Below are 72,089 nucleotides of genomic sequence, written 5' to 3'. Positions count from 1 at the left end.
ATTGGCCTTTTAACAAGACCCCTGTGACTCTCACTTCGGAGGCTGAATTGTCACTTCTGCTTATCGGTGTAAGAGCGCCCTCTGGTGAGCACTAACTGGAACTCTCGGTGTGTGTTTTTGTGCGGTTTCCGCTATATCTCTGCAACAGTGTGAACTGCATGGTACAGAAATACACGGCGGTGTCGGAGATCAGGACGTTGCCGATCGTTAGCTCGGTAATCGTGGTGGTTATATTAAAAGTAGGAGAGAATCGGTCAGTGAAGTCGGGGTTCCAGGGCCTTGGTGAGACCACATCTTGAGTGTTGTGTGCAGCTCTGGTCGCCTTATCTGAGGAAGGATGTTCTTGCCATGGAAGGAGTTCAGCGAAGATTCACCAGGCTGATACCTGGCATGGCAGGAATGACGTATAAAGAGAGATTGGGTCGATTGGGCTTGTACTCGCTGGAGTTTAGAAGAATGAGAGGGGATCTGATTGAAACTTATAAAATTCTGACAGGACTGGACAGACTAGATGCAGGAAGAATGTTCCCGATGATCGGGGAGTTCAGAACCAGGGGTCACAGTCTAAGGATAAGGGGTAGGCCATTTAGGACAGAAATTAGGAGGAATTTCTTCACCCAAAGAGTGCTGAACTTGTGGAATTCTCTACCACAAAAGGCAGTAGAGACCAATTCATTAAGTATATTCAAGAAGGAGTTGGATATATTTCTCAAGGCTAAAGGGATCAAGGGGTATGGGGAGAAAGCAGGGACGGGGTACTGAATTTGAATGATCAGTCATGATTGCATGGAATGGGGTGAGCAGGCTCGAGGGGCCGAATGGCATACTCCTGCTCCTATCTTCTATGTTTCTATGTTTCTATATTATCCCTGGAATAACGTATACCAATTACTTCAGGGTCTGCCTGGGGTGCTGACTACCAGAATACATAAAGCTTAGTAGTACATGATTTCAAAGTGCAGGTCAGGGTGACATTACTTTCATCTTCAACCATCATTTCAGGGACTGGCTGTTCCACTGTGTCTTGGTGGCTCCATTCTAACGTAAAATCATAGTAATGTAGATCATCATCATGATTTCACCAATAATAACATCTGGGTTACAGCAGTCAGAATGGATTTTTACTGAGAAGGAAATACCTAGAAGTGACATAACGATGAAAAACGGTAGGAGACGGTTCCACATGATGCCCCCTGAGTCTGTAACTCTGCAGTCCGGGAAATTCCTATATCAGAGCAGAAATACAGATCCCCGCCCCACTGCACTGCTGATCCAACCAATGCCAAACAAGGAACAGCGACAGCAATCTCTCCAATAACACAGGGCAGGCAAGGCGGGTCAGAGCGAGAGCAGCAAACGGAAGCTGTGGGTGGGGCTGCCGCCGGAAGTGTTGTCACACGGGATCCACCTGTGAGGAACTGAATTCAATAATAATAACCCCTTTACATTTGATATAACTCTGCCTCTCGATAAGGGCTTTGACATTTTCACATTCGTTACAAATTCGCGGCAAGCAGGCTCGCGAGAGGAATTGCAGAATTATTATATTCTTCAATAGTTATCACAATATTCGATATGAAGTGGGTTAAAACCAGGTGCTGAAACTAGCGGTGAGAAATAGAACAAAATGGCAACTGATCCAAAGGTTCTGGAGATGCACATCTCGTTTCCACTTAACTAACTACTGAAATTATAAAATTGTAAATGAATGTAAAGCATTAATAAGAATAAATGTGAGTTGAAAAGCAATTTCACGTTGAGTTATATTGAGAACGTCTCAGTCAGTATTGGTTCATGTAACATGTCCGGCGGTGTGAATCCGCGCTCTGTCAGCGCCACCTGGTGGCCGGTTTTAAAGTATCTCCTTTGAGCTGATCTCACAGAACACGGGTTCTGTACGAGGTGTCCCGAGGCCCTTCTCACTGTGGGCCTCAGTGCACAGTAGTACACGGCGCTGTCAGCGAGCTGCAGCTCAGTCAAGTTGAAAACACCGATAGCTTTCGACTTTTCCAGAATGACAGAGAAACGACCGTTATTTTGGTGCTTTCCAAAGGAATGTGCCTGAATTACGAAAGTGGGAGCCTTGTCCTGGTTCTGCCGATACAGCTGCAGGGAATAGGTCGAATCTGAGGTTGAATAGTTACAATTAATGCTCATCGAGGTTCCTTCCGGATATTGGCCTTCTGTTGGCCATTGATCAACGGAGTCTCCAGAACTCAGACCTGCAGAAAACATTCCCGGTTACCCATGGAAACAGAGAGAAGCACAGATCACACTTTTCTCATTCTTTAACAATATATCCCTCTATCTGTATACACAGGGAGACAAAGAGACAGAAAGAAATGGCAGCGGTTTAATGGCTACATGAAGATAGATAAACAGGTTGATAAACAAACAGACAGACAGAGAGGCATAAAGGCAGACAGAAAGTCAGAAAGATAAGGCAGAGGGACAGATATAGAGACAAAAAAGCAGGCAGATAGACAGATAGTCAGACAGACGGACAGAGAGACACAGCCAGACAGAGAGCGAGACAGACAGGCAGAGAGACAGACAATTACACAGACAGGTGGATTGTCCTAGAGATCGATGAATAGAAGAGAAGGAGGGAGATCGAGAGAGAGACAATGAGAGAGAGAGACAGAGAGAGGAACTGAGAGAGCGAGACACAGATAGTAGCAGAGAGACAGAGAGAGACAGAGAGATCTAAACAGTTCTAGAGATAGATGAATAGAAGACAGTTGTGTCAATAGTGGAATTGACAGACAGACACAGATGTATAAATAAATAACCCAACCGAATAACAACGTTAAGCCCCAAACAATCAAAAACCCAAACCCCATAATGGCCGCAGTCTCCCCGTACTGGGGCCCCGCACTTCACCCTCTGCCTCCTCTCAGTTGCAGCTTTCGGACTGAAGAGGAGAATTTGAAGCGTTTCCATTAGCACACGGAGTCCCGTCATTTCCTGCATCAAAGCAAGAGTCTTGTTTCAATGAACTGCCGGTGATCATTGTCGCTGTCTGTGTTCATCATCACTGCCCCGGGCACACAGGCTCCGTGTGCTGTTCTGCTTTGTCCTGGACATCTGATCATCCGATCCCAGGAATGTGTAAGGATTCTGTCTGACCATTACCGGTGTTTTGAAACCGATGCTCACGGTTAATGAGGAAGAATTTTAGGGTATTCCTCTTGGTGGAAAATGTTCCATTAAATAGAAAAAACCTGCCACGATGTTGTCTCAATGTCACTAACTCGGAATTCTAATTAACGACAGTTTACTTTCGAACGTTTTGTCTGTATTTGTGTGTGTTTATCGGAGCATGTTGGTATATTGCTTCCAATGCTCTATGTCGTAGTGGGCACAAGAGGGCGCTCTCTGTTCACTTGATCAAGGTCAATCATCTGAAACAATTTTCAGCTGGATATACATCAATAACCTCCAAGCATTTAAACATTTTGTGCATCTGGGTTCACTTTGACACGCGAGTGCATGTATATGTCAGTGTGTGTGTATTTCTGTGTTTATGTCTGTGTGTATGTTTCTGTGTTTGTGTCTCTGTATGTATATGTCTGTGCACGCATATGTCTGTGTATGTGTATGTGGGTGCGTATACTGACCAAGGCTTCTTCGGCAGCACCTCCCAAACCCACGACCTCTTCCACCTAGAAGGACAAGGGCAGCAGGCACATGGGAACACCAACACCTGCATGTACGCCTCCAAGTCACACACCATCCTCATTTGGATGTATATCGCCGTTCCTTCATCGTCACTGGGTCAAAATACTGGAACTCCAGCCCTAACAGGGAGTTGTGGGAGTACCTTCACCACACGGACTGCAGCTGTTCAAGAAGGCGACTCATCACCAACTTCTCAAGGACAATTAGGGATGGGCAATAAATGCTGGTCTTGTCAGCGACGCCCACATCTTGGAATGAATAATAAAAGTCTCTCTCTGTGCACCAGTCTGTGTGTGTCTATTTGCATGCATATTTATTTGCGTGTGTGTAAGTGTTTATCTGAGTACATATCAGTATGTATGTGTGTATGCATATGTCTGTGTGTGATGTGTATGTATTTCCAATGCAGTACGTCAAGCTTGTACTGTCCACAGGAGGACACACTCTGATCACTTCCAAAAGGACATGATCCCCACCTACAGGAAGTTGCTGTTTAAAGAGATACAAATGGGTGGGGCGAATTTATCCCAGCCGTTTCTGTTCCATTTCAGGCTTGATCACAGTCTCTTGTTTCTCGAGTTCATTCTGGAGCCATGGAGGTGAAACTCTGCCTGACTCTAATCCTCATACAATTTCCCATCTCTATCTCCGGGAGATTATTTTCTTTCTGTTACTCCATCTAACCCGCTGTGTGCCCGCTGTTAATTTTCAGAGACGAATAACGGAGACTCGGTGTCCCAGTCAGAACAAGGAGTCGGATCAGAAGAGGGTGCAGATTCAGCAAGAACCTGCAGTTAATCTGTATCGGGATCAACTACATTCTATAACCTGTTCTGTTATCGACAGTTCCCCCACATTACCCCTCAGTATCTGCTGAGAGCCGACAGGTATGGGAACAACGGGACAGCTCCGTGCTTTGAACACTTCAGCGGGAATCTCAACCGGGCACAAGCACTTTTCACTTATCCTGAAAGCCTTGAAGATCACAGACAGAGTCGTGTAATACTGCGCCCTGAGAACCACAGTAAATAAGGGGCCCTCGGAGCTCATACAAAAACATGGCACAGGTCGGCATAGGGGAAAGAGGGTGAGATGGGATGGGTTGTCGTGCTGCACCTGAGGGAAGTACCAGGGATTGAAACCCCGGGAGGTTGTACAGAAAATTAATGGGAAAATACAGCCTGATCCGTTCGGATTTCTCCAGTTATGACAGTGCTGTCAGTGTTGGGATAAGGGAAATTTCTCAAACATTTTAACACAGGGTTAGATTCAGATATTTCCACCCCCAGTGTAAGCTTGAACTTCAGATTTCTGGGATGAATAGCAGGATCAATCTCTACAAGTAAAAGTCCTGGAAGTGTTACAGATCCAGAAGGTCACATTTTAAAAGCTATCTCACAGGTGCCGAGGGCTGCCCACTTATCATGTCCCTCGTGGTCTTCAGGCTATGACTAGCAATGAAGCTCATTAGCCGTGGAGAGGACTCAGTGATACCGCTGATAGAGACTCGTTTAGAATATATTACACTTTTCACCTTACTGAGAGAAAGAGAGAGAGCGAGAGATAGTGAGAGAGACACACATTTAAACACGGATATCATATATCTGGGATTACGGAGAAATGGCTCCAGGGTGACCAAGGCTGGTAATTCAGCATCCAGGGGTATTCAATATTCAAGAAGGACAGCAAAAAGTAAAAGGAGGTGGGGTAGCATTGCTGGTTAAAGAGGAGATTAACACAATACTAAGGAAGGATATTAGCTCTGACGATGCGGAATCTGCATGGGTAGAGCTGAGGAATACCAAGGGGCAGAAAAAGTTTGTGGGAGTTGTATACAGGACCCCCAAACAGTAATGCTGAGGTTGGGGATGGCATTAAATGGGAAATTAGAGATGCGTGCAATAAGGGCACAGCATGGATGAACTACAGAATTTGTTCATCCCAGTTTGGCATAAAATAAAACAAAAAAGATTACTCAACCGTGGCTAACAAGGGAAATTAGGGATAGTATATGATCCAAGGAGAGGAGATATAAATTGGCCAAAAAAAGCAGCAAACCTGAGGATTGGGAGCAGTTTAGGATTCAGCAAAGGAGGACAAAGGGATTAATTAAGAGATGGAAAATAGAATATGAGATAAAGCTGCAGGGAACACAAAAGCTGACTGTAAAAGCTTCTATAGATATGTGAAGAGAAAAAGATTGGTGAAGTCAAGCGTAGGTCCCTTGCAGTCAGAATCAGTGAAATTTATAATGGGGAAAAAAGAAATGGCTGACTGAAGTAACCAAATTACTATTATACTTTAGTTTTGTAGGTTAGGATATGTATAATGCAGCACCAATGTACAAGGTGGAGATAATGAGTTAATCCATACCCTGAGTTAAACGATATATAGGTCTGTATATTGCATTTACCCAGCTAAGCTTTAAAAACATGATTAAGTGATTTGGAACGCTGAGATATTAAACTGCAGAGCAACTCGTGGGAAGATTAGGGAGGATGTCTGTTCGACCAGGCGAGGCAACACATAGACAAGATAACATACCTAAGAATTCGTTTGTTGTAAAATCGCAGCAGGGTTCCATTACATCGACGTATTGTGGGACTAATCAGATTGTGCTTGCTTTGCAGAAGTAATCCGAGACAAGGTCACAATCAGTGCTTTGCAGAGATTGAACGAGGACTGTTATCTTAAGAAAACATGTAACGAGTAAACCACCTCACCAGAAATCAAACGGACGGTTGTAAAGCAATAGATTAAAATCAGGCCACAGTCACTGATAACAGGCCTGTGAATTTGTAGGTGACAAGAAGGATTAAATGTCACGGTTTCTAATTGCCAGTTAGCAATAATTCTGTATATGCTGATAAGATTTGCCCCTGCCCCTAGGGCAGGGGTTTCATTTTTGTATAATTGTGAATGTTGATAGGTTATAGGTGGAGCCGGATTCAGACAGCGATCTGAAAGGTTCTCCCCAGGCCTGCGAGTAAAGATGGTTTTGAACCATAACTCTGGGTCTGTCATCTTTTCCAGGGATGTTGTGAGCATCGACCTTGCATATCACTTGGTGTGCAAAAACCCATTACAAAACTGACCAATTAAATACATACATTGGTTCTGTCTTCACAAAGGAGGACACAAATAACCTCCCAGAGATGTCGGGGAACATAGGATCAAATGAGAGCGAGGAGCAGAATGAAATCAGTGTTCATAGGGAAATGGTGTTAGGGAAATTGATGGGATTGAAGGCCGATAGATCCCCAGGGCCTGATAATCTACATCCTAGGGTACTTAACGAAGTGGCACTAGAAATAATAGATGCATTGCTGATCATCTTCCAAAATTCTATAGAGTTGGGCACTGTTCCCATGGATTGGAGGGTAGCTAATGCAGCCCCACTATTTAAAAAAAGTGGTGGAGAGAAAACGGGGAATTATAGTCTGGTAAGCCTGATATCGGTAGTGGGGCAAATGCTAGATTCGATTATAAAAGGTGTAATAGCAGAGCACTTCGAAAGCAGTGACAGGGTCGAACAAATTCAGCATGGATCTACAAAAGATAAATCGTGCTTGACTAATCTACTGGAATTTTTTGAGGATGTAACTGGTAGTATAGATTAGGGAGAATCAGTGGACGTGGTGTATTTGGACTTTCAGAAGGCTTTCGATAAGATCCCACATAAGAGATTAGCGTGCAAAGTTAAAGCATATGGGATTGGGGGTAATGTACTGACTTGGATAGAGAACTTGTTGGCAGACAGGATGCAAAGATTTGGAATAAACGGGTCTTTTTCTGAGTGGCAGGCAGTGACTAGTGGGGTACCGCAGGGATTGGTGCTTGGACCTCAGTTATTCACAATATATCTTAATGATCTAGACGAGGGAACTTGATGTAATATCTCCAGATTTGCAGACGGCACAAAGCTGGGTGGGCGTGTGTGCTGTGAGGAGGATGCCGAGAAACTCCAGTATGATTTGGACAAGTTGGGCGATTGGGCAGATGCATGGCAGATGCAATATAATGTGGATAGGTGCGAGGTTATCTACTTTGGTGGCAAAAACAGGAAGGCAGATTATTATCTGAATGGCATTAGATTGGGAGAAGAGGAAGTGCAACGAGACCTGGGTGTCCCTGTGCTTCAGTCGCTGAAGGTAAGCATGCAGGTGCAGCAGGCAGTTAAGAAGGCAAATGGTATGTTGGCCTTCACAGCAAGAGGATTTGAGTACAGGAGCAAGGATGTCTTGCTGCAATTGTACAGGGCCTTGGTGAGACCACACCTTGAGTATTGTGTGCAGTTTTGGCCGACGCATCTGAGGAAGGATGTTCTTGCATTGGAGGGAGTGCAGCCAAGATTCACCAGACTGATACCTGGGATGGCAACAATGACGTATGATGAGAGATTGGGTCGATTGTGCTTATATTCGCTGGAGTTCAGAAGAATGAGAGGGGATCTCATTGAAACTTATAAAATTCTAACAGGACTAGACAGACTAGATGCCGGAAGGATGTTCCCGATGGCAGGGCAGTCAAGAACCAGGGGTCACAGTCTAACGATAAGGGGTAAGCCGTTTAGGACTGAGATGAGGAAGACTTTCTTCACCCAGAGAGTGGTGAACCTGTCGAATTCTCTACCACAGAAGGCAGTTGAGGCCAATTCATTAAATATATTCAAGAAGGAGTTAGATATATTTCTTAAAGCTAAAGGGATCAAGGGATATGGGGTGAAATGAGGGACAGAGTACTAAATTTGGATGATCAGCCATGATCACATTAAATGCCGGAGCAGGCTCGAGGGGCCGAATGCCCTACTCCTGCTCCGATCTTCTAAGTTTCTATGTTTCTATGTAACAGAGAGAATGACACCGAAAAAGAGAGAGAGACAGACACAGACAGAGAGAAAGACAAAGAGAATGACAGCAAATTAAAATGTGAGTGACACCGAGACAGAAGGAGAAGGAGAGAGAGAGAGAGAGAGAGATGCAGACAGAGAGACAGAGCGAGATATATACTCACAAAGTTAGGCTTGGAATAGATTTGTCGGGAGGCTTCGGTATTTGGTCCACAAGTAACACTGATTGGTGCACAGCTGGTGTCAGTTCTGAGAGACCAGCCAATCCTGTCCCTGGGAAACGCCCCTCAGTTTCCCAATAAGTGAGTTCTGCCCCTGATCTGAGTTTACTCTGTAATATAAGAACAGAAGGGTCAATATAATTAACGCGATCTGCTTTATTCTGTCTAAATCTAAACCAGATACCATGTGCTCCCTGTGTTCCTTACTGATAATAATGGTCGTGCTGCCCGGTGAGTCTATATTTAAAGAGCCAGTGTGTTTTCCAAGGGTTATACATACTCCCAGACTTTTGAAACATTCTGTGTTTTGTTACAGGAACGCGTGGCAAAGAATCAGTGTCCCAGGATTCGTTTGTATTAACGGTTCAGGAGGAACAGACCGTAATACTGAACTGCAATTATTCGGAAGCCGGTCCAACTCTGTTCTGGTACATTCAGTATCCCGGTGAAGCTCCGAGATATTTACTGAAGAGATATAGCTCGGGGCCGGGAGATCAGTCTCCAGATTTACCAGACAGGTTCTCTGCTCTTTTGCACAAAGAAAACAAAACGGTTCCTTTAAATATCACCACGGTTCTTGTCGTCGACAGCGCCGTGTATTTCTGTGCCATGAGCCCCACACTACTGCAGAGTTATAGCGGATCCCGTACAAAAACCCATACTGAGATTTCCAATTAACGCTCACCAGAGGGCGCTCTCATACTGATAAACAGCAGCGATCATTCAGCCTTCACTGGGACCCTCTTAAAACAGAAACAAAACAAACTCTCAACAATTACAGATCAGGTCTCCTGGCGGAATATTTTGGTGATATAAACTCGTATTGATAATAAATGTGAACTTCACAAATTAGGTCTATGGCGCCTTAACTTCCCTTTTGCCATTTCTCTATTGTTTACAATTCTGGGCATCACACCTTAGGAAGGATATCAAGGCCCTGGAGACGGTACAGAGGATGTTTACCTGGATGAAATACATACGATCATTAAAACATAGACTCACCGGGCCGCACGACCAGCAGAAACATGGGGAGCGCATGCTGTCTGGTTAAGATGCGAGTCTCCGGCTCTGATACCAGAACAAAATTAACCACTGCCCTTCACTGCTCCCACCTCACAGGCTGACGCTACTAAAGGGCGAACATTGGGTTTCATCTCCGTTCAGTTCTGAAGAGAGCAATTTCACTCCGTTCTCTGTTCCCCGCTCTGACGTCATGAACTGGCGAACAAAGGAGCTGTGAGCTGATTGGTTGAATTGGAAAACAAAGGAGCTGCAAATTGATTGGATGAATTGGAGAACAAAGGACCGAGAGCTGATTGGATGTCAGCTGCCGACTCTGTCGGGAACGTTCCAATCGGCAGAGAGACCGGATATTAATCAACATCTAACCAATTGTTGAGGACAAGACAATTTCAGCTTCAAGCCGTTCTGTTCAAATCCACCATCAACTCTCTGCAAACATGTTGGGTGTTACTTTTTATTTAATCGTCACAGCTGCAGCTCTCTTCACTGGTAAGTTCACAAGTTACGCAACACTGTGTTTTACATCTGTATCCTGTACATTATATTTAATCGGTAAGGTCCCTGAACACATGAATATCAATAGGTTGATCCGAAGTGAAGAAAACCATCTGGATCCACAATGACTCAACACTGAACACAGTTTGGGGAAGCTCGACAACCTCCTCAGTGAATGAAGGTGGAAGAGTTAAGGTGAGATTACAGGCGAATGACAGATGGACCCGCTCCGCCCCGCCGGGACCAATGCAGGACATTGACAGACACGAATCTTAAACCCACAGACCGTTAGGAGTTTTCCCTTCACATCACAGGAGGTGAAGATGAGGAACTGATCCCGTTGGAAGTTGCTGAAGGTTCATTAAAGGAACTTTTATTCAGTCGATCCAAACAGGTTTCCATTGCAGCTCCGGAGCTGTGGGGAAATGTATTTCTGTTTAACTGCCTGGGTTTACTTCTCAGGTAAGTGTTTGGGGTGACGGGCTGATTCTGGGCGATAGACATAGTGAAGTGACGTTGTTTAATTTAATATCGCTCTGGCCTCTTGCAGGACATTGTCGAGGAGACTCCGTTTCACAGTCACCGGCTGCAACCACAGCAACTGAAGGAGACGATGTCCAGTTGCACTGTAATTATACAGCTACAAGCACCGGCAATCCTGGCCTATTCTGGTACCGTCAGTATCACAGCGGATCCATGGAGTATCTGTTGCATAGAACAAGATACAGCAAGAACGAACGGAGATTTCCAGGGGACCGTTTTTCAGCGAAGCTCAATGAGTTGAGCCGAACCACCCTGCTGAATGTTTCTGAAACACAACTGACAGACTCCGCGGTGTATTACTGCGCAGTGAGCCCCACAGAGACACGGAGCTGGGCTGGACCTGTACAAAAACTGTCAGAGCGTCGCTCAACATATCAGCGCGTCAGAGGGACATTGTGATCAGGGGCGAGTCTCAGCTGGTCCCTGTATTTGTGATTAGACAGTGTGCTGTTAATTCTAATGTATAGGTATCTTTATTCCTGCAATTTGTCGCTTTTTTACTATTTATACAATTCCACTTTGAATGTTATTTTTGAATCTGCTTCCCTCGCCCTTTCAGGCAGTGAATTCCAGATCACAACAACTCACTGAGTAAAAAAACAAATCTCCTCATCTCCTCCCTGGTTCTTTTGCCAAGTATCTTCAATGTGTTTGTCCTCTGTGTACCGAACCTCCTGCCAGTGGAAACAGTTTCTCCTCATTTATTTTATCAAAACACTTCATATATTTCTGTTTGGATACAGTCACTCTGGGAACTCCTGTTCTGAATTGCTGTCCCGCTGTTGTTGTGTGAGCGACAATCTCAACACCTGTTGGGATTTATTACTCACAGTTATTGGAACTTTATCTAAACGTTGCCCTCGCTGTCCTTTAGACAGCGTCCTTGGATGGATCGCTCTTGGCCAATGGAAGAGGTGACCGCGCAGGAGGGAGAGGTCGCGACAATAACCTGCTCCTATACAGCGGTGAGGGGCGGTTGCCTGTCCTGGTACCGGGAGGGTCGGTCCGTGGGCCCGGAGAATATCCTCATCCGCTGCACCGACCGGTTCAGTGATGATGCAAACTTTGCAAGACGGCACGTCACCTCAACTTTGGCCAAAATTACAGAGCCGTCAGTTTAAGGGTTTCACAGCTGACAGCTGCGAATTGCAGGAAATACTTCTGTGTCATACCACCGCACACGGTGCTGTATTTAGGGCAAGAGCCGACAATAAACTACAGGTGCTCCGGCGCGGCAGACTGTGACAGCGAACTCTCTGTTTCATGTATTTCATGGTCCAATGTCACTGTGTAGGCCGACGGAGAAGGACAACAATTCTTCCATCCAAAAATATTTTCTGAACGTGTCATAAACAAACAGACTGTCAGACAGACCGTTATTTGGGCGGATGATGTCGTTATTGACCACAGATTGAAAATATCTGGAAAGTCCCTGGCCTCCCAAATCCCTTTGATCCGCCACAGGAATCTTAGTCAACAACACTTTCTCCAGAACATTCCACATTCTCACCTTCCTTTGAAGGAAAGACAGACTTGCATTTATATAGCGCCTTTCACAACCACCGGACGTCCCAAAGCGCTTTACAGCCAATGAAGTGCTTTTTAAAGTGTAGTTACTGTTATAAGGTAGGAAACGCGGCAGCCAATTTGCGCACAGCAAGCTCCCACAAACAGCAACATGATAATGACCAGAAAATCTGTTTTACTAATGTTACTTGAGGGATTAATATTGACCAAGATAACTCCTCTGCTCTTTTTCGAAATATTGGGATCCATTACGTCCTCCTGAGTTGTCTAACAGTGCCTCGGTTTAACATCTCATCCGAAAGACGACACCTTCGACAGTGCAGCACTCCCTCAGTACAGACATCGGGAGGGTGCGCCTAGATTTTGTGCTCAAGTCTCTGGAGTGTGAATTGAACCCACAATGTTCTGACTCAGAGGCGAGAGTGCTATCAACTGAGCCAAGGCTGACCACGTAGTACTTGTATATTAGACCTTGTTCTGTTCATTATAATGCATATGAAGCTTTATTAAATGTATAATATCTATATACAAATGCAGCTGGTTGAGTGAAATGCCTTTATTGAGGTACCTGGCTGATGACTGACAGACAGATGGACAGCGGCCTCTCTGGGCTTCGCTCACTTGTTCTCCCTAAGCAGGGGCGGGGGGCAGTTTGTATCAGGGTTTCCCCAGTGCAGACATAGAGAAAGGAATCAATGGGCACCGGGAAAAGCGGGAGCGAAATCATACTGACTGGAGCCTGAGCACACACAATGATCACGGGCATCCAGCGCCAGTTGAATTGAAAGGAAATGAAAGTCAGTTTTTGTGAATGCGGATTGCGGGTTGCTGTTGTTTATTGTGCAGATCAGAAAGGGTCAAATCTCCCAGCGGAAACTGTGAATTTCCAAGTTCCACTTCATCTTATTAATGTTTTTGCCCCTGTAAGTGTTGATGTATAAGGCTCGACATTCACCATCAGCATCAAAGCGACATACCTCCCCACAAGTGGACACTGGGAACTGTCCCATACACACATTAATGGCCCAGAAATTCGGCTCTCCACGGGTGAGTACGCACGGGGTACTCACCCATAGGCCGAATGGAAGTGACGGTTTCCTGCATGCACTGCGCATGCGCGGGAAACCGGCTCTTCTGATCCTCTGAACGAAGGGATTCAGAGGTCGAACGCGCGCGCAGGGGAGGCTGCGCGTGCGCATCGAACTTCGTGTTTTTTTTTACTGGTTTTCCTGGGAGGGTAAGCCTGCAGGATTTACAGATTTAAAAAGCAGGCTTAAGGCCTGCTTTTTGCAAGGTAAGTGGTCAATTAATTAAAATTAAAACATTTTTTCCACATGTTTATTATTTTTAAATACTTTAAAGCAAGGTAAGTTTATTTTTAGCCCCGTTATAATATAAAATTATTTTTTTCAAAAATTTAAATTATTATTTAAAATAGTTACTTAATGTAATTTATAGTTTATTTAAAAAGTGTGATTTAAAAAGAATTGATTTGAAGGTTTACTGCTATTTTGGGTCCATAGTATGTATAAGTTTTGACAGGTCTACTGTCAATCTTATGAATGTTTTTCCCTCCTCCGATTGGCTGTCCATGGCTCACGTGATCCCAGGGGACGCATCGCACTAACTACACCCCTGGGACACGGAAGCACAGCGCGCTGGCAGCTGGGCCAGTCCCTGGAGCGGAATTCCACGGGGCCCTACAGCTCAACTGCCGGCACGCAAGGTAAGTGCAGGTCGGGGGCTTACACCCGCGGGAAGCCCCCGACCCGAATTTCTGGGTCATTGTCTGTTTTCACCCAATATCTGAACAATGTAAAAGGTCTCATCGTATCTGCCAGAGGGCGCCGTGGTCCCATGGTTCCCGCTGCTCCCTCGGGACTCGAACTATTGTTCTTCTTGATTTGTGTAAACGCATCAGAATTTCAAAGCCTACTTGTAACTGCGTTTGTGTTCGTGGGATTCAGCAAAGTCCCCCCCTCTCTTTTACTTTGTCAGCTATTCATCGTCACCATCTCTACCACGCTTATGAATTATTTCCTTACACTGCAAATCTTAAAGCGACTGCGAGTGATATATTTGGCAGCTGCAGTTTGAAAAGAACCCTCATAAAATCTGGAATGAAGGACACATTCAGGGAGACGGAACTGTAACCCGGGTGAGGAGTTTTTCCCGTTTCAATAAGCACCGTTTCCCTTCCCATGTGATTAATTTCAGCACAGTGGAATGGCGCCTCCTGTTAGTTTCAGTCAGACATTAATCTAACGGGTTCAGCAGATATTTGGGGAAGGGGCTCATATTCCCCTCCGAGCTATTACCAACACAGTCGGGTGATGGCGGTAAGATATTATCTCGCAGTGCTACCAACTGAGCCAAGGCTGACCCCCTAGTACATGTAGATTAGACCTTGTTATGTTCATTATAATGCATATGTAACTTTATTAATAAATGTACAATAGTTTGAAAGTAGATGAAGCTGTTGTTTATTTCAATCACTGCCACTGAGGTGGTTGACGCGGAGTTGGGTTTGATTAACCTGCTGGGGACCCATAGTGGGAAGATTTCCTCTGCTCTCTCTCTGGAAATCTCATCCACAAACTGTTTTAACGAAATCGCAAGCTTAATATTTTAGAATGTGTTCACTATGTCGTTAGAAATAACGACCAGAGTAAATCTACTGAACAGAGCGGATAGTTCAGTGTAAACAAAAATGTTACTGGAGAAGGAAGTTAACGCTCTCGGTGAGCCGTCACACACCGAAAGAGAATCAACACTCACTCAGTGTGATCGATTCGGGCCCCGTAATTAAATCCCCAAACCTCAGCAAAGCAGCAGCATTCTTCACACCATAGACAGCACTTACTGAGTGTCTGACTGCACCCTCAGATACTTTAGTCTGTGGCTCAAAGGGCTTCAACTGAGACATGAGTACAATTTGAAGCTTATTTCAATATATGGTGGGTGGATTGGAGGTTTTTTCATTGGAGCGGAATAATGAGACCAGGAAGCAATGTTGAAGCGACAGGAACCACTGACGGGCTGTATTCCGGTTCGGTACTGGGATTTGAACGGGACGGACAAGCTCGGGCACAACAGCGGCCATGCGGCTATTCAGCAGCTGTGTTTGTGGTGTTTATTGTCAGTAAGGATGAATCCAATGATGTCGTGTTCAAATTAAAGTGTTAATTTTATTTCACGGTACCTGTTAATACTCGGTATTGTCTTGCTCCTGAACACATGTTGCAGATCAGAGTGATGGAGCTTCTGTTACATCAGTCCCAGACTTCAGTCAGCAGGAGTGAAGGTGAAGCGCTGACTATAAGATGTACCTACAGTCCCACAGCCAGCAGCTATTATTTATATTGGTACCGGCACCAACCAGAGAAGGAGCCCCAGTTTGTAATCAGGAGATGGTCTTGGGACACACAGGAACTGAAAGGAGAAGGTTTCGGAATCCATTTCTCTGCAGAGCTCCAGACCTCGACGACATTCACAGTTTAACCATATCCGGGCTACAGCTGACTGACTCTGCCGTGTATTACAGCGCCCTGAGACTCACAGTGATGGAAAGCAGTCTCACCCCGTACAAAAAACTGCCTTTGGACTGTAGGGCGGAGCTCCTGTCTGTTGGGGTTGTGTGGAATCGCGGGCAGATGCAGCCACAATGTGCAGCGCGCTGTCAGGCGCTCAAACACACAGCGAGAGGAAACCAAATTAACCTCGGATCAAACTGTCACCCAACTGTTTCCAGGAGCGGCGAGAAAAAAAACTGCAGAATCCAATCGGTCCGAAAGATTGAACCGAGAATGAACCGACCGGTTAAACTGTCCTTTCTGCTTCTGATCAGCTGTATTCTCTTAAAGTCGTGGATCGATGTTCAGATCAGCTCCGAGAAAGGTTGTTGAGAGAGCCAGGAACTTCCTGCTGGTCGCTCCAGTAATAGGACAGGATCTGGTTTCAATATTCTGCCTGAGTTTATGATTTTATTTCCAAACGTTACCTTAATCCGTGGATATTTAATGCCGTGAAGCCAACTCATTTAAAATAACATTTGCATCAAAGCCGAACCAGTTATTATCTGGAATCTTTCCAAGGTGGAGGCGGGCACGTCCAGGCAGCGGGAGATTCACATCTTCCCCCATCTGTTGGGGTGGGCGCGGTCGGGAAACATAGATACATAGAAACATAGAAGATAGGAGCAGGAGTAGGCCATTCGTTCCCTCGAGCCTGCTCCGCCATTAAATGCGATCATGGCTGATCATCCAAATTCAGTACCCGGTCCCTGATTTCTCCCCATACCCCTTGATCCTGTTAGCCTTAAGAAATATATCCAACTCCTTCTTGAATATATTTAATGTATTGGCCTCTACTGCCTTCTGTGGTATACAATTCGACAGGTTGACCACTCTCTGGGTGAAGAAATTCCTCCTCATTTCTGTCCTAAATGGCTTACCCCTTATCCTTAGACTCTGACCCCTGGTTCTGGACTCTGCGGCCATCGGGAACATCCTTCCAGCATCTAGTCTGTCCAGTCCTGTCAGAATTTTATAAGTTTCAATGAGATCCCCTCTCCTTCTTCTAAACTCCAGCGAGTACAAGCCCAATCGTCCCAATCTCTCCTCGTACGTCATTCCTGCCATCCCAGGTATCAGCTTGGAGAATCTTCGCTGAACACCTTCCATGGGATAAGAGATAAATCGGGTGCTTGGAGCAGCGAATCTGTAACCGTCCTGAAAATAATCCTCTGTTCTGTATTTATATATAATCAAACCGCCTTTCTAAGTGTTTGTTCTGAATCCAACTTTCCTCTTTTGTTATTCCCTCATTGAGTATCTTTCCCTGAGGAGTGCCCGGCGCCAGTTTTGAAAATGAAACCCAGCTGAAGGATGAGCGGTGCTCACTGGGCGAGTGCAGGCCTCTACCACCCGCCCTGGGACCGCTCGTATCCCCCTGCCCCGCCACAGCCGGCATATAGGAACAGGAGGAGGCCACTCGGCCCGCTAAACCAGTTCTGCCATTCAATCAGATAAGAACATAAGAAATATGAGCAGGAGTATGTCATTCGGCCCTTCGAGCCTGCTCCACCATTCAATAAGCTCATGGCTGATCTGATCTTGGCCTCAACTCCCCTTTCCTACCTGTTCCCCATATCCCTTAACGGCCCTGTAGCTCAAATATCTGTCTATCTACGCCTTGAATATGTTCACTGACTCAGCCTTCACAGCTCTCTGGAGTAGAGAATTCCAAAGATACACGACCCGGAGAGAAGAAATTCCTCCTCATCTCCGTCTTAAATGGGTGACACCTTATCCTGAAACTGGGCCCCCTAGTTCTAGATTCACCCACAAGGGGAAACATCTTCTCAGCATCTACCCTGTCAAGTCCGCTCAGAATCTTATATGTTTGAATAAGAACACCTCTCATTCTTCTAAACTCCAATGAGTATAGGGTCAACCTGTTCAACCTTGGCTCATAAGACAACCCTTCCATCCCAGGAATCAACTGCGTGAACCTTCGCTGAAATGCCTGCAATGATAGTATATACCTCCTTAAATAAGGAGACCAACGCTGTACGCAGTACTCTTGGTGTGGTCTCACCAATGCCCTGTATAGTTGTAGCAAGAGTTCCCTACATTTATACTCCATCCCCCTTTCAATAAAGGCCAACATTCCATTTGCCGTCCTAATTACTTGCTGTACCTTTATGGTAACTTTTTGTGTTTCATGTACGAGAACACCCAATCCTGCTGTACCGCAGCATTCTGTAGTCTCTCTCCATTTAAATAATATTTTGCTTTTCTATTCTTCCTACTAAAGTGGATAACCTCACAATTTCCCACATTATACTCCATCTGCCAAATGTTTCCCCACTCACTCAGTCTATCTATATCCCTTTGCAGATTTGTTGTGTCCTCCTCACAACTTGCTTTCCCACCTATCTTTGTATCGTCAGCAATTTTGGCTACAGTACACTCGGTCCCTTCATCCAAGTCATTAATGTAGATTGTAAATAGTTGAGACCCCAGCACTGATCCCTTTGACACCCCACTAGTTACAGTTTGACAACCTGAAAGTGACCCATTTATCCCGACTCTCTGTTTCCTGTTAGCTAGCCAATCCTCTATCCATGCTACTATATACCCCAAACACCGTGAGCTCGTATCTTGTGCAGTAACATTTTATGTGGCACCTTATTGAATGCACATTGGAAATCCAAATACACGAAATCTACTGGTTCCCCTTGATTCACCCTGCTCGTTATATCCTCAAAGATCTCTAATAAATTTCTGAAACACGATAACCCTTTCATAAAACCATGTTGACGCTGCTTGATTATATTATAATCAGGTCGACGAGACATTTTAACCTTTAGTCCCATTAGTCCCCCTGCTCTCTAAACCCTATTCCCATCAAACTGCTGTCCACACAACTTCCTATTCTGGCTCCCATGTTAGCTGACATTGTTAACGATTCTCTCTCCACAGGTACTGTCCCCCTCTCCCTCAAATCTGCCGTCATCACCCCTCTCCTCAAAAAAACAACCCTTGATCCCTCCATCCTGGCAAATTACCGCCCCATCTCCAACCTCCCTTTCCTCTCCAAAGTCCTTGAATGCGTTGTTGCCTCCCAAATCCGTGCCCATCTTTCCTGCAATTCTATGTTTGAATCCCGCCAATCAGATTTCCACACTTTCCACAGTACCGAAACGGCTCTCATCAAAGTTACAAATGACATCCTTTGTGACTGTGACAAAGGTAAGCTATCCCTCCTCGTCCTTCTTGAGTTGTCTGCAGCCTTTGAAACGGTTGACCACTCCATCCCCTTCCAACGCCTCTTCACCATCGTCCAGCTGGTTGGGACTGCACTCGCCTGGTTCTATTCTTATCTATCTAATCGCAACCAGAGAATCACCTGCAATGGCTTCACTTCCTGCTCCCGCATCGTTACCTCTGGTGTCCGCCAAGGATATATCCTTGGTCCCCTCCAATTTCTCATCTACACGCTGCTCCTTGGCGACATCATCTGAAAACACAGCATTAATTTCCATATGTACGTGGATGACACCCAGCTCTACCTCACTACTCATTCACTCGACCCCTACACGGTGTCTAAATTTTCAGACTGCTTGTTCGATATACAGTTCTGGATGAGCAAAACGTTTCTCCAATTAAATATTGGGAAAACAGAAGCCATTTTTTTCGGTCCCCACCACAAACTGTGTTCCGTAGCCGACACCATCTCCCTCCCTGACATCTGCCCGAGGCTAAACCACACTGTCCGCAACCTTGGTGTCATATTTGACCCTGAAGTGAGCTTCCAACCACATATTAGCAGCATAAAAAGACAGCCTATTTCCACCTCCGTAACATCGCCCATCTCCGCCCTTGCCTCAGCTCATCCGCTGCTGAAACTCTCATCCATGCCTTTGTTACCTCTAGACTTAACTATTCCAATGCACTCACTGGCTGGCTTCCCACATTCCACCCTCCGTAAGCTTCGAGGTCATCCAAAACTCGGCTGCCCGTGTCCGAACTCGCAGCAAGTCCCGTTCGCCCATCGCCCCTCTGCTCTCTGACCTACATTGGCTCCCGGTTAAGCAGCGCCTCGATTCTAAATTCTCATCCTTGTTTTCAAATCCCTCCATGGCCTCGCCCCTACCTATCTCTATAATCTCCTTCAGCACCCAGCTACCCCCACCCCCCGAGATATCTGAGCTCCTCTAATTCTGCCGTCTTGAGGATCCCTGATATTATAATCGCTCAACCTTTGTTGACAAGGCCCTAAGCCCTGAAATTCCCTGCCTAAAGCTGTTCGCCTCGCTACCTCACTTTGCACCTTTATGACGCTCCTTAAAACCTACCTCTTTGACCAAGCTTTTGGTCACCTGCCCTAATTTATCCTTACGTGGGTGGGTGTCATTTTTTGTCTTACATAGTCCTGTGCAGCGCCTTGGGACATTTTACTACGTTAAAGGCGCTGTATAAATACAAGTTGTGGTTGTTGTTGTTATTGTTTGCCTAGTACATTTTCTCTAGTGGTAGTGATTGTTTTAAGTTCCTCTCTCCCTTTTGCCCCTTGATTTTTCACTATTATTGGGAAGTTTTTACTGTCTTCTACCATGAGAACAAATACAAAATATTTGTTCAAAGTCTGCCATTTCCTTGTATTCCCATTATTAATTCCCCAGCCCCATTCTCTAAGGGAACAACGTTATTGTTATTCTCCACCTCAACTCCATCTACTCGCTTTGCTTCAGATTCCTCGATACCCTTCCATAGGATCGTGAGTAGGCAATTCCGCCCATTGAGTTTGTTCTGCCATTCAATTGAATCAAGGCTGATCTGTATCTCAATCCCATTTACTCGCAGTTGCTCCAAATCCTTCGATACGCTTGCCCAATAAAACTCTATCTCAGCCTTGGAGGCTCCAATTATCCTCCAGCATCCATAGCCTTTTGGGTTGAAAATTACAGATTTCCGCGACCTTTTGTGTGCAAAGCATGTGGAGCTCTTCAACAAGCCTGTTGGGAAAAGAAAACAAAACATTATCAATGGTTAACTTCGCTTCTGTATTTTTGGTGGGGGGAGTCGGTGCGGTATTCGATGAAAGATTAATTTAAGAGTATGTTCTATTGAATGCAACAAGACAGAAGACAGTTTCCTGGAGCCTTGGTATGTTTTGACACTGGTTTACCGCCGTTTTATCTGTGCTTCCATGCCGATAGAGTGGAAAGTTGAAGGTAGCTCGATATATATTGGAGCGGAAATCAGGTCCCTCTCTCTTAAGACATAATTGTCGGGCACATTCCTCGCAGCTGCTCATTTCAGTTGTCTTTGCTCTAAAATCTCCAGCGCCACTTGGTGAGATGCCCCATGGGAAGAATTTGCACTCAGCTGTTCGACCGCCATCTAGCGGCCTCCTCTGGCTATTTCATCCACAAGTCTTTGAAGGTGAAGAGGCTGTTAAAAACAAGCATATGGCATTCGGGGCTTTATAAATAGAGGCATAGAATGCAAAAGTAACAAAATTACAGTAAACTTTTATAAATCATTGCTTAGGCCTCAGCTGGAGTATTGTGACCAATTCTATGCACTACAGTTTAGGAAGGATGGCAAGGCATTAGAGAGGGTGCAGCGGAGATTTACTAGAATAAGAGCATAGAATGTAAGAGCAGGAGTAGACCATACAGCCCCTCGAGCCTGCTCCACCATTCAAAAAGATCATGGCTGATCATCCACCTCATCTCCACTTCCCGGCCCGATCTCCATATCCTTTGATTGCCCTAGAGTCCAAAAATCTATTGATCTCAGCCTTGAATGTACGCAAAGGCTCAGCATTTACAATCATCTGGGGCAGAGAATTCCAAAGGTTCACAACCCTCTGAATGAAGAAATTCCTCCTCATCTCAGTCTTAAATGACCTACCCCTTATTCTGAGACTGTGCCCCGTAGTTCTAAACTCTCCTGCCAGGGGAAACAACCTCTCAGCATCTACCCAGTCAATCCCCTTCTAAATCTTGTATGTTTCAATGAGATAACCTGTTATTCTTCTAAACTCCAGAGAGTATAGGCCCATTCTACACAATCGCTCATCATAGGAAGGCCCTCTCATACCAGGAATCAATCTAGTGAACCATCGCTGCAACGCCTCCAAGGCAAGTATATCCTTCCTTAGAGAAGGAGACTACAATTGTGCACATTACTCCAGGTGTGGCCTCAACAAGGCCCTGTACAATTGTTGCAAGGCTTCCTTACGCCTATACTCCAACCCCCTTGCAATAAAGGCCAACATGCCATTTGCCTTCCTTACTGCTTGCTGTACCTGCATGCTAGCTTTCTGTGTTTCTTTCACGAGGACACCCAAATCACTCTGAACACCAACATTTGCAAGTTTCTCAACATTTAAAATATATTCTGCTTTTCTATTCTTCCTACCAAAGTGTACATCCTCACATTCCTCTACATTATACTCCATATGCCACCTTGCTGCCCACTCACTTAGTCTATCTATATCCCTTTGCAGAATTTTTGTCTTCTCCTCACAACTTACTGTCCCACCTAGCATTGTATCATCAGCAAACTTGGATACATTACACTTGGTCCCTTCATCTAGGTCATTAATATAGATTGTAAATAGCTGATGCCCCAACACTGATCCTTGTGGCACCCCACTAGTTACAGACCGCCAGCCTGAAAAAGATCAATGTATCCCTACTCTCAGTTTTCTGTCCTTTAACCAATGCTCTATTCATGCTATTATATTACCCCCAAACCCATGAGCCCTAATCTTGTGTAATAATCTTTTATGTGGCACCTTGTCGACAGCCTTTTGGAAATCCAAATATACTACATCCACTGGTTCCCCTTTATTTACCCTGGTAGCTACATCCTCAAAGAACTGCAAAAAAATTGTCAAACATTATTTCCCTTTCATAATACCATGTTGACCCTGGCTAATCATGTTATGAGTTTCTAAGTGACTTGAAACCACTTCCTTAACAATGGAATCCAGCATTTTCCCGACGAGTGATGTCAGGTTAACTGGCCTGTAGTTTCCTGTTTTTTCTCTCCCCCATTTCTTGAATAGTGGTGTTACATTTGCGCCCTTCCAATCCACTGGGTCCTCTCCAGAGTCTAGGTAATTTTGGTTGATCAGAACCAATGCGTCCACTATCCCTTCAGCCGCCTCTTTTAGTACCCTAGGATGTAGGCCGTCAGGTCCAGCGGATTTGTTGGCTTTAAGTCCCATTAGTTTCCCGAGTACTTTTTCTCTACTTATATTAATTATGTTAAGTTCCTCACCCCCATTAGACCCTTGGTTCTGCAGCATTTTTGGTATGCGTTTTGTGTCTTCTACTCTGAAGACAGATACAAAATATTTGTTTAACGTTTCTGCCATTTCCTTATTCCCCATAATAATTCCTCCTGTCTCAGCCTCTAAGGGACCAACGTTTAATTTTGCTACTCTTTTCCATTTTACATACTTGTAGAATGTCTTACAGTCTGCTTTTATATTTCGTGCTAGTTTTCTCTCATTCTATTTTTTTTCCTTTTTACAATTGTTTGGTCAACCTTTGCTGCTTTCTGAAACTCTCCCAAATCTCAGGCTTAATAATACTCTTTGCAACATTATAAGCTTCTTCTTTCAATCTAATGCTATACTAAATTCTTTAGTTAGCCATGGTTGTATTAATTTTCCCGTGGAGTTTTTCACAGAATCACAGAAACCCCACAGTGCAGATAGAGACCATTTCGGCCCATCGAGCCTGCACCGACACATATCCCACCCAATCCCCGTAACCCCTACACATCCCACCCTAAATCCCTGTAACCCCAAGTATTTAATCCCCCTAACACTAAGGGTCAATTTATCATAGCCAATCAACCTAACCCACACATCTTTGGACTGTGGGAGGAAACCGGAGCACCCGGAGAAAACCCACGCAAACACGGGGAGAATGTGCAAACTCCACACAGACAGTCGTCCGAGGCCGGATTCGAACCCGGGTCTCTGGCGCTGTGAGGCAACAGTGCTAACCACTATGCCACCGTGCTGCCCATTGTTTCTCAATGGAATATATTTTTGCTGAGAATTATAAAATATTTATTTAAATGCTAGACATCTATCGCCATATATTTTAATCGATGTTTTCAATCTACCTTAGCCAACTCACCCCTCATTCCTATTGGCTTTATTTAAGTTTAAGACTCTAGCTTCGGACTTAGGCAAGTCACTCTCAAAATTAATGTAAAATTCGATCATATTATGATCACTCTGCCCCAGGGGATCCTTTACTATGGCATTGCTAATTAACCCTGTCTCAATACAAGATCTAAAATAGACTGTTCCCTGATTGGTACCATGACATATTTTTCTAGGAAACTGTCCCGAATGCATTCCATGAACTCGTCCTCCAAACTACCTTTGCCAATGTGATTTGTCCAGTCTATACGAAGATTAAAGTCCCCCAAGATTTTTGCAATTCCTTTGTTGCAAGTTCCTACTATTTCTTGATTAATAATCTGTCCAAAGGTTTAGCTAATGTCAGGGGGCCTGTATACTACTCCTACGAGTGTTTTTTGCCCCTTGTTATTCCTTATCTCCACCCATACTGATTGTACATCCTGATCTTTTGAGCCGAGATCCTTCCTCGCTACTGTCCTTATGTCATCCTTTATTATCAGGACTGCTCCCCCTCTTTTCCATTCAGTTTTTTTTCGAAACGTCAAGTACCCTGGAACATTTAGTTCCCAAACTTGGCCACCTTGCGACCATGTCTCTGTAATGGCTATTAGATCAAGCCCATGTATCTCTATGGTGCCAGTGATGAAAGACTTCAGTTACGTGGAGAGACTAGAGAAACTGGGTTTATTCTCATTAGAGCAGAGAAAGTTTAGAGGAGACTTCATAGACGTGTTCAAAATTATGAGGAGTTTTGATAGAGTAGATAGGGAGAAATTGCTTCCACTGATATGAGGGTCGTCTACCGAAGGACACAGATTTAAGATAATTGGCAAAAACGGGGAGAGGAGGAGAAATTTGTTTATGTAGTGAGTTGTTGTGATCTGGAATGCACTGCCTGAAAGGGTGGTGGGAGCAGATTCAATAGTAACTTTCAACAGGGAATTGAATATATACGTGAAAAGGAAACATTTGCAGGGCTATGGGGAAGAAGAACGGGGAATAGGAATAATTGGATAGCTCGTTTTAAGAGCTGGCACAGGCACTATGGCTGAAAGGCCTCCTTCTGTGCTGTATGTTTCAATGACTCAGCCCACAGGAATTGCACTCTGTGCTGCAGCTCTATCTGACCGCACTGAAACTCATCCTCCGCCAAAACAGACCGCAGGCAGCTTTTGCACGAGTGGAGAACTAGGTCATATCTGTGTGTCGAAGCGATTCGGCGAATCCACAGATGTACATCGTTGTGTCACTCAGCTAGAGGTCAGTGATGGTTCAAATAGTCAATTTTTAGGATTTGTTTAATTCAGAAGTCAAGCGATTCCCAATATTTTTTCCATTTCCCCGACTGTTTCTGGAATGTCTCCACATGATCATCGCTGGGGTTGCATCGGGATAATTTTAGTATCAGTACAGGCCACTGGAGCAAACTGACCTTAATAGTTTGGTTCCCGTTCTATTATCAGATCAGAATCCAGGTCCTAGATCTGAGTCATTGAGATGGGGTCATAGTCCTTTGCTGGTTTATGCACGGACTGACTGTGCCCCTGTAAGTGTGGCCATGTAATTAAGTGGCGTTTCCCAGGGATAGGATTGGCTGGTCTCTCAGAACTAACGACAGTTGTGCACCAATCAGTGTTAGTTGTGGACCAATTACTGATGTCTCCCGACAAACCCTTTCATTGCCTAGCTCTGTGCGTGAGTCTCTTGCTCCCTGTCTCTCTGTCTGCCTCTCTCTTTGTCTCTCTCCCTCTCTATTTTCCTCCGTTCCGTTGTCACTTACTGTGCTTAACTCGGTGTCTGTCTCACTCTTTCTTTCTCTCTGTCTCAGTAAGGTTAAAGGCGAAAAATAAAATAAATCAGTCTCAATTCCCGGTATCACTGAGCTTCCTCCACAGTCAATGAACTCCATTGCTAGTCATAGCCTTCAGACCACGAGCGACAGGACAAGTGGAAAACCCTCTGCACCAGTGAGATTGCTTTTAAAATGTCACCTGAGGGCTCTTCTCCACACCCAGGATTTTACTTGTAGAGATCGATCCTGTTATACATCCCAGAGATCTGCTAGTTTGTAGTAACACTGGGGGTTGAATTGGACCCTGGATTAAAATGGTTGAGCATAGTCACATCGCCCAACGCGGACAGCACTGACCGCAACTAGAAAAAACCGCTCGGATCAGGCTTCATTTTACTATTTACATTTTAAAGAAATACTTTGAGATGTAATCCCTGGTATTTTCCTGGAGCTCACACTTGATGTCCATCTGTGCCTTGTTTTTGTATGAGGACCGAGGGACACTTGTTCACTGTGGGTCTCGGGGCACAATAATACACGGCGCCTTCTGTGATCTCCAAGCCTTTCACGGAGACCGAGAGGAGCGGACCAAGCCGGAGCATAACGAGAGCGGAGCAGTTAACAGGAGCAGTCCCGAGCGGCAGGAGCCTGAGATCGAGATGAGCGGGCCTGGACGGTGCACAGCGAGAGCGGAGCAGTTAAAAGGAGCAGTCCCGAGCGGCAGGAGCCTGAGATCGTGATGAGCGGGCCTGGACGGTGCACAGCGAGAGCGGAGCAGTTAAAAGGAGCAGTCCCGAGCGGCAGGAGCCTGAGATCGTGATGAGCGGACCTGGACGGAGCACAGCGAGAGCGGAGCAGTTAAAAGGAGCAGTCCCGAGCAGCAGGAGCCTGAGACCGGAACGAGCGGACCTGGCCGGAGCAGAGCGAGAGCGGAGCAGTTAAAAGGAGCAGTCCCGAGCGGCAGGAGCCTGAGACCGGAAGGAGCGGACCTGGACGGCGCACAGCGAGACCGGAGCAGTTAAAAGGAGCAGTCCCCAGCGGCAGGAGCCTGTGACCGGAGGGAGCGGACCAAGGCGGAGCACAGCCAGAGCGGAGCAGTTAAAAGGAACGGCAGGAAATCAACAGAGGCAGTTTTTGAAAAAGTGACATCAGAGTAAAAAAAGTGATATCGACACAAGAGAAGGAACAGATTGGTGAGTCGCTGGTGAATGTATTTCTTTAAGTTAATAAATTTATTTCTGCTAAATTAGTTAATAGCCTATTCATTAGAGACAAAGAGCAGACTGGTGAGCAGTTGGGGAGTGTTTTTTGTTAAGTTTTAAGTTTTTTTCTGCTGGGTTAGTTCTTTGCCTAATAAATAGAGGCATGGCAGTACAGCTCCGTCCTGGGGAGTACACATGCTGTGCCATGTGTAAAGTCCTGGATGCTTGCCGTAGCCTGGACAAGCACATGTGCGGGAAGTGTTGCCAGCTACAGCAACACGAGCTCCGGGCTTGGGAGATTGAGCGGCGGCTGAAGTCACTGCGGTTCATCCGCGAGGCTGAGAGTTACGGGGATAGCACTTTTCTGGAGGTGTTCACCACGCAGCTCAAGAGTATGCAGGCAGAGAGGGAATTGGTGACCACCACACATAAGGGGAGGACCAGGCAGGTAGGGCAGGAGCCCCCGGAGTACATTGCGCTCTCCAACTAGTATCCTGTTCTGAGTATTGGTGAAGGTGATGGTTCCTCTGGGGAGTGCAGCCAGAGTCAAGTCGATGGCACCACGGGTAGCTCAGCTGCACAGTGGAGGGGGCTGGAGGAAAAATTGTGGAAGAACAATAGTCATAGGGGATTCGATAGTTAGGGGAGCAGACTGACGTTTCTGCGGCTGTAGACCTGACTCCAGGATGGTATGTTGCACCCCTGATGCCAGGGTCAAGGATGTCACTGAGCGGCTGCAGGCCACTTTCAGGGGGAGAGAGGACAGAGGTTGTTTTTCTTATCAGTACCAACGACATAGGCAGAAAGAGGGATGAGGTCTTGCAGGCAGAGTTTAGGCTGCTAGTGGAGAGATTAAAAAGCAGGACCTCAACGGTAGCAATCTCAAGATGAGTTCCAGTGCCACGTGTTAGTGAGTATAGGACTAGGAGGATAGAATAGATGCATGCTTGGCTGGGGAGATGGTGCAGGAGGGAGGGCTTTAGATTCCTGAGGCACTGGGACCGTTTCTGGTGAAGGTTGGCCCTGTAGAAGCCGGATGGGTTACACCTCAACACAGCCAGGACCAATATTCTCGCCGGGAGATTTGTTAGTGCTGTTGGTGAGGGTTTAAACTAATTGGCAGTGGGATGAGCACCAGCACATCAGAGTAGAAAAGAGGAATAAGGTGCATAAAAGTGTGATTGCATTGGATAGTACAAGAGAAGAAAGTAGTACTAGAGGCGGAAGTAGTACCATATTATATAGGAGCAGATTATGAAAGACTACGAAAAATTCAAAAATGGGTTTAGAATGCCAGTACATAAGCGCACAAAGAATGGTGAAAACGGTTGGTGAGCTACAAGCATAATTAACTGTGTGGCAATATGATGTAGTGACAATAACAGAAACGAGGCTTAAAAATGGTGAGGACTGGGCACATAATATTTAAGGGTACAAGGTGTCAAGAAAATATAGGGAGGGAAAAAAGGGAGGAGGGTAGCAGTGCTGATTAAGGAAGACATCCTAGTGTTGGAAAGGGAGGGTGTTCTTGTGGGAAAAAGGGCAGAATCCATTTGGTTAGAGTTGAGGAGCAAAAAGTTTATGATCACGCTATTGGGGTTATTCTATAGGCCTCCAAATAGTGAGAGGGAGGTAGAGGAGCAAATCTGCAGGGAAATTGCAGAGATGTGCAAGAGATAGGGAGCGGTGATATTGGGGGACGTTAATTACCCAAATATCGATTGGGATGATGCTGGGGATTAATTAGAAATCTTGTTGTGCGAGGACCCTTGGGGCAGAGCGATCATAATGTGATAGAATTCTTCATTACGAAGGAGAGTGAAGTATTTGACTGAGAGACTAGGGTCCTGAACTTAAATAAAGGAAACTACGATGGTATGAGGTCTGAGTTGGCTAGGATGGATTGGGGAACGTTACATAAAGGGTTGATGGTGGATAGTCAATGGCAAACATTTAAAGTTCGCATGGATGAACTACAGAATTTGTTCATCCCTGTTTGGCATAAAAAGAAAACCAAAAGGTGACACAACCGTGGCTAACAAGGGAAATTAGGGATAGCATAAGATCCAAGGAGAGGACATATAAATTGGCCGGAAAAAACAGCAAACCCCAGGATTGGGAGCAGTTTAGGATTCAGCAAAGGAGGACAAAGGGATTAATTAAGAGGGGGCAATAGAGTATGAGAGCCAGCTTGTAGGGAACATAAAAACTGACTGTAAAAGCTTCTATAGACATGTGAAGAGAAAAAGATTGGTGAAGTGTTGCTTAGATCACTTGCAGTCAGAATAAGGGGAATTTATAATGGGGAACAAAGAAGTGGCAGTCCAATTAAGGACATACTTTGGTTCTGTCTTCATAAAGGAGGGCACAAATAACCTCCCAGAGATGTTGGGGAACATAGGGTCTAATGAAAGGGAGGAACTGAATGAAATCAGTATATGTAAGGAAATGGTTTCAGGGAAATTGACGGGATTGAAGGCCGATAAATCCTCAGGACCTGATAATCTACATCCTAGGGTAATTAAGGAAGTGGCCCTGGAAATAATAGATTCATTGCTGGTCATCTTCCAAAATGCTATAGAACCTGTAACAGTTCCCATAGATTGGAGGGTAGCTAATGGAACCCCACTATTCAAATAAGGTGGTAGAGAGAAAACGGGGAATTATAGACTGGTAAGTCTGACATCGGTAGTGGGGAAAATGCTAGAGTCCATTATAAAAGATGTAATAACAGAGCACTTGGCAAACAGTGACAGGATCGGACAAAGTCAACCTGGATTTCCAAAACGTAAATCGTGCTTGAATAATCAAGTTATCAGAGAGCGCCCTCTTATGGACAGTACAATCATGACATACTTCATTGCATACACAGACAAACACATGCAGACAGACACACATACACACAAATAGACACTGATATACAAACAGACACACATACACAGACACACTTACACAGACACCCATATATCCACAGACAGACAGACACCCATAAACACACACAGACACAAAGACACGCATAAACAGGCACACAGGCAACTATACACAGACACAGAATGGCACAGACACAGGCAATATAAACCGATAAACAAAACTGGTTCATATGTTGTGGAGGATATATATTTAACTTCTGCTGAGTTGTTTAAGATGAAATATGTTTAAGAAGTGAACAGACAGCGCTCTCTTGTGTTCCTACAAGCCTCACCGAGAGGATTGGAAACACAAACACAGAGACACACACATAGCGACACAAACTGAGACAAATAAACACACACAGAATAAATACGCACAGATAAACAGAGAGACAGATAACAGACATAGACAAACACGTACACTTAAACACCGACAGAGATACAGTAAAGCACGCGCAGACACACTCACAAACGCAGACAGATTCAACTTCCCATAAACAGGAACTGCAGACAGGTCAGTGAGTAAACACGGGATTTCTCACCCTGTTCATCACAGACAGACACATACACATAAACACAGACAGAGAGACAGATACACACAAACATACGCCATCACAAACCTCAGACAGATAAACGCATATGGACAAACACTTACAGATAAACACAGACATACAGATGAACACACACAGACACACGTATTCACATTCACAAACATAGACAGATAAACACAGACAGGCACACAAGGCAATTCTCAGAGAAGTGTGCAAATAATCGGGTAATAATAGTGGGGATTTCAAATTCCCCAATATTAACTGGGATAGTCAGAGTGTGAAAGGCTTAGTGGGTGCAGAATTCTTAAAGTGCATCCAGGAGAGCTTTTTGAGCCAGCATGTAGAAAGTCCTGCAAGAGAGGGGGCGGTACTGGACCTAATTCTAGGGAATGTGGCCGGGCAAGTGGTAGAAGTGTTAGTAGGTGAGCACTTTGGTGACAGTGACGATAATTCGGTGAGATTTAAGGTAGTCATGGAAAAGGACAGAGATGGACCGGAAATAAAGGTTCTAAATTGGGGGAAGGCCGATTTTAATATGATAAGGCAGGATCTGGCCAAAGTGGACTGGGATCAGCTACTTGTAGGAAAATCAACATCGAGGCAATGGGAGTCTTTCAGAAAGGAATTTGAGAGAGTACAATGGCAACATGTTCCCGTAAAGGTCAAGGGTGGGACCAACAAGCCCACCGAACCTTGGATGTCAAGGGATATACGAGAATGGGTTAGGAAAAAAAGGCGGGCTTTTGGCAGATACAAGGGACTAAAGACAGAGGAAGCCTAGAGGAGTATAAAAAGTGCAGGGGGATACTTATAAAAGAAATTAGGAGAGCGAGGAAGGGCCATGAAAGAACACTGGCGAGCAAAATAAAGGCAAATCCTAAGGTGTTTTATTATAAGTGTATTAAGGGCAAGAGGGTAACTAGGGAAAGGGTAGGGCTCATTAGGGACTAAAGTGGCAATCTGTGTGTGGAGCCAGAAGATGTTGGTGGGGTTGTAACTGGATTTTTTGCATCTGTGTTCACTATGGAGAAAGACGATGTAGACATAGAAATGGGGCAGGGGGACTGTGATATACTTGAACATATTAGCATCGAGAGGGAGGAGGTACTAGCGGTTTTAGCAGTCTTAGAAGTGGATAAATCCCCAGGCCCGGACGAGATGTATCCCAGACTGCTATGTGAGGCAAAGGAGGAGATTGCAGGGGCTCTGACACAAATTTTCAGAACCTCTCTGGCCACAGGGCATGTGCCAGAGGACTGGAGAACAACTAATGTAGTACCATTATTCAAGAAGGGTAGTAGGGATAAACCAGGGAATTACAGGCCAGTGAGCCTAACATCAGTGGTAGGGAAATTATTGGAAAAAATTCTGAGGGACAGAATTAGTCTCCACTTGGAGAGGCAAGGGTTAATCAGGAACAGTCAGCATGGCTTTGTCAAGGGAAGATCATGTCTGACCAATTTGATTGAATTTTTCGAGGTGGTGACTAGGTGTGTGGATGAGGGTAGTGCAGTGGATGTGGTATACATGGATTTCAGTAAGGCTTTCGATAAAGTCCCGCATAGGAGACTGGTCAAGAAGGTAAGAGCCCATGGGATCCAGGGTGCCTTACCACATTGGATCCAAAACTGGCTTAGTGGCAGAAGGCAGAGGGTGATGGTCGAAGGTTGTTTTTGTGACTGTGAGCCTGTGTCCAGTGGGGTACCGCAGGGAACAGTGTTGGGTCCCTTGCTGTTTGTGGTCCACATCAATGATTTGGATGTGAATGTAAAAGGTATGATCAGTAAGTTCGCAGATGACACGGAAATTGGTGGGGTGGTAAATAGCGAGGAGGGTAGCCTCAGTCTGCAGGACGGTATAGATGGGTTGGTCAGATGGGCGGAACAGTGGTAAATTGAATTTAACCCTGAAAAGTGTGAGGTGATGCATTTTGGAGGGACTAACAAGGCAAGGGAATACACAATGAATGGTAGGACCGTAGGAAAGACAGAGCAGCAGAGGGAGCTTGGTGTGCATGTACATAGATCCCCGAAGGCAGCAGAACAGGTGGATAAGGTGGTTAAAAAGGTATATGGGATACTTGCCTTCATTAGCCGAGGCATAGATTATAAGAGCAGGGAGGTTATGATGGAGCTGTACAAAACGCTGGTTTGGCCACAGCTGGAATATTGTGTGCATTTCTGGTCGCCACACTATAGGAAAGATGTGATTGCTTTGAAGAGGGTGCAGAGGAGATTCACCAGGATGTTACCTGGGCTGGAGCACTTCATCTATGAAGAAAGACTGGACAGGCTGGGGTTGTTTTCCTTGGAGCAGAGAAGGCTGAGGGGGGACCTGATTGCGGTGTACAAAATTATGAGGGGCATAGATAGGGTAGATAGAAAGGAACTTTTTCACAAGTTAGTTAAGTGTTAATGATCTGTGCGCCTGCAGAACCTTGGGATCGTTTGTAGTGTGTTCTATTTCCCAACGCTAGTCTGAGCCCCTGGTTTTAACCAACTTCACTGTTGAAGATTTCGGTAATTATTGAAGAATATAATAATTCTGCAATTCATGTCGCAAGCCTGCTTGCCCCGTATTTGTAACGAATGTGCAAATGACACAACCCTTATAGAGAGTAAGGATTATATCATATGCGAAGGGGCCATTACTAATCAATTCAGTACTTCACAGGTGGCACTCACGTGTGACAACACCGCCCGCGGAAGCCGCGCCCGCGGAAGCCCCGCCCACAGCTTCCGTTTGCTGCTCTCGCTCTGACCCGCCTTGCATGCCCTGTGTTATTGGAAGGATTGCTGGCTCTGTTCCCTGTTTGCCATTGGTTGACTCAGCAGTGCAGTGGGGCGGGGATCTGTATTTCTGCTCCGACACAGGATTTCCCGGACTGCAGCGTTACAGACTCAGGGAGCATCATGCGGAACCGTCTCGCACCGCTCCTCGTCATTATATCACTTCTCAGTAAGTATTTCCTCCCCAGTGAAAATCCATTCTCCCCCTGACTACTGTAACCCAGCTGTGATAATTGGTTAGATGATCCTGATGATGATGATGGTGATGATAATGGTGATGTTGATGATGATGACTGTTACTATTATTGTATGTTAGAATGGAGCCACCAAGACACAGTGGAACAGCCGATCCCTGAAATGACGGTAGAAGAGGAAAGTAATGTCACAGTAACCTGCGCCTTGAAAATAAGCGACAGAACCCCTTATCTGTTCTGGTACAGTCAGCACCCCGGGCAGCCTCCACAGTACGTGATTCATCTTGTGAGAGGGATAGTGATCTGGAACCTCGACTTCACTGATCGATTCTCTTCTACGTACCATCGAACTACCAATATTACCAAGCAAACGATCGGCAAAGCCCTGATCTCCAACATCGCCGTTTCTGTCTGTGCCATGAGCCCCACACTGCTGCAGAGACATTGCGGATCCCATACAAGAACCAACACTGAGAGTTGCACTTAGTGCTCACCAGAGGGCGCTCTCACACCGATAACCAGCAGCGACAATTCAGCCTCCACAGTGAGAGTCAAAGGGAGATTCTTAAAAGGGAAAGAAATACAATACTCAACATCACCAGGTGAACTCCACCGGCGCAATTATATTATTTGGTGATTTCAACTCCCATTTATAATTTTAACAAAACTTCACAAATCCATCGGTGGCACCTTACCTCCCCTTTTGTCTTTCGATGCCCTTCCCCTGCCTGCCTGTCCCTTCTCATGCCTTGTCTCTGCTCCTCACCCGTAATCCTCTGAACTTCCTTCAACCAGTCTTTAGTTTAACGATGTAAAACCTTTGCTGCTTCTCTGTACATTTATTCAGAACCGCTCCAACACAACTTCCCATAAACAGGAACTGCAGACAGGTCAGTGAGTAAACACGGGATTTTTCACCCTGTTCATCTGTACAGTTCTCAGAATACCCACCAGAGGGCGGAAGGTCACAATATTTATTTTTTGGCCCAGACCCCGGGCAGTGAGTTAAAAGCTGTTTCTCCAAAATTTGTGTCTATTTTGGTGTGAATTGAAGATTAATATTTGAAATCCACAATGCGCTGGCAATAATCATCACGAAGAGACATCCATGATATTGAAGGATTGAATTCTGATGCTATACAGTGGGCAGGACCAGAGAGTGGAAGGGTGTAGAAGATCGGGAAAGGAATATTAAAATGTGAATGAAAGACACAGCTTGAGTTCTGATTTCTGAAGCCATTAACTGTACCAATGGTGGAGATCGATGTTAACGGGGCGTGCTGTGTTTGTTTTTCTGCACCACGTCCTTTTCTACTATGAGTGAAAGTTGTAAGGACAGTTTTTTGACACTCTGCTGGTGTTGAGCTCTTGTTATCGAGGACCCGCCCGACATCTCACCCCGGAGGCTTTGAACCCGCTCCCCCGCTCTGCTCCCGGGAACTTTAAGCGAATGAGCGGTAAATTGCTCAAAAGCGCCGATACGCCGCTCCCTCCATTCTCCTTCATTGCAAATCCAAAATCTGAAGATTATGGATCTTTAAAGAATTAATTACTGGCAAAAGACATTTTAGATACAAACCACAGAAGGGGTCGGTGTTCGAAACGCTGGTTAAATTAAAGGGAGGGTTTATTCTTTAGGTCTGTTCAATTGTTTGGTCAGTAACAGCTGATATCATCGTTCTAATATCATGCACCTAGAAATCACTCCGATAAAATACGGAATCGTTGTTATTTCACTGAATCGTGAGGGAAAGCTCACTGGAGTCGCGGTTACCAATGTCCTGTAGGTAAGGCGAACCGAATTCTAGAGAACGAATTGACCCCGGAATAAAACAATCCCATTAGCAACCCTCTGCTTCCCGATTACAATAAACAGACAAGGGTTCAATCCCACCGGTCTCTAAAAGCAGAACCATTCCCCTATATAGCTCGGAGCGTTTCCATTCACTGGCAGCCAGCTCACCACCTACCGGTCTCACAGCACCACTGGGGACACAAGGAAGTGAGATCAGAGCACCCTGAGACACGACAGCAGATATTGAGGGCGGGGATTAGAACGGGTGTCTTCAAATAGCCAACCCTCATTCTACAGCCTGGTGAATCTTCGCTGAACTCCTTCCATGACAAGAACACCCTTCCTCAGATAAGGTGACCAAAACTGTACACAATACTCAAGGTTTATCTCACCAAGGTCCTGTACAAATGCAGCAAGACATATTTGCTCCTGTACTCGAATCCTCTCGCTATGAGGGCCAACATACCATTTGCCTTCTGAACCGCCTGCTGCACCTGCATGCTTACCTTCAGCGACTGGTACACAAGGACACCCAGTTGTCGTTGCACTTCCCCTTCTCCCAATCTATTGCCGTTCAGATAATAATCTGCCTTCCTGTTTTTGCCACCAAATTGGATAACCTCGCATTTATCCACATAATACTGCATCTGCCATTCATCTGTCCAATCACCCAACCTGTCCAAATCATACTGGAGTTTCTCTGCATCCTCCTCACAGCACACCCGCCCACCCAGCTTTGTGTCGTCTGCAAACTTGGAGATATTACATCTAGTTCCCTCGTCTAGATCATTAATATATATTGTGAACAGCTGGGGTCCTAGCAGTGATTCCTGCGGTACCCCACTAGTCACTGCCTGCCACTCGGAAAAAGACCCAATTATTCCAACTCTTTGCTTCCAGTCTGCCAACCAGTTCTCTATCCAAGTCAGCACCTTACCCCCAATCCAATGTGCTTTAACTTTACACGCTAATCTCTTATGCGGGACCTTATCGAAATCCTTCTGAAAGTCCAAATACACCACAGTCAATGGTTCTCCCTTATCTATTCTACCAGTTACATCCTCAAAAAATTCCAGTAGATTATTCAAGCATGATTTACGTTTTGTAAATCCACGTTGACTTTGTCCGATCCTGTCACTGTTTTCCAAGTGCTCTGCTATTACAGCATTTATAATAGACTCTAGCATTTTTCCCACTACCGACGTCAGACTTACCGGTCTATAATTCACCGTTTTCTCTCTACCAACCTTTATGAATAGTGGGGGTTACATTAGCTACCCTCCAATCCATGGGAACTGTTCCAGAGTCTATAGAATTTTGGAAGGTGACCAGCATTGCATCTACTATTTCCAGGACCACTTCCTTAATCTAGGATGTAGATTACCAGGCCCTGGGGATTTATCGCTTTCAATCCCGTCAATTTCACTAAAACCATTTCCCTACAAATACTGATTTCATTCAGTTCCTCCCTCTCATTAGACCATATGTTCCCCAACATCTTTGGGTGGTTATTTGTGTCCTCCTTTGTGAAGACAGAACCAAAGTATGTATTTAAATGGTCAGCCATTTCTTTGTTCCCCATTATAAATTCCCCTGATTCTGACTGCAAGGGATCTACGCTTGATATCACCAATCATTTTCTCTTCACATGTCTATAGAAGTTTTTACAGTCAGTTTTTATGTTCCCTACAAGCTTACTCTCATACTCTATTTCCCCTCTCTTAATTAATCCCTTTGTCCTCCTTTGCTAAATCCTAAACAGCTTCCAATCCTCAGGTTTGCTGCTTTTTCTGGCCAATTTATATGCCCTCTCCTTGGATCTTATGTTATCCCTAATTTCCCTTGTTTGCCACGGTTGAGTCACCTTCTTTGTTTTATTTGTATGCCAAACAGGGATGAACAAATTCTGCAGTTCATCCATGCGATCTTTAAATGTTTGCCATTGCCTATCCACCATCAACTCTTTAAGTAACGTTCCCCAATCCATCCTAGCCAACTCGCACCTCATGCCATCGTAGTTTCCTTTATTTAAATTCAGGACCCTAGTCTCTCAGTCAAATACTTCACTCTCCAATTTAAGGAAGAATTCTATCATATTATGATCTCTCTGCCCCAAGGGGCCTCGCACAACAAGATTTCTAATTAATCCCCAGCATCCTCCCAATCGATATTTGGGTAATTAAAGTCCCCAAATATCACCGCTCCCTATCTCTTGCATATCTTTGCAATTTCCCTGCAGATTTGCTCCTCCAACTCCCTCTCACTATTTGGAGGCCTATATAATACCCTAGTAGCGTGATCATACCCTTTTTGCTCCTCAACTCTAACCAAATGGATTCTGCCCTTGTCCCCACAAGAACATCCACCCTTTCCAAAACTAGAATGTCTTCCTTAATCAGCACTGCCACCCTCCGCCCTTTTTTATCCCTCCCTATATTTTCTTGACACCATGTACCCTTGAATATTAAGTGCCCAGTCTTCACCGTTTTTAAGCCACGTTTCTGTTATTGCTACAACATCATGTTGCCACACAGTTAATTGTGCTTGTAGCTCACTAACCTTATTCACTATACTTTGTGCGCTTATGTACATGCATTCTAAACCCATTTTTGAATTTTTCGTAGTCTTCCATAGTCTGCCCCTATCTAATATGGTAATACTTCCGCCTCTAGTAATACTTTCTGCTCTTGTACTATCCAATGCAATCTCTCTTTTATGCACCTTATTCCCCTTTTCTACTCCTATGGGCTGGTGCTCACACTACTGCCAAGTTAGTTTAAACCCTCCCCAACAGCACTAACAAACCTCCCGGCGAAAATATTGCTCCCGGCTCTGTTGAGGTGTAACCCATCCGGCTTGTACAGGTCCCACTTTCCCCAGAAACGGTCCCAATGCCGCCGGAATCTAAAGCCCTCGCTCCTGCACCATCACTCCAGCCAAGCATGCATCTGTTCTATCCTCCTAGTCCTCTACTCACTAGCACGTGGCACTGGGAGTCAGCCAGAGATTTCTACCTTTGAAGTCCTGCTTTTTAGTCTCTCCCCTAGCTCCCTAAACTCTGCCTGCAGGAGCTCATCCCTCTTTCTGCCTATGTCGTTGGTACTGATATGAACAATCAGCTCTGGCTGTTCACCCTCCCCCCTCAGCATGTCCTGCAGCTGCTCAGTGACATCCTTGACCCTGGCATCAGGGAGGCAGCATACCATCCTGGAGTCACGTCTATGGCTGCAGAAACGGCTGTCTGCTCCTCTAACTATCGAATCCCCTACCACTATCGCTCTTCCACAATTTTTCCTCCAGCCCTTCCCCTGTGCAGCTAAGCTACCCGTTGTGCCGTCGACTTGGCTCTGGCTGCACTCCCCAGAGGAACCATCACCCTCACCAGTACTCAGAACAGAATACTAGTTGGAGAGCACGATGTACTCGGGGGCTCCTGCCCTACCTGCCTGGTCCTCCTCTTCCATCTGGCGGTCACCAATTCTCTCTTTGCCTGCATACTCTTGAGCTGTGGGGTGAACACCTCCAGAAACGTGCTATCCACGTAACTCTCAGCCTCGCGGATGAACTGCAGTGACTTCAGCCGCCGCTCAATTTCCCAAACCCGGAACTCGAGTTGCTGTAGCTGGCGACACTTCCCGCACATGTGGTTGTCCAGGCTATGCCAAGCGTCCAGGACGTCACACATGGCACAGGATGAGTACTCCCCAGGGCGGAGCTGTACTGCCATGCCTCTATTTAATAGACCAAGAACTAACCCAGCATAAATCAACTTAAAACTTAACAAAAACACTGCCCAACTGCTCACCAGTCTGTTCTTTGTCTCTAATTAATAGGCTATTAACTAATTTGGCAGAAATAAATTTTTCAACTTAAAAAAATACATTCACCAGCGACTCACCAATCTGTTCCTTCTCTTGTGTCGATGTCACTTTTTTTTACTCTAATGTCACTTTTTCAAAAACTGCCTCTGTTGATTTCCTGCCGCTCCTTTTAATTGCTCCGCTCTCGCTGTGCTCCGTCTAGGTCCGCTCCTTCCAGTCTCAGGCTCCTGCCGCTCGTGACTGCTCCTTTTAACTGCTCCGCTCTCACTGTGCTCCGTCTAGGTCCGCTCCTTCCAGTCTCAGGCTCCTGCCGCTCGGGACTGCTCCTTTTAACTGCTCCGCTCTCGCTGTGCTCCATCCAGGTGCGCTCCTTCCGGTCTCCGTTCAAGGCTTGGAGATCACAGACGGCGCCGTGTATTATTGTGCCCTGAGACCCGCAGTGAATAAGTGTCCCTCGGTCCTCATACAAAAACAAGGCACAGATCGACATCAAGTGTGAGCTCCAGGAAAATACTAGGGATTAAATCCCAAAGCGTTACTTTAAAATGTAAATAGGAAAATAAAGCCTGATCTGAGCGGTTTTTTCTAGTTGTGGTCAGTGCTGTCGCGCTGGGATTTGTGACTATGCTCAACCATTTTAATCCAAGGTCCAATTCAATCCCCAGTGTTTGTACAAACAAGCAGATCTCTGGGATGAATAACAGGATCGATCTCTACAAGTAAAAGACCTGGGTGTGGTGAAGATCTCGCAGGTGACATTTTAAAAGTTATCTCACTGGTGCAGAGGGCTGTCCACTTGTCCTGTCGCCCGTGGTCTGAAGGCTATGATTAGCAATGGAGTTCATTGACTGTGGGGGAAGCTCAGTGATAGCTGGAATTGAGACTGATTTATTTTATTTTTAGCCTTTAACCTTACTGAGACAGAGAGAAAGAGAGAGTGAGACAGACACCGAGTTAAGCACAGTAAGTGACAACGGGACAGAGGAAAATAGAGAGAGAGAGAGACAAAGAGAGAGGCAGACAGACAGACAGAGGGAGCAAGAGAATCACGCACAGAGCTAGGCAAGGAAAGGGTTTGTCGGGAGACATCAGTAATTGGTCCACAACTAACACTGATTGGTGCACAACTGTCGTCAGTTCTGAGAGACCAGCCAATCCTATCCCTGGGAAACGCCATTCAATTACATGGCCACACTTACAGGGACGCAGTCAGTCCGTGCATAAACCAGCAAAGGACTATGACCCCATCTCAATGACTCAGATTTAGGACCTGGATTCTGATCTGATAATAGAACGGGACCCAAACTATTAAGGTCAGTTTGCTCGAATGGCCTGTACTGATACTAAAATTATCCCGATGCAACCCCAGCGATGATCATGTGGAGAAGTTCCAGATACAGTCGGGGAAAAGCAAAAAATATTGGGAATCGCTTGACTTCTAAATTAAACAAATCCTAAAAATTGACTATTTTAACCATCACTGATCTCTAGCTGAGTGACATGGTGATGTACATCTGTGGATTCGCCCCATCGCTCCGACACAAAGATATGACCTAGTTATCCAGTCGTGCAAAAGCTGCCTGCGGTCTGTTTTGGCGGAGGATGAGTTTCAGTGCGGTCAGATAGAGCAACAACACAGAGTGCAATTCCTGTGGCTGAGTCATTGAATCATACAGTACAGAAGGAGGCCTTTCTGCCATAGTGCCTGTGCCGGCTCTTTGAACGAGCTATCCAATTGTTCATATTCCCCGTTTTTCTTCCCCATAACCCTGCGAATTTCTCCTTTTCACATATATATCCAATTCCCTTTTGAAAGACACTATTGAATCTTCTCCCACCACCCTTTCAGGCTGTGCATTCCAGATCACAACAACTCACCACATAAACAAATTTCTCCTCCTATGTGAAGAGAAAAGGATTGGTGAAGTCAAGCGTAGGTCCCTTACAGTCAGAATCAGGGGAGTTTATAATGGGAAACAAGGAAATGGCAGACCAACTAAATATATAAATTGGTTCTGTCTTCACAAAGGAGGACACAAATAACCTCCCAGAGATGCCGGGGAACATAGGGTCTGATGAAAGAGAGGAACTGAAAGAAATCAGTATTTGTAGGAAAATGGTGTTCGGAAAATTGATGGGACTGAAGTCCGATAAATCCCCAGGACCTGATGGTCTACATCCCAGGGTACTTAAGGAAGTGGCCCTAGAGATAGTAGATGCATTACTGGTCATCTTCCTGAACTCGATAGACTCTGGAACGGTACCCATGGATTGGAGGGTAGCTAATGTTACCCCACTATTCAAAAAAGGTGGTAGAGAAAATGCGGGGAATTATAGACCCGTAAGCCTGACATCGGTAGTGGGGAAAATGCTAGAGCCTATTATAAAAGATGCAATAGCAGAGCACCTGGAAAGCAGTGACAGGATCGAGCAAATTCAACGTGGATTTACAGAAGATAAATCATGCTTGACTAATCTACTGGAATTTTTTGAGGATGGAAATGGTAAAATAGATAAGGGAGAACCAGTGGATGTGGTATATTTGGACTTTCAGAAGGCTTTCCATAAGGTCCAATATAAGAGATTAGCATGCAAAATTAAGGCACATGGGATTGGTGGCAAGGTATTGACTTGGATAGAGAACTGGTTGGCGGACAGAAAGCAAAGAGTTGGAATAAACGGGTCGTTTTCTGAGTGGCAGGCAGTGACTAGTGGGGTACCACAAGAATCGGTCCTAGGACCCCAGCTGTTCACAATATATATTAATGATCTGGACGAGGGAATTGGATGTAATATCTCCAAATTTGCAGACGACACAAAGCTGGGTGGGAGGGTAAGCTGCGAGGAGGATGTCGGGAAACTCCAGTACGATTTGGACAGGTTGGGTGATTGGGCAGAAACATGGCAAATGCACTATAATGTGGATAAATGTGAGGTTATCCACTTTGGTGGCAAAAACAGGAAAGCAGATTATTATTTGAATGGCAATAGATTGGGAGAAGGGGAAGTGCAAAGAGACCTGGGTGTCCTTGTGCACCAGTCGCTGAAGGTAAGCATGCAGTTGCTGCAGGCGGATAAGAAGGCAAATGGTATGTTGGCCTTCGTAGCAAGAGGGTGCGAGTACAGGAACAAGGATGTCTTGCTACAGTTGTACAGGGCCTTGGTGAGACCGCACCTTGAGTATTGTGTGCAGTTTTGGTCAGCTTACCTGAGGAAGGACGTTCTTGCCATGGAGGAAGTGCAGCGAAGATTCAGCAGGCTGATACCTGGGATGGCAGGAATTACGTATGAGGAGAGATTGTGTCCATTGGGCTTATATTCACTGGAGTTTAGAAGATTGAGAGGGGATCTCATCGAAACCTATAAAATTATGTCAGGTCTGGACAGACTAGATGCAGGAAGGATGTTTCTGATGGCCGGGGAGTCCAGAACCAGAGGTCATAGTCTAAGGATAAGGGGTAAGCCATTTAGGACTGAAATGAGGAGGAATTTCTTCACCCAGAGAGCGGTGAACCTGTGGAATTCTCTGCCACAGAGGGCGGTAGAGGCCAGTTCATTAACTATATTCAAGAAAGAGTTGGATATATTTCTTGAGGCTAAAGGGTTCAAGGGTATGGGAAAATGGAAGGGACAGGGTACTGAATTGGGATGATCAGCCATGATCACATTGAATGTCGGAGCAGGCTCGAAGGGCCGAATGGACTACTCCTGCTCCTATTTACTATGTTTCTATGTTTCCCCTTTTTTGCCAATTATCTTAAATCTGTGTCCTTCGGTAGACGACCCTCATGTCAGTGGAAACAATTTCACCCTATCTACTCTATCAAAACTCCTCATAATTTTGAACACGTCTATGAAGTCTCCTCTCAACTTTCTCTGCTCTAATGAGAATAAACCCAGTTGCTCTAGTCTCTCCACGTAACTGAAGTCTTTCATCACTGGCACCATAGAGATAAATGTGTTTGATCTAATATCCATTACAGAGACATGGTCGCAAGGTGGTCAAGGTTGGGAAATAAATGTTTCAGGGTACTTGACGTTTCGAAAAAAAAGCAGAATGGAAAAGAGGGGGAGCAGTCCTGATAATAAAGGATGACATAAGGACAGTAGCGAGGAAGGATCTCGGCTCAAAATATCAGGATGTAGAATCAGTATGGGTGGAGATAAGGAATAACAAGGGGCAGAAAACACTCGTAGAAGTAGTATACAGGCCCCCTGACAGTAGCTACACCGTTGGACAGAATAGTAATCAAGAAATAGTAGGAGCTTGCAACAAAGGAAATGCAAAAATCTTGGGGGAATTTAATCTTCATGTAGACTGGACAAATCACATTGGCAAAGTTAGTTTGGAGGACGAGTTCATGGAATGCATTCGGGACAGTTTCCTAGAACAATATGTCATGGTACCAATCCGGGAACAGTCTACTTTAGATCTTATATTGAGACAGGGTTAATTAGCAATCCCATAGTAAAAGATTCTCTGGGGCAGAGTGATCACAATATGAAAGAATGTTACATTAATTTTGAGAGTGACTTGCCTTTGTCCAAAACTAGTGTCTTAAACTTAAATAAAGCCAATAGGAATGAGGGATGAGTTGGCTAAGGTAGATTGGAAAAATAGATTAAAATATATGCCGATAGATAAGCAGTGGCTCGCATTTAAAGAAATATTTTATAATTCTCAACAAAAATATATTCCATTGAGAAACAAAAACTCCAAGGGAGAAGTAATACAACCATGGCTAACTAAATAATTTAAGTATAGCATTAGATTGAAGGAAGAAGGTTATAATGTTGCAAAGAATAATAGTAAGCCTGAGATTTAGGAGAGTTTCAGAAACCAGCAAAGGTTGACCAAAGAATTGTAAAAAGGAAAAAAAATAGAATGAGAGAAAACTAGCACGAAATATAAAAGCAGACTGTAAGACCTTCCACAAGCAGGTAAAATGGAAAAGAGTAGCAAAAGTAAACGTTGGTCCCTTAGAGGCTGAGACAGGAGAAATTATTATGGTGAATAAGGAAATGGCAGAAACGTTAAACAAATATTTTGTATCTGTCTTCACAGTAGAAGATACAAAACGCATACCAAAAATGGTGCGGAACCAAGGGTCTAATGGGGGTGAGGAACTTATAATTAATATAAGTAGAGAAAAATGACTAGGGCAACTAATGGGACTTAAATCCAACAAATCCCCTGGACCGGACGGCCTACATCCTAGGGTTCTGAAAGAGGCGGCTGAAGGGATAGTGGACGCATTGATGTTGATCTTCCAAAATTCCCTAGATTCTGGAGAGGACCCAGTGGATTGGAAGGTCGCAAATGTAACACCGCTATTCAAGAAATGAGGGAGAGAAAAAACAGGGAACGACAGGTCAGTTAGCCTGACATCAGTCGTCGGGAAAATGCTGGAATCCATTGTTAAGGAAGTGGTATCAAGTCACTTAGAAAATCATAACATGATTAGGAAGGGTCAACATGGTATTATGAAAGGGAAATAATGTTTGACAAATTTGTTGCAGTTTTTTGAGTATGTAGCTAGCAGGGTTAATAAAGGGGAACCAGTGGATGTAGTATATATGGATTTCCAAAAGGCAGTCGACAAGGTGCCACATAAAAGATTATTACACAAGATTAGGGCTCATGGGTTTGAGGGTAATATAATAGCATGGATAGAGCATTGGTTAAAGGACAGAAAACTGAGAGTAGGGATAAATTGATCTTTTTCAGGATGGCGGCCTGTAACTAGTGGGGTGCAGGAAGGATCAGTGTTGGGGCATCAGCTATTTACAATCTACATTAATGACCTAGATGAAGGGACCAAGTGTAATGTATCCAAGTTTGCTGATGATACAATGCTAGGTGGGACAGTAAGTTGTGAGGAGAAGACAAAAATTCTGCCAAGGGATATAGATAGACTAAATGAGTTGGCAGTAGGGTGGCATATGGAGTATAATGTAGGGAAATGTGAGGATATACAATTTGGTACGAAGAATAGAAAAGCAGAATATTTTTTAACTGGTGAGAAACTTTCAAATGTTGGTGTTTAGAGTGATTTGGGTATCCTCGTGAAAGAAACACAGAAAGCTAGCATGCAGGTACAGCAAGCAATAAGGAAGTCAATTGATGTGTTGGCCTTTATTGCAAGGGTTTGGAAGCCTTGCTACAATTGTACAGGGCCTTGTTGAGGCCACACCTGGAGTAATGTGCACAGTTCTAGTATCCTTATCTAAGGAAGGATATATTTGCCTTGGAGGCGTTGCAGCGAAGCATCACTAGATTGATTCCTGGGATGAGAGGGCCTTCCTATGATGAGAGATTGTGCAGAATGAGCCTATGCACTCTGGATTTTAGAAGAATGAGAGGTGAGCTCATTGAAACATACAAGATTCTGAAGGGGATAGACAGGGTCGATGCTGAGAGGTTGTTTCCCCTGGCTGGAATGTCGAGAACTAGGGGGCACAGTCTGAGGATAAGGGGTCGGCCATTTAAGGCTGAGATGAGGAGGAATATCTTCACTCAGAAGGTTGCGAATCTTTGGAATTCACTGCCCCAGATGGCTGTGAATGCTGAGTCTTTGATTATATTCAAGTCGGAGAGCGATAGATTTTTGGACTCTAGGGCAATCAAAGGATATGGAGATCGGGCCGGGAAGTGGAGATGAGGTGGATGATCAGACATGATCTTTTTGATTGGTGGAGCAGCCTCGAGGGGCCGTATGGCCTACTCCTGCTCTTACTTCTTATGCTCTTATTCTAGTAAATCTCCTCTAATGCCTTGCCATACTTCCTAAACTGTGCTGCATAAAATTGGACACAATACTCCAGCTGAGGCCTAAGCAATGATTTATAAAAGTTTACTGTAATTTCGTTACTTTTGCATTCTATGCCTCTATTTATAAAGCCCCGAATGCCATATGCTTGTTTTAACAGCCTCTTCAACTTCAAAGGCTTGTGGATGAAATAGCCAGAGGAGACCGCTAGATGGCGGGTGAACAGCTGAGTGCAAATTCTTCCCATGGGCCATCTCACAAAGTGGCGCTGGAGATTTTAGAGCAAAGACAACTTAAATGAGCAGCTGCGAGGAATGTGCCCGACAATTATGTCTTAAGAGAGAGGGACTTGATTTTTGCTCCAATATATATTGAGCTACCTTCAATATTCCACACTGTCAACATGGAAGCACAGATAAAACGGCGGTAAACCAGTGTCAAAAGATACCAAGGCTCCAGGGAACTGTCTTCTGTCTTGTTGCATTCAATAGAACATAACCTTAAATTAATCTTTAATCGACTACCGCACCAACACCCTCCACCCCACCAAAAATACAGAAGCGAAGAGACAGGGCCTAGTGTAATATAAACAGAGACAGGGTCTAGTGTAATATAAGCAGAGACAGGGCCTAGTGTAATATAAACAGAGACAGGATCTAGTGTAATATAAACAGACACAGGGTCTAGTGTAATACAAATAGAGACATGGCCTAGTGTAATATAAACAGAGACACGGCCTAGTGTAATATAAACAGAGACAGGGTCTAGTGTAGCACAAACAGAGACAGGGCCTAGTGTAATATAAGTAGAGACAGGATCTAGTGTAACATAAACAGAGACAGGGTCTAAAGTAATATAAACAGAGACAGGGCCTAGTGTAATATAAAAAGAGACAGGATCTAGTGTAATATAAACAGAGACAGGGCCTAGTGTAATATAAACATTGACAGGGTCTAGAGTAATATAAACAGAGACAGGGTCTAGTGTAATATAAACAGAGACAGGGCTGAGTGTAATATATACAGCGACAGGGTCTGGTGTAATATAAACAAAGACAGGGTCTAGTGTAATATAAACAGAGACAGGGTCTACTGTAAAATAAACAGAGACAGGGCCTAGTTTAATATAAACAGAGACAGGGTCTAGGGTAATATAAACAGGGACAGGATCTAATGTAATTTAAACATAGACCGGGCCTAGTGTAATATAAACAGAGACAGGTTTGAGTGTGTTATAAACAGAGACAGAGTCTAGTGTAATATAAACAGAGACAGAGCCTAGTGTAATAAAAACAGAGACAGGGCCTAGTGTAATATAAACAGAGACAGGGTCTAGTGTAATATAAACAGAGACAGGGTCCCGTGTAATATAAACAGAGACAGGGCCCAGTGTAATATACACAGAGACAGCATCTGGTGTAATATACAAAGAGGCAGGGCCTGGTGTAATATAAAAGGAGACAGGGCCTAGTGTAATATAAACAGAGACAGTGTCCAGTATAATATAAACAGAGACAGGGCCTAGTGTAATATAAACAGAGACAGGCTCTAGTGTAATATAAATAGAGACTGGGTCTAGTGCAATATTAACAGAGAAAGGGTCGAGTGTAATATAAACAGTGACAGGTTCTAGTGTAATATATACAGAGACAGGGTCTAGTGTAATATAAACAGAGACACGGTCTCGTGTAATATAAACAGAGACAAGGTCTTGTGTAATACAAAGGGACAACGGGCCTAGTGTAATATAAATAGATACATGGCCTAGTGTAATATAAACAGAGACAGGGTCTATTGTAATATAAACAGAGAAAGGGCCTAGTGTAATATAAACAGAGACAGGGTACAGTGTAATATAAACAGAGACAGGGACTAGTGTAACAGAAACAGAGACAGGATCCTCTGTAATATAAACAGAGACAGGGTCTCGTGTAATATAAACAGAGACAGGGTCTCGTGAAATATAAACAGAGACGGGTCTCCTGTAATATAAACAGAGGCACAGTCTCGTGTAATATAAACAGAGTCAGGGTGTAGTGGAATATAAACAGAGACATTGTCTAGTGTAATATAAACAGAGACAGGGTCTAGTATAATATAAACAGAGACTGGGTCCAGTGCAACATAAACAGAGAAAGGGTCGAGTGTAATATAAACAGAGACAGGATCTAGTGTAATATAAACAGAGACAAGGTCTTGTGTAATATAAATAGAGACAGGGTCAAGTGTAATATAAACAGAGACTGCGTCTAGTGTAATATAAACAGACAACGGGTCTAGTGTAATATAAACAGATACAGGGCCTAGTGTAATATAAACAGAGACAGGGTCTATTGTAATATAAACAGAGACATGGTCTAGTGTAATATAAACAGAGATAAGGTCTCGTGTAATATAAACAGAGACAGGGTCTAGTGTAATATAAACAGAGACAGAGAATAGTGTAACATAAACAGAGACAGTGTCTAGTGTAATATAAACAGAGACAGGATCCAGTGTAATATAAACAGAGACAGGGCCTCGTGTAATATAAACAGAGACAGGGTCTCGTGTAATATAAACAAAGACAGGGTCTCGTGTAATCTAAACAGAGACAGGGTCTCCTGTAATATAAACAGAGACAGGGTCTAGTGTAATATAAACAGAGACAGGGTCTGGTGTAATATAAACAGAGACAGGGCCTAGTGTAATTTAAACAGAGACAGGGCCTCGTGTAATATAAACAGAGGCAGGGTCTACTGTAATATAAAAAGAGACAGGGCCTGGTGTAATATAAGCAGAGACAGTGTCTAGTGCAATATAATCAGAGAGTGGCTATAGAGTAATATAAACAGAGAGTGGGTATAGTGTAATATAAACAGAGACAGGGTCTAGTGTAATATAATCAGAGACAGGGTCTAGTGTAATATAAACAGAGACAGTGTCCAGTGTAATATTAAATAAACAGGGTCTACTGTAATATAAACAGAGACAGGGTACAGTGTAATATAAGCAGAGACAGGGTCTAGTGTAATATAAACAGAGACATTGTCCAGTGTAATACTAATAGAGACAGGGTCTTGTATAATATAAACAGAAACAGGGTCTAGTATAATATAAACAGAGACTGGCTCTAATGCAATATAAACAGAAAAAGGGTCTAGTGTAATATAAACAGAGACAGGGCCGAGTGTAATATAAACAGAGACAGGGTCTAGTGTAATATAAACAGAGACATGGTCCAGTGTAATATAAACAGAGATAAGGTCTCGTGTAATATAAACAGAGACAGGGTCTAGTGTAATATAAACAGAGAGAGGGACTACTGTCATATAAGCAGAGACAGGGTCTAGTTTAAGATAAGCAGAGACATCGTCTAATATAATATAAACAGAGACAGGGTCTAGTGTAATATCAACAAAGACAGGGTCTAGAGCTTTATTAACAGAGACAGGGTCTAGAGTAATATAAACAGAGAGAGGGCCGAGTGTAATATAAACAGAGACAGGGCCTAGTGTAATATACACAGAGACAGTATCTAGTGTAATATACACAGAGACAGGGTCTAGTGTAATATAAAAAGAGACAGTGTCTAGTGTAATATAAATAGAGCCAGGGTCCAGTGTAATATAAATGAGACAGGGTCTAGTGTAATAGAAACAGAGACAGGGTCTAGTTTATTATAAACAGAGATAGGGTGTCGTGTAATATAAATAGAGACATGTTCTAGTGTAATATAAACAGAGACTGGGTCTCGTGTAATATAAACAGAGAACGGGTCTGGTGTAATATAAACAGATACAGGGTCTAGTGTAATATAAACAGAGACAGGGCCTAGTGTAATATAAACAGAGACAGGGTCTAGTGTAATATAAACAGAGACAGGGACTAGTGTAATATAAACAGAGACAGTGTCTAGTGTAATATAAACAGGGACAGGATCCCGTGTAATATAAACAGAGACAGAGTCTAGTGTAATATAAGCAGAGACAGCGTCTAGTGTAATATCAACAAAGACAGCGTCCAGAGTATTATTAACAGAGACAGGGTCTAGAGTAATATAAACAGGGAGAGGGCCTAGTGTAATATAAACAGAGACAGGGCCTCGTGTAATATAAATAGAGACAGGGTCTCGTGTAATATAAACAAAGACAGGGTCTCGTGTAATCTAAACAGAGACAGGGTCTCCTGTAATATAAACAGAGACAGGGTCTAGTGTAATATAAACATAGACAGGGTCTGGTGTAATATAAACAGAGACAGGGCCTAGTGTAATTTAAACAGAGACAGGGTCTCGTGTAATATAAACAGAGGCAGGGTCTACTGTAATATAAAAAGAGACAGGGCCTGGTGTAATATAAGCAGAGACAGTGTCTAGTGCAATATAATCAGAGAGTGGCTATAGAGTAATATAAACAGAGAGTGGGTATAGTGTAATATAAACAGAGACAGGGTCTAGTGTAATATAATCAGAGACAGGGTCTAGTGTAATATAAACAGAGACAGTGTCCAGTGTAATATTAAATAAACAGGGTCTACTGTAATATAAACAGAGACAGGGTACAGTGTAATATAAGCAGAGACAGGGTCTAGTGTAATATAAACAGAGACATTGTCCAGTGTAATACTAATAGAGACAGGGTCTTGTATAATATAAACAGAAACAGGGTCTAGTATAATATAAACAGAGACTGGCTCTAATGCAATATAAACAGAAAAAGGGTCTAGTGTAATATAAACAGAGACAGGGCCGAGTGTAATATAAACAGAGACAGGGTCTAGTGTAATATAAACAGAGACATGGTCCAGTGTAATATAAACAGAGATAAGGTCTCGTGTAATATAAACAGAGACAGGGTCTAGTGTAATATAAACAGAGAGAGGGACTACTGTCATATAAGCAGAGACAGGGTCTAGTTTAAGATAAGCAGAGACATCGTCTAATATAATATAAACAGAGACAGGGTCTAGTGTAATATCAATAAAGACAGGGTCTAGAGCTTTATTAACAGAGACAGGGTCTAGAGTAATATAAACAGAGAGAGGGCCGAGTGTAATATAAACAGAGACAGGGCCTAGTGTAATATACACAGAGACAGTATCTAGTGTAATATACACAGAGACAGGGTCTATTGTAATATAAACAGAGAAAGGGCCTAGTGTAATATAAACAGAGACAGGGTACAGTGTAATATAAACAGAGACAGGGACTAGTGTAACAGAAACAGAGACAGGATCCTCTGTAATATAAACAGAGACAGGGTCTCGTGTAATATAAACAGAGACAGGGTCTCGTGAAATATAAACAGAGACGGGTCTCCTGTAATATAAACAGAGGCACAGTCTCGTGTAATATAAACAGAGTCAGGGTGTAGTGGAATATAAACAGAGACATTGTCTAGTGTAATATAAACAGAGACAGGGTCTAGTATAATATAAACAGAGACTGGGTCCAGTGCAACATAAACAGAGAAAGGGTCGAGTGTAATATAAACAGAGACAGGATCTAGTGTAATATAAACAGAGACAAGGTCTTGTGTAATATAAATAGAGACAGGGTCAAGTGTAATATAAACAGAGACTGCGTCTAGTGTAATATAAACAGACAACGGGTCTAGTGTAATATAAACAGATACAGGGCCTAGTGTAATATAAACAGAGACAGGGTCTATTGTAATATAAACAGAGACATGGTCTAGTGTAATATAAACAGAGATAAGGTCTCGTGTAATATAAACAGAGACAGGGTCTAGTGTAATATAAACAGAGACAGGGAATAGTGTAACATAAACAGAGACAGTGTCTAGTGTAATATAAACAGAGACAGGATCCAGTGTAATATAAACAGAGACAGGGCCTCGTGTAATATAAACAGAGACAGGGTCTCGTGTAATATAAACAAAGACAGGGTCTCGTGTAATCTAAACAGAGACAGGGTCTCCTGTAATATAAACAGAGACAGGGTCTAGTGTAATATAAACATAGACAGGGTCTGGTGTAATATAAACAGAGACAGGGCCTAGTGTAATTTAAACAGAGACAGGGTCTCGTGTAATATAAACAGAGGCAGGGTCTACTGTAATATAAAAAGAGACAGGGCCTGGTGTAATATAAGCAGAGACAGTGTCTAGTGCAATATAATCAGAGAGTGGCTATAGAGTAATATAAACAGAGAGTGGGTATAGTGTAATATAAACAGAGACAGGGTCTAGTGTAATATAATCAGAGACAGGGTCTAGTGTAATATAAACAGAGACAGTGTCCAGTGTAATATTAAATAAACAGGGTCTACTGTAATATAAACAGAGACAGGGTACAGTGTAATATAAGCAGAGACAGGGTCTAGTGTAATATAAACAGAGACATTGTCCAGTGTAATACTAATAGAGACAGGGTCTTGTATAATATAAACAGAAACAGGGTCTAGTATAATATAAACAGAGACTGGCTCTAATGCAATATAAACAGAAAAAGGGTCTAGTGTAATATAAACAGAGACAGGGCCGAGTGTAATATAAACAGAGACAGGGTCTAGTGTAATATAAACAGAGACATGGTCCAGTGTAATATAAACAGAGATAAGGTCTCGTGTAATATAAACAGAGACAGGGTCTAGTGTAATATAAACAGAGAGAGGGACTACTGTCATATAAGCAGAGACAGGGTCTAGTTTAAGATAAGCAGAGACATCGTCTAATATAATATAAACAGAGACAGGGTCTAGTGTAATATCAACAAAGACAGGGTCTAGAGCTTTATTAACAGAGACAGGGTCTAGAGTAATATAAACAGAGAGAGGGCCGAGTGTAATATAAACAGAGACAGGGCCTAGTGTAATATACACAGAGACAGTATCTAGTGTAATATACACAGAGACAGGGTCTAGTGTAATATAAAAAGAGACAGTGTCTAGTGTAATATAAATAGAGCCAGGGTCCAGTGTAATATAAATGAGACAGGGTCTAGTGTAATAGAAACAGAGACAGGGTCTAGTTTATTATAAACAGAGATAGGGTGTCGTGTAATATAAATAGAGACATGTTCTAGTGTAATAAATACAGAGACTGGGTCTCGTGTAATATAAACAGAGAACGGGTCTGGTGTAATATAAACAGATACAGGGTCTAGTGTAATATAAACAGAGACAGGGCCTAGTGTAATATAAACAGAGACAGGGTCTAGTGTAATATAAACAGAGACAGGGACTAGTGTAATATAAACAGAGACAGTGTCTAGTGTAATATAAACAGGGACAGGATCCCGTGTAATATAAACAGAGACAGAGTCTAGTGTAATATAAGCAGAGACAGCGTCTAGTGTAATATCAACAAAGACAGCGTCCAGAGTATTATTAACAGAGACAGGGTCTAGAGTAATATAAACAGGGAGAGGGCCTAGTGTAATATAAACAGAGACAGGGTCTAGTGTAATATAAACAGAGACAGGGAATAGTGTAACATAAACAGAGACAGTGTCTAGTGTAATATAAACAGAGACAGGATCCAGTGTAATATAAACAGAGACAGGGCCTCGTGTAATATAAACAGAGACAGGGTCTCGTGTAATATAAACAAAGACAGGGTCTCGTGTAATCTAAACAGAGACAGGGTCTCCTGTAATATAAACAGAGACAGGGTCTAGTGTAATATAAACATAGACAGGGTCTGGTGTAATATAAACAGAGACAGGGCCTAGTGTAATTTAAACAGAGACAGGGTCTCGTGTAATATAAACAGAGGCAGGGTCTACTGTAATATAAAAAGAGACAGGGCCTGGTGTAATATAAGCAGAGACAGTGTCTAGTGCAATATAATCAGAGAGTGGCTATAGAGTAATATAAACAGAGAGTGGGTATAGTGTAATATAAACAGAGACAGGGTCTAGTGTAATATAATCAGAGACAGGGTCTAGTGTAATATAAACAGAGACAGTGTCCAGTGTAATATTAAATAAACAGGGTCTACTGTAATATAAACAGAGACAGGGTACAGTGTAATATAAGCAGAGACAGGGTCTAGTGTAATATAAACAGAGACATTGTCCAGTGTAATACTAATAGAGACAGGGTCTTGTATAATATAAACAGAAACAGGGTCTAGTATAATATAAACAGAGACTGGCTCTAATGCAATATAAACAGAAAAAGGGTCTAGTGTAATATAAACAGAGACAGGGCCGAGTGTAATATAAACAGAGACAGGGTCTAGTGTAATATAAACAGAGACATGGTCCAGTGTAATATAAACAGAGATAAGGTCTCGTGTAATATAAACAGAGACAGGGTCTAGTGTAATATAAACAGAGAGAGGGACTACTGTCATATAAGCAGAGACAGGGTCTAGTTTAAGATAAGCAGAGACATCGTCTAATATAATATAAACAGAGACAGGGTCTAGTGTAATATCAACAAAGACAGGGTCTAGAGCTTTATTAACAGAGACAGGGTCTAGAGTAATATAAACAGAGAGAGGGCCGAGTGTAATATAAACAGAGACAGGGCCTAGTGTAATATACACAGAGACAGTATCTAGTGTAATATACACAGAGACAGGGCCTAGTGTAATATAAAAAGAGACAGTGTCTAGTGTAATATAAATAGAGCCAGGGTCCAGTGTAATATAAATGAGACAGGGTCTAGTGTAATAGAAACAGAGACAGGGTCTAGTTTATTATAAACAGAGATAGGGTGTCGTGTAATATAAATAGAGACATGTTCTAGTGTAATATAAACAGAGACTGGGTCTCGTGTAATATAAACAGAGAACGGGTCTGGTGTAATATAAACAGATACAGGGTCTAGTGTAATATAAACAGAGGCAGGGCCTAGAGTAATATAAACAGAGACAGGGTCTAGTGTAATATAAACAGAGACAGGGACTAGTGTAATATAAACAGAGACAGTGTCTAGTTTAATATAAACAGGGACAGGATCCCGTGTAATATAAACAGAGACAGAGTCTAGTGTAATATAAGCAGAGACAGCGTCTAGTGTAATATCAACAAAGACAGGGTCCAGAGTATTATTAACAGAGACAGGGTCTAGAGTAATATAAACAGGGAGAGGGCCTAGTGTAATATAAACAGAGATAGGGCCGAGTGTAATATACACAGAGACAGTATCTAGTGTAATATACACAGAGACAGGGCCTAGTGTAATGTAAAAAGAGACAGGGCCTAGTGTAATATAAACAGAGACTGTGTCTTGTGTAATATAAACAGGGACAGGGTTTAGTGTAATATAATCAAAGAGTGGGTATAGTGCAATATAAACAGAGACTGGGTCCAGTGTAATATAAACAGAGACAGGGTCTAGTGTAACAGAAACAGGGACAGGGTCTAGTGTAATATAAACAGAGACAGGGTCTAGTGTAATATAAACAGAGACAGGGTCTTGTGTAATATAAACAGAGACAGAGTCTAGTGTAATATAAACAGAGACAGGGCCTAGTGTAATATAAACAGAGACAGGGTCTAGTGTAATATAAACAGATACATGGTCTAGTGTAATATAAACAAAGATAAGGTCTCGTGTAATATAAACAGAGACAGGGTCTAGTGTAATATAAACAGAGAGAGGGACTACTGTCATATAAGCAGAGACAGGGTCTAGTTTAATATAAGCAGAGACATCGTCTAATGTAATATAAACAGAGACAGGGTCTAGTGTAATATCAACAAAGACAGGGTCTAGAGCTTTATTAACAGAGACAGGGTCTAGAGTAATATAAACAGAGAGAGGGCCTAGTGTAATATACACAGAGACAGGGTCTAGTGTAATATAAAAAGAGACAGTGTCTAGTGTAATATAAATAGAGACAGGGTCCAGTGTAATATAAATGAGACAGGGTCTAGTGTAATAGAAACAGAGACAGGGTCTAGTTTATTATAAACAGAGATAGGGTGTCGTGTAATATAAACAGAGACAGGATCTAGTGTAATATAAACAGAGACAGAGTCCAGTGTAATATAAACAGAGAGAGGGTCTCGTGTAATATAAACAGAGACAGGGTCTAGTGTAATATAAACAGAGACAGTGTCTAGTGTAATATAAACAGAGACAGAGTCCAGTGTAATATAAACAGATACAGGGTCTAGTGTAATATAAACAGAGACAGGGCCTAGTGTAATATAAACAGAGACAGGATCCCGTGTAATATAAACAGAGACAGAGTCTAGTGTAATATAAGCAGAGACAGCGTCTCGTGTAATATAAACAGAGACAGTGTCTTGTGTAATATCAACAAAGACAGGGTCCAGAGTATTATTAACAGAGGCAGGGTCTAGAGTAATATGAACAGGGAGAGGGCCTAGTGTAATATAAACAGAGACAGGGGCTAGTGTAATAAACACAAAGAAAGTATCTAGTGTAATATACACAGAGACAGGGCCTAGTGTAATGTAAAAAGGGACAGGGTCTAGTGTAATATAAACAAAGACAGGGTCTAGTGTAATATAAACAGAGACAGGGTCCAGTGTAATATAAATAGAGACAGGGCGTAGTATAATATAAACAGAGACAGGGTCTAGTGTTTTATAAACAGAGACAGGATCTAGTGTAATATAAACAGAGACAGGGTCCAGTGTAATATAAACATAGACAGGGTCTAGTGTAATATAAACAGAGAGTGGGTATAGTGTCATATAAACAGAGACAGGGTCCAGTGTAATATAAACAGAGACAGTGTCTAGTGTAATATAAACAGAGACAGGGTCTAGTGTAATATAAACAGAGACAGGATCTAGTGTAATAGCAACAAAGACAGGGTCTAGAGTATTATTAACAGAGACAGGGTCTAGAGTAATATAAACAGAGAGAGGGCCTAGTTTAATATAAACAGAGACAGGGCCGAGTGAAATATACACAGAGACAGTATCTAGTGTAATATACACAGAGACAGGGCCTAATGTAATATAAAAAGAGACAGGGCCTTGTATAATATAAACAGAGACAATGTCCAGTGTAATATAAACAGAGACAGGGTTTAGTGTAATATAATCAGAGAGTGGGTATAGTGCAATATTAACAGAGACAGGGTCCAGTGTAATATAACAGAGACCGGGTCTACTGTAATAGAAACAGAGACAGGGTCAAGTGTAATATAAACAGAGACAGCGTCTGGTGCAATATAAACAGAGGCAGGGTCTAGTGTAATTTAAACAGAGACAAGGGCTAGTGTAATATAAACAGAGTCAGCTCTAGTATAATATAAAACGAGACAGGGTCTAGTGTAATATAAACAGAGACAGGGTCTAGTGTATTATTAACAGAGAGAGGGTCTAGTGTAACATAAACAGAGACAGGGCCTAGTGTAATATAAACAGAGATAAGATCTAGTGTAATATAAACAGAGACATTGTCTAGTGTAATATTAATAGAGACAGGGTCTAGTGTAATACAAACAGATGCAGGTTCTAGTAAAATATAAACAGAGATTGGGTCTAGTGCAATATAAACAGAGAAAGGGTCTAGTGTAATATAAATAGAGACATGGTCTAGTGTAACACATACAGAGGCAGGGTCTAGTGTAATAAAGACAGAGACAAGGTCTAGTGTAACATAAATAGAGACATGTTCCAGTGTAATATAAACAGAGACTGGGTCTAGTGTAATATAAACAGAGAACGGGTCTGGTGTAATATAAACAGATACAGGGTCTAGTGTAATATAAACAGAGACAGGGCCTAGTGTAATATAAACAGAGACAGTGTCTAGTGTAATATAAACAGGGACAGGATCCCGTGTAATATAAACAGAGACAGAGTCTAGTGTAATATAAGCAGAGACAGCGTCTAGTGTAATATCAACAAAGACAGGGTCCAGAGTATTATTAACAGAGACAGGGTCTAGAGTAATATAAACAGGGAGAGGGCCTAGTGTAATATAAACAGAGACAGGGCCTAGATAAATATACACAGAGACAGTATCTAGTGTAATATACACAGAGACAGGGCCTAGTGTAATGTAAAAAGAGACAGGGCCTAGTGTAATATAAACAGAGACTGTGTCTAGTGTAATATAAACAGAGACAGGGTTTAGTGTAATATAATCAAAGAGTGGGTATAGTGCAATATAAACAGAGACTGGGTCCAGTGTAATATAAACAGAGACAGGGTCTAGTGTAACAGAAACAGGGACAGGGTCTAGTGTAATATAAACAGAGACAGGGTCTAGTGTCATATAAACAGAGACAGGGTCTTGTGTAATATAAACAGAGACAGAGTCTAGTGTAATATAAACAGAGACACGGTCTAGTGTAATATAAACAGAGTCAGGGTCTAGTGTAATATAAACAGAGACAGGGTCTAGTGTAGTATAAACAGAGACAGGGCCTAGTGTAATATAAGCAGAGACAGGGTCTAGTGTAATATAAACAGAGACATTGTCTCGTGTAATATTAATAGAGACAGGGTCTAGTATAATATAAACAGAGACAGGGTCTAGTATAATATAAAGAGAGACTGGCTCTAATGCAATATAAACAGAGAAAGGGTCTAGTGTAATATAAACAGAGACAGGGCCTAGTGTAATATAAACAGAGACAGTGTCTAGTGTAATATAAACAGAGACATGGTCTAGTGTAATATAAACAGAGATAAGGTCTCGTGTAATATAAACAGAGACAGGGTCTAGTGTAATATAAACAGAGAGATATCTGGTGCCAAGGACTAATCTCCCCATATATAAAAGTGGAAACAAATCAGACCCAAATAACTACCGCGGCATCTGTGTCAACTGTTGTCTAGGGAAGTTATTCTGCAGTATTCTAAATAGTAGATTACTTGATTTTCTTAACAAACATAATATCCTCAGAAAAAAACAAATAGGCTTTCTTCCAAAACACCGCACCGCCGACCATATCTATACCCTTCACACCCTCATTGGAAAACATGTACACCAAACAAAAAATGGGAAAATATTCGCCTGCTTGATCGACTTCAAGAAAGCCTTTGACTCTATATGGCACGAAGGGCTCTATTATAAACTTCTTCAGTGTGGAATAGGGGGCAAAGTCTATGACCTTATTAAATCAATGTATCTGAAAAACAAATGCGGGGTCAAAATTGGAGACAAACGCACCGATTTCTTCACCCAGAGAAGAGGCGTCCGGCAGGGCTGCAATTTGAGCCCGACCCTGTTTAACATATACATAAATGAATTAGCAGACATGCTGGAGCAAAGCGAGACACCAGGTCTCCGTCTCCTGGATGGAGAAGTGAAATCCCTGTTCTATGCGGACGACCTGGTTCTGCTGTCTCCCACAGAACAGGGATTACAGCAACAACTAGACCTACTCGACAAATACTGCCAAAATTGGGCTCTAACAGTAAATCTAAAGAAAACCAACATCATGATTTTTCAAAAAAGGCCCAGATGTCAGGAAAACAAATACCAGTTTACCCTCAGTGATACCACTATAGGACACACTATGAGCTACACCTACCTTGGTCTAACTATTACAGCATCAGGGAGCTTCAGCATAGCAGTGAATGCACTAAAAGAAAAAGCCCGAAGAGCCCTATATGCAATAAAAAGAAAATTCTACAACATCCAAATCCCAATCAAAATCTGGCTCAAAATATTTGACAGCATAATCCTGCCCATTGCACTGTACGGTAGTGAAGTATGGGGCCCGCTAAATCACCAAAGCTACACTAAATGGGAAAAACACACAAAAGAAGCCCTACATGCAGGATTCTGCCGAAGCATCCTTCGCACCCAAAGAAAAACGCCAACAAATGCATGCAGAGCCGAACTAGGCAGATACCCACTGATAATAAACATCAAAAAACGAGCACTAAACTTCCTAAATCACCTCAAATCTAGCTCCCCAGACACCCTTCATTTCAAAGCCTTTCAGACCCAAGAGCTAAACCCAGAAAAGAGTCCCCTGAGTCAGCTGCTACTGAAACTAAGTACTCAGCCGGACCCTGACCAGCCCCAGACCAAAACAGCCGTCCAAACACCAATCCGAGTGAACCAAATCATTAAAAAATGCAAAGAAACCTACCTGGAACATTGGAACAAAGTAACCGAAAGCCAAAGCAGATTAGAATGTTACCGGGCCCTAAAAAGAGAATATAAACTGGCAGACTACCTCACGACCATCAGAGACACAAAACAGAGACAGACCCTCACCAGGTACAGACTAAGCGACCACCAACTGGAAATTGAAAAAGGCAGATACAAGAAATCCTGGAAGCCTAGAGAGAATAGAATATGCGATCAATGTCTGGCCGGCGAGGTTGAAACAGAGATGCATTTCCTCCTAAAATGCGAAAAATTCAACACATCAAGAAACATATTATTCAACAAGCTAAGCCAAACAACCCCAGATTTCAAGGAATTGGATGACCTGTCAAAATTGAGATTAGTCCTAGGAGAAGGAGACAGACCATACCTTGGGGCCAAATATGTAACAACATGTCACAACCTGAGGACTGTTTAAAATTAAGACTGTTTAAAATTATTATTGAACGTACCAAATGAAGTACAAAGACTGTTTAAAATTAATATTGTTTAAAAGTAATATTGTATGTACCCAACAAATGTCAAATCGATTGACACCTACAGAATGTTGGAAAACTGTACCTTTTTGCTATGTAAGCTTTGGCAATATGGTTCTCTGTAAACTTTCATGCCAATAAAGCATTTGAATTGGAATTGGAATTGGAATTGGACTACTGTCATATAAGCAGAGACAGGGTCTAGTTTAATATAAGCAGAGACATCGTCTAATGTAATATAAACAGAGACAGGGTCTAGTGTAATATCAACAAAGACAGGGTCTAGAGCTTTATTAACAGAGACAGGGTCTAGAGTAATATAAGCAGAGAGAGGGCCTAGTGTAATATAAACAGAGACAGGGCCTAGTGTAATATACACAGAGACAGTATCTAGTGTAATATACACAGAGACAGGGTCTAGTGTAATATAAAAAGAGACAGTGTCTAGTGTAATATAAATAGAGACAGGGTCCAGTGTAATACAAATGAGACAGGGTCTAGTGTAATAGAAACAGAGACAGGGTCTAGTTTATTATAAACAGAGATAGGGTGTCGTGTAATATAAACAGAGACAGGGTCTAGTGTAATATAAACAGAGACAGTGTCTAGTGTAATATAAACAGAGAGAGGGTCTAGTGTAATATAAACAGAGACAGGGCCTAGTGTAATATAAACAGAGAAAGTGTCTAGTGTAATATAAACAGAGACATTGTCTAGTGTAATATTAATAGAGACATGGTCTAGTGTAATATAAACAGAGACAGGGTCTAGTATAATATAAACAGAGACTGGGTCTAGTGCAATATAAACAGAGAAATGGTCTCGTGTAATATAAACAGAGACAGGGTCTAGTGTAATATAAACAGAGACAGGGTCTAGTGTAATATGAACAGAGACTGGGTCTAGGGTAATATAAACAGAGAACGGGTCTGGTGTAATATAAACAGATACAGGGCCTAGTGTAATATAAACAGAGACAGGGTCTCGTGTAATATAAACAGAGACAGGGCCTAGTGTAATATAAACAGAGACAGGGTCTAGTGTAATATACACATAGACATGGTCCAGTGTAATATAAACAGAGATAAGGTCTCGTGTAATATAAACAAGTCAGTGTCGAGCGTAATATAAACAGAGACAGGGACTAGTGTAATATAAACAGAGACAGTGTCTAGTGTAATATAAACAGAGACAGGATCCAGTGTAATATAAACAGAGACTGAGTCTAGTGTAATATAAGCAGTGAAAGCGTCTAATGTAATATAAACAGAGACAGGGTGTAGTGTAATATCAACAAAGACAGGGTCCAGAGTATTATTAACAGTGACAGGGTCTAGAGTAATATAAACAGCGAGAGGGCCTAGTGTAATATAAAAAGAGACAGGGCCTAGTGTAATATAAACAGATAAATTGTCTAGTGTAATATAAACAGAGACAGGGTGTAGTGTAATATAATCAGAGACTAGGTATCGTGTAAAATAAACAGAGACAGGGTCCAGTGTAATACAAACAGAGACAGGGTCTAGTGTAATAAAAAACAGAGACAGGTTCTAGTGTAATATAACCAGAGACAGAGTCTAGTGTAATATAAACAGAGACATGTTCTAGTGTAATAGAAACAGAGTCAGGGCCTCGCGTAATATAAACAGAGACAGGGCCTAGTGTAATATAAACAGAGACAGATCTAGTGTAATATAAACAGAGATATTGTCTAGTGTAATATTAATAGAGACAGGGTCTCGTGTAATATAAACAGAGACAGGGTCTAGTATAATATAAACAGAGACTGGGTCTAGTGCAATATAAACAGAGAAAGGGTCTTGTGTAATATAAACAGAGACAGGGCCTAGTTTAATATAAGCAGAGACAGGGTCTAGTTTAATATAAACAAAGATATGGTCTAGTGTAATATAAACAGAGATAAGGTCTCGTGTAATATAAACAGAGACAGGGTCTAGTGTAATATAAACAGAGACAGGGACGAGTGTAATATAAACAGAGACAGTGTCTAGTGTAATATAAACAGAGACAGTTTCCAGTGTAATATAAACAGCGACAGGGTCTCGTGTAATATAAACAGAGACAGGGACTCGTGTAATATCAACAGGGACAGGGTCTCGTGTAATATAAACAGAGACAGGGTCTAGTGTAATATAAACAGAGACAGGGTCTCGTGTAACATAAACAGAGACAGGGCCTAGTGTAATATAAACAGAGACACGGTCTCGTGTAATATAAACAGAGACAGGGTCTAGTGTAATATAAACAGAGACAGGGTCTAGTGTAATATAAACAGAGACAAGGTCTAGTGTAATATAAAGAGAGACAGGGTCTAGTGTAATATAAACAGAGACAGGATCCAGTGTAATATAAACAGAGACAGGGTCTCGTGTAATATAAACAGAGACAGGGACTCGTGTAATATAAACAGAGACAGGGTCTCGTGTAATATAAACAGAGACAGGGTCTAGTGTAATATAAACAGAGACAGGTTCTCGGTTCTCGTGTAATATAAACAGAGACAGGGCCTAGTGTAATATAAACAGAGACAGGGTCTCGTGTAATATAATCAGAGACAGGGTCTAGTGTAATATAAACAGAGACCGGGTCTAGTGTAATATATACTGAGACAAGGTCTAGTGTAATATAAATAGAGACAGGGTCGAGTGTAATATTAATAGAGACAGGGTCTAGTGTTATATAAACAGAGACAGGGTCTAGTATAATATAAACAGAGACTGGGTCTAGTGCAATATAAACAGAGAAAGGGTCTAGGGTAATATAAACAGAGACAGGGCCTAGTGTAATATAAACAGGGACAGGGTCTAGTGTAATATAAACAGAGACATGATCTAGTGTAATATAAACAGAGATAAGGTCTCGTGTAATATAAACAGAGACAGGGTCTAGTGTAATATAAACAGAGACAGGGTCTAGTGTAATATTAACAGAGACAGGGACTAGTGTAATATAAACAGAGACAGTGTCTAGTGTAATATAAACAGAGACAGGATCCAGTGTAATATAAGCAGAGACAGGGTCTCGTGTAATATAAACAGAGACAGGGACTCGTGTAATATAAACAGAGACAGTGTCTCGTGTAATATAAACAGAGACAGGGTCTAGTGTAATATAAACAGAGAGAGGGTCTCGTGTAATATAAACAGAGACAAGGCCTAGTGTAATATAAACAGAGACAGGGTCTCGTGTAATATAAACAGAGACAGGGTCTAGTGTAATATAAACAGAGACAGGGTCTGGTGTAATATAAACAGAGACAAAGTCTAGTGTAATATAAACAGAGACAGGGTCTAGTGTAATATAAACAGAGACAGCGGCTAGTGTAATATAAACAGAACAGGGTCTCGGGTAATATAAACAGTGACAGGGTCTCGTGTAATATAAACAGAGACAGGGTCTAGTGTAATATAAACAGAGACAGGGCCTAGTGTAATATAAACAGAGACAGGGTCTAGTGAAATTTAAACAGAGAGAGGGTCTAGTGTAATATAAACAGAGACAGGGTCTTGCATAATATGAACAGAGCCAGGCTCTACTGTAATATACAATGACAGGGTCTAGTGTAATATAAACAGAGACAGGGTCTAGTGTAATATAAAAAGAGAAGGGGTCTAGTGTAATTTACACAGAGACAGGATCTAGTGTAATATAAACTGAGAAAGGGCCCAGTGTAATATGAGAGAGAGAAGGTCTAGTGTAATATAAACAGAGACAGGATGCAGTGTGCTCTTAACAGAGACAGGGTCTAGTGTAATATAAACAGGGACAGTGTCTTGTGTCATATAAACTGAGACAGTGTCTAGAGTAATATAAACAGACAGCCTCGAGTGTAATATAAACAGAGACAGGGTCTAGTGTAATAGAAACAGAGACAGGGCCTAGTGTAATATAAACAGAGACAGGGCCTAGTGTAATATAAAGAGAGACAGGGCCTAGTGTAATATAAACAGAGACAGGGTCGAGTGTAATATAAAGAGAAACAGGTTCTGGTGTGATATAAACAGAGACAGATGCTTGTGCAGTAATAACTGAGACAGAATCTTGTGTACACAACAGAGACCCTAGAAACTTTAAGCCACAACAATTAAGTTTGGAAAAATGCTGGAGAGAAATACTCACTAGCCAATCACGTAACTGCTTTCTGTTGACGTCACACTTCGATTACTTTTTACTTCTCGCTGCTGCCGCCAGTGTGTTTGGGCCGCTCTCTCACTCCCCGCTGTGTAACACCTTGGTGTCCACGCTCAGTCTCCACCCAGGTCCGGCCTCGCTGCTGCCGCCGGTGTGTCTGGGCCGCTCTCACTCCCTGCTGTTTAACAGCTTGGTCTCCGCGCTCAGTCTCCACCCATGGCCGGTCTCGCTGCTGCCGCCTGTGTGTCTGCGCCGCTCTCACTCCCCGCTGTTTAACACCTTGGTCTCCGCGCTCAGTCTGCACCCAGGGCCGCTCCCGCTGCTGCCGCCGGTGTGTCTGGGCCGCTCTCTCACTCCCCGCTGTTTAACACCTTGGTCTCCGCACTCAGTCTCCACCCAAGGCCGCTCTCGCTGCTGCCGCCGGTGTCCCGAGTCCAAATGATTCACACAGACCAATAAAAGGGTAGGCCCAGCACTGGGGTAATTACTTCCAACCCTTTTCCAATCTCAACAACACCCATTAACCCTTACATTCTGTGTCCTGTATCCCTGAAGACTTTTCTTCCTGCTATGCTCCATTGCCTCTGATACCATCTACATAAACTCCGTGAACATCATAAATAACAACAGAAAACGCTGGAAATACTCAGCAGGCCAGGCAGCATCCGTGGAGAGAGAAACAGAGTTAACGTTTCAGGTCTGGGTCAGATCGAATATCTTCTGCAATTTCCTTCTGATGCGACGCTGCTTTTCCTCTGAACTCCTGGAGTTCAGGCGCGAGGTCTCCTGTGGTTGGATATCAGATTGGGTTAAGGAACGGAAAATTAAAAGGTAGTTTGGGAACGGATAGCGTTGGTGTAGAAAAAAAGCTTCACGTCTGCTCCAATCTCTCTCCGTCTAAGCGACAAATACTTCTAGCCACCGTCGCTGTGTCTGCCGTCTCTCTGTCCTATCCCCAGAACTCGGGGATTTCGGGTGGTGCAGGGCCCCTTTAAGACACCAAGGGCAGACGGTCTGACACCAGGAATTAATATGAAAAACAACCAATCACAATGCTGTGACGTTTTGAAAGGATTGTGGCATCATCCAGTGCCGGGCAATGCGGTGGCTGGCATGTCAGTGTGACGTATGATCGGCTTTGTTTGTGTGACGTGCCGTCGGCCATATTTGTGTGACATGCGGTGTGACGTGTGACTTCTATTCTCTCAAACGAAACGGTCACCCTTTCTTAATAAAACGGAGCAAATATGCAACAGAAATAAAGGCACAGACAGCGACGATTTGGTGAGTTGTGCATGTGCGAAGTGTGCTCTCATGTAGCAGCGCAGCCCGTTGTCTACATAGGGCCTATTCTGGCCCGCTGTGCATTGTGGGAAGCTCTGTCCTTCGTGGCTGCTTAAATCACTGACAGGGAGTTAACCAACTGAACCACTGAATGGCAATTTATCCCTGCCTCCCGAGGGGAAACTGTCACACGGACAGAGGTCTCCTTACTGGCTAATAGTACTTGGTCAGATTTATTGCAGGTTAACTAATGCACGGAAGTTAAATGATGCAGCCAGTGACCGGAGCAGCAAGAATAGCCAAAGAGTTAAGAAATCTTTCTATTTTCCCCAGAGATGTCCCGAAACATTGAATTATTTTTACTTTCATGTCCTCTCCCATTCGATTCTGTTTACAGGCTTGGAAAGTGGCATCTAACTTTAGGTAAGACTGAAATAGAGTAAAGTGTCGGAGGATTTCCCGAGCACCTCAATAGATTACGTATTCGGTTTTGAAGGAATACACGGGTGAAATAACAAACACAGACAGAATATGGGAACCAGATCCTGTCCTATTAACGGAGCGACCAGCAGGATGTTCCTGGCGCTGTCAGCAACCTCTTTCTCGGAGCTGATCGGAACATCGATCCATAACTAGAAGGGCAGTTTAACCGATCGGTTCATTCTGGGATCTATCTTTCGAGCCGATAGGATTCTGCAGTTTGTTTTTTCGGCCGCTCCTGGAAACAGTTGGGTGACAGTTTGATCCGAGGTTAATTTGGTTTCCTCTCGGTGTGTGTCTGAGCGCCTGACAGCGCGCTGCACATTGTGGATGCATCTGCCCGCGATTCTACACAACCCCAACAGTCCAAGGGCAGTTTTTGTACAGGGCTGAGACTGCTTTCCATCACTGTGAGTCCCAGAGCGCAGTAATACACGGCAGCGTCAGTCAGCTGCAGCCCCGAGATAGTTAAACTGATGAATTTAATCGAGGTCTTGAGCGCTACAGAGAAACGCCTTTTAGCAAAATCTGCTTTATATTCATAACCATCAGAATCCTTCCTCAGAATAAATTCGGGCTGTGTGTCTGGGTGTTGCCGGTACCAATATAAATAATAGCCGCTCCGTGTAGTATCATAGGTACAGCTTAAAGTCATCGCTTCTCCTTCTGTCTTAACTCCTGAGGACAGCGGCTGAGTGACAGAATCTCCCAGACTCCGATCTGAAAAACATGTTCAAACAGGAAAAGATCAGACCGGCGGGTGTTTGAAATTCAGATTCAAACCATGTTAGAAATGAGAAAAAAGATGAAATGTGTTTGGTCCACAATTACCTGTCAGAAATGACCCCCACACAGCCCAGATGCTGAGTAGCCGCATTGTCGCTGTTCGCTCTGTAAAAGAGTGGCTGGATAATTAAAGACACCCGTTCTAATCCCCGCCCTCAATAATCTGCTGTCGTGTCTCAGGATGCTCTCACCTCACTTCCTTGTGTCCGCAGTGGTGCTGTGAGACCAGTAGGTGGTGAGCTGGCTGCCTGTGAATGGAAACACCCCGAGCTGGGCCACAGTCAGTGTCCTTATAGGGGAATGGTTCCGCTTTTAGAGACCAGGGTGGGAAAGAAGCCCTTGTCTGGTTATTCCGACCGTGGAGCACATTATTGTTAATCGGGTTTGGGTTTGGAATTGATCCGGGGTCAATTTGTTCCCCAGAATACCATTAGTGTTACCGTCAGGCCACCGGTAACCATGATTCCAGTGAGCTTTCCCTCACGGCTCAGAGAACTAACAATGATTCTCTATTTTGTCGGAGTGATTTATAGATCCGTTATATTAGAATGATGATGACGTCTGCTGCTACTGAACAAACAATTGAACAGACTTCAAGTATAAACTCTCCCTGTAATTTAAATGCATTACAATTTCCTACAATACAACAGTGACTAAACTTCAGTGATTGTAAAGCGCTTTGGGATATCCGATGGCCGTGAACGGCGCTATATAAATGCAAGTCTTTCTTTCTTTGAAATATCGTACTGAGCACTGCTCCTTCTGTGGTTTGCCTTTAAAATGTTGTTTAAATTCTATCAGGTAAGTTGTGACCTGCTTAGCGTCTGTAATGATTAATTTAAGCATCCATAATTTTCAGATTTTAGATTTGCAATGAGAAAGAATGGAGGTTGTTCATCACTTTACCGCTCATCTATGTGAATTGCCCGGGAGCAGAGCGCAGGAGCGGGTTCAAATCCCCCGGGTGAGGTGTAGGGCGGGTTCTCGGTAACACGAACTTTACACAGGAAGAGAATGAAAAACTCCTCACAACTTTAATTTCTATTAGAAACGGAACAGGGGCAGAAAAAAACACAACACGGGCGGCTTTGGCTTGACTTTCGCCTCTTTAACATCGATCTCCATCATCGATACAGTTAATGGCTTCAGAAATCAGATCTCAGGGTGTCATTCATTCACATTTTAATACTCCTTTCCCCATCTTCCACACCCTTCCTGCCCACTGATTAGTATCAGAACGCAATCCTTCGACATGATGGATGTATTTTTGTGATGATTATTTGCCCGATGTACCGTCCCAGCCCATTGTGGATTTCAAATATTAAACTTCTATTTACTCCAACAAACTCTCCGGGATCTGATACAGAAAAGGAATATTGGGACCTGACGCCCTCTGGTGGATATACTGAGCAATGTTCAGATGCCAGTGGACAGGGTGAGAAATGCTGTGTTTATTCACTGACCTGTCTGCAATTCCTGTTTATGGGAAGCTGGGCTCGAGCGGTTCTGAATTAATATGCCGCGCAGCAGTAAAGGTTTTACATCGTTAAACTAAAGACAGGAAGAAGAAAGTCCATATGATTTGTAAAGAGTGGAGACAAGGGATGAGAAGAAACAGGCAGGCACGGAAAATGCATCGAAAGACAAAAGGTGAGTTGTGGCACCACAGACATGATTGCTGAAGTTCATTTTTAGTATGAATGTGAGTTGAAATCACAAACTAATATAATTCGGCCAGGGGACCTCATCTTGCGTGCTGCGTTTTATTTTACTTTTAAGGAGGTTCCTGTGACTCTCACTGTGGAGGATGAATTATTGCTTCTGGTTATCGGTGTGAGAGCGCCCTCTCAGTGTACGTTTTGGTACACCAGGGACGTTGAATAGTTACAATTAATGCTCATTGAGGTTCACTACAGATATTGGGCTTCTGTTGGCCACTACTTGAAGGAGTCTCCATAACTCAGTTCTGCAGAAAACATAAACGATAGCAAAATACTGCAGATGCTGGAAATCCGAAATAACAGTAGAAATTGCTGGAAAAACTCAGCAGGTCAGGCAATATCCGTGGAGACAAATTTGAATTCAGCAGGAAACATTCCTGGTTTCCCATGGAAACAGAATGAAAGTGAGAGTGACTGCCCTTGATATCAAGGCAGCATTTGACCGAGTGTTGGCAATCAGTAACTAGTGGTGTTCTGCATGGGTCAGTGCTGGGACCGCAACTCTTTACAATCTATATTAACGATTTGGAGGAAGGGACCGAGTGCAACATATACAAGTTTGCCGACGATACAAAGATGGGAGGGAAAGCAGTGAGTGAGGAGGATATAAAAAACCTGCAAAAGGACATAGACAGGCTAAGTGAGTGGGCAGAGATTTGGCAGATGCAATATAATGTTGGAAAGTGTGAGGTTATGCACTTTGGAGGAAAAAATCAAAGAGCAAGTTATTATCTAAATGGAGAGAAACTGCAAAGTGCTACAGTACAAAGGGATCTGGGGGTCCTGGTGCATGAAACACAAATAGTTAGTATGCAGGTGCAGCAGATGATCAGGAACGCCAATGGAATCTTGGCTTTTATTGCAAGGTGGATGGAGTATAAAACAGGGAAGTCTTGCTGCAGTTATTCAGGGTATTGGTGAGGCCACACCTGGAATACTGCGTGCAGTTTTGGTTTCCATATTTAAGAAAAGATATGCTTGTTCTCGAGGCGGTTCAGAGAAGGTTCACACGGTTGATTCCGGAGATGAGGAGGTTGACATATGAGGAAAGGTTGAGTAGGTTGGGCCTCTACTCATTGGAGTTCAGAAGAATGAGAGGCGATCTTATCGAAACATATAAGATTGCGAGGGGGCTTGATCGGGTGGATGCAGTGAGGATGTTTCCACTGATGGGTGAGACTAGAACTAGGGGGCATAATCTTGGAATAAGGGGCTGCCCTTTCAAAACTGAGATGAGGAGAAACTTCTTCACTCAGAGGGTAGTAAATCTATGGAATTTGCTACCCCAGAGAGCTGTGGAAGCTGCAACATTAAAAAATTTAAAACGGAGATAGACAGTTTCCTAGCAGATAAGGGAATTAGGGGTTACGGGGAGAGGGCAGGGAAGTGGACGTGAGTCTAGATTCGGATCAGCCATGATCCTATTTAATGGCGGCGCAGGCCCGAGGGGCCGTATGGCCTACTCCTGCTCCTACTTCTTATGTTCTTATGTGGCATCAAGGAGCCCTAGTAATAGTGAAGTCAGTAGGAATCAGGGGGATAACTCTCCATTTAGTGCAGACATACCTAGCACAAAGGGATATTGTGGTGGTTGAAGGTCAATCATCACAGCCCCAGGACATCGCGGCAGGATTTCCTCAGGGCAGTGTCCGAGGCCCAACCATCTTCAGCTGCTTCATCAGTGACCTTCCCTCCAACATAATGTCAGAAATGGGGATGTTCGCTGATGACGTCACAGTGTTCAGTGCCATTCACAACTCCTCAGATAATGAAGCAGCCCATGCCCGCATACAACAAGATCTAGACGACGTTCAGGCTTGGGCTGATAAGTGGCAGGTATAATTTGCACCACAGAAGTGCCAGGCAATGACTGTCTCCAACAAGCGAGAGTCTAACCACCTCCCCTTGAAATTCAATGGCATTACCATCGCCGAATCCCCCACTATCAATATCCTGGGGGTCACCATTAACCAGAAATTTAACTGGACCAGCCACATAAATACTGTGGCAACAAGAGCAGGTCAGAGGCTAGGTATTCTGCGGCGAGTGTCTCACCTCCTGATTCCCCAAAGCCTTTCCTCCATCTACAAGGCACAAGTAAGGAGCGTGATGGAATACTCTCCACTTGCCTGAATGAAGGCAGCTCCAACAACACTCAAGAAGCTCGACACCGGCCAGGACAAAGCAGCCCGCTTGATTGGCACCCCATCCACCACCTTAAACATTCACTCCCTCCACCACCGGCGTACCGTGGCTGCAGTGTGTACCTTTTACAAGATGCACTGCAGCAACTCGCCAAGGCTTCTTTGGCAGCACCTCCCAAACTTGCGACCTCTTCCACCTAGAAGGTCAAGGGCAGCAGGCGCATGGGAACACCACCGCTATCTCCAAGTTCCCCTCCAAGTCACACACCATCCTGACTTGAAAGTATATCGCCGATCCTTCATCGTCGCTCGGTCAAAATATTGACACGTCCTCCCAAACAGCTCCGTGGCAGTACCTTAACCGCATGGACTGCAGCAGTTCAAGGCGGCGGCTCACCATTACCTTCTCAAGGGCAATTAGGGATGCCCACATCCCAGGAACGAACAAAAAATACGGATGACAGACAGATAGACGGACGGACAGAACGAACTGATAACACATTTTTATTTCTTTACGATATTATTTTTCTATTCCTCGGTTTATACACAGGGAGACGAAGAGACAGGAAGAGAAAACAACAGAGTAATGACAAGACATTAATATATAGATAGGTGGATATAGAAATACAGAAAGACAGAGGGACAGATAGTCTGATAAAAAATTGTGCAGGCAGAGACATCAATGAATGGAAGACAGTTGTGTAAATAGTGGAATGGACAGACAGACACAGATGTATAAATAAATAAACCAGCCAAATAACAACGTTGGAAGGGCCCAAATAACGAAAAGCCCGAACTCCATAATGTCCGCAGTGTCCCCACACTGGGACCCCGCACTTCACCGGGTGCCTCCTCTCAGTGGCAGCTTTTGGACTGAAGGGGAGAATTTGATTTGTTTCTGTCGGTAAACGAAGTCACAGTCATTTCCTGAATCAAACCAAGCGCCTGGTTTCAATGAGCTGCCGGTGATCATTGAGGCTGTCTGTGTTTATCATCACTGCCCGCGGCCCCGGCACACAGGCTCCCGGACATCTGATCATCCGATTCCGGGAATGGGGGCGGATTCTGCCTGACCATTACCGGCCTCACCCACAATGTCATGGATACATCCCGGTACAGCACCTAAGCAGAAATAAACCCTTCGATTGAAGGTTGTTCTTCAAAAGGATTCCCAATTTAACCGTGTTTTGAA

The 72,089-nt window shown here is 43.5% G+C and overlaps 1 pseudogene and 1 gene segment (V, D, J or C); one reads left to right on the top strand and one right to left on the bottom strand.

Annotated features, from left to right (window-relative positions):
* Positions 1-8,966: 8,966 nt before the first annotated feature.
* Positions 8,967-9,429, top strand: LOC147118396 (T cell receptor alpha variable 9-2-like). The segment is given in 2 exon segments: positions 8,967-8,982; positions 9,068-9,429. Coding segments are annotated over 2 exon segments (378 nt in total).
* A 26,007-nt stretch (positions 9,430-35,436) lies between these two features.
* LOC147118395 (uncharacterized) lies at positions 35,437-67,123 on the bottom strand (annotated as a pseudogene).
* Positions 67,124-72,089: the final 4,966 nt, after the last annotated feature.

The sequence above is a fragment of the Somniosus microcephalus genome, chromosome 4, assembly GCF_052327205.1.
Source record: "Somniosus microcephalus isolate GS21.2 chromosome 4, FLI_Smic_1.0, whole genome shotgun sequence".
Lineage (NCBI taxonomy): Eukaryota > Metazoa > Chordata > Chondrichthyes > Squaliformes > Somniosidae > Somniosus > Somniosus microcephalus.
The sequence above is the reverse complement of the archived record's forward strand: the minus strand, read 5'-3'. Positions and strand labels throughout refer to the sequence as shown.